At 34.7% G+C, this 72089-nt stretch overlaps 2 protein-coding genes and 1 long non-coding RNA gene across 6 annotated transcripts; all 3 read left to right on the top strand.

Moving 5' to 3' along the window:
• Positions 1-6605: 6605 nt before the first annotated feature.
• Positions 6606-13170, top strand: LOC123661244. 4 transcript variants are annotated; one of them, XM_045596245.1, is made up of 3 exons: positions 6606-7064; positions 7985-8170; positions 12656-13170. In XM_045596245.1, exons 2-3 carry the CDS (start codon positions 8009-8011, stop codon positions 12998-13000), a joined length of 507 nt encoding a protein of 168 aa, XP_045452201.1. In that variant the 5' UTR covers positions 6606-7064; positions 7985-8008; the 3' UTR covers positions 13001-13170. The 4 variants fall into 4 exon arrangements, with proteins under 4 accessions (XP_045452201.1, XP_045452188.1, XP_045452195.1 ...); XM_045596232.1 differs by lacking the exon at positions 6606-7064 and having other exon boundaries at positions 7781-8170; XM_045596239.1 differs by lacking the exon at positions 6606-7064 and having other exon boundaries at positions 7781-8170; positions 12659-13170.
• A 10810-nt stretch (positions 13171-23980) lies between these two features.
• LOC123662488 lies at positions 23981-27791 on the top strand. The gene is made up of 5 exons (XM_045597333.1): positions 23981-24033; positions 24523-24613; positions 25023-25169; positions 26464-26583; positions 27556-27791. The coding sequence occupies exons 1-5, from the start codon at positions 23981-23983 to the stop codon at positions 27784-27786; spliced, it is 642 nt and encodes a 213-aa protein (XP_045453289.1). The 3' UTR covers positions 27787-27791.
• A 2419-nt stretch (positions 27792-30210) lies between these two features.
• LOC123661267 lies at positions 30211-48597 on the top strand. The gene is made up of 3 exons (XR_006744320.1): positions 30211-30387; positions 40014-40018; positions 48586-48597. It is a non-coding gene; the product is annotated as an uncharacterized LOC123661267 (long non-coding RNA).
• Positions 48598-72089: the final 23492 nt, after the last annotated feature.

A 72089-nucleotide genomic window follows, 5' to 3' on the forward strand; every position in this document is an offset into this window, starting at 1 on the left:
TTGAAGCTATAGAAATGACATTTCTACAATTAGCTTAGCGACTAGGTGAATATAAAGGTGGAAACAGACAAGAGAAACGGAGCAAAAGAGAAGCGATTGCAGTAAAAAATACTTTTCAAGATTTTGACTACCGCTACGTCGTGCGAAGATATTGCTGTAGCTTTAGAATCGCTCTCGTTTCGCTTGGTCGCACGAGTAGGTTTCATTCTCTACTGATAATAATGAGAACAATATTTGATGACATATTTATATCCAAACAACATTATCAATTCATTGACTACTCTCGTACAAACTTTAAAATTTCATTAAAAACTTGTATAATGTAAAAAACCTTTGATGGAACTGACCTCCGATTTCTTTTAATTAACTGGTGCATTAACATTTTATTTTATTACAATTTAAGTGGTCAAGGGGCTAAGCTTTTCGCGACTTTTCTTTCTTTTTTTACAACATACACACTTTAGGTTTCTATGTGACACGGGCTTTAAGTGATTTGGCACTATTGAAAGCCATTTTAACCTAAAGAAGAAAAAGAAGACTTTTTTTACCACACACATACTTTGAAATCAAAATATGAATAAATTTATACTAAGTTTTATTACCTATTAATATTATAAAGCTGAAAATTTTCTTTCTTTGTTTAAGTGTGCTAATCTCACAAAACTGGTATTTCGAATTGAAAAATTCTTTTTGGGTTGGATAACTTTAACCGATACATAGCACTAACAGAGAAAAGCTATAGAATTTTTTTACAAAACTATGGAACTGCGGGACACAGCTAGTGGTTAGTAAAGATTAATATTAAATTATAAATTAATACTATTAGACGTATAACTCTTACTCTTAAGGCCAAAGTTATAAATAACAGTATTAAAGTTTATAACTTCTGTCTCACTATTAATAGTAATAAAATAGAATAATAAATGGTCTAGCGAGATTCCAGTAATATTATTTAAACATAAATCTTTGTATATTTTTTAAAGTCAAAAAGTTTTCAATACAAACACAGCGACCCACGTGATTCTATGGGGATGATACCAGGAACCTAGAATCAAATAGGAGTGTCTCGAAAACAAAAACGCGTCTCTAAATAACAAGATACCACAAAAGCTAACACGTGCGCAGTAAACTTGGTACCAGGAAAACAGAATTGTAAAGAAAATTTGTGTGATCGGCTGTCTACAATAACATCCTGTATAATACAGAACCTTCATCATTACAGCCTATACAGTCCACTGCTGGATATAGGCCTCCACAAGTTTACGCCAAAAATAACGTGAACTCATGTGTTTTGCCCATAGTCACCACGCTGGGCAGGCGGGTTGGTGACCGCAGTACTGGCTTTGTCGCACCAAAGACGCTGCTGCCCGTTTTCGGCCTGTGTATTTCAAAGCCAGCAGTTGGATGGTTATCCCGCCACCGGTCGGCTTTTTAAGTTCCAAGGTGGTAGTGAAACTGTGATGTCCCTTAGTCGCCTCTTACGACACCCATGGGAAGAGAGGGGGTGGCTAAATTCTTTAGAACCGTAGCCACACAGTACAATAACGACCTTCATTAGCGATTAATTGAAACTGGTGGTCGCTCAGAGGTCGAAATCGACCATAATTAAAAATTTAAATTAAAGGAAACCAAAAAATTATGAAAATAAAGAACTTTTTTTTTAATTTTCAATTTTGAAATATGTGGTAGTGTGTGTAATGTTTTTTATTTTATTTAATATATTTTTATGCATAATTTTAAAAAAATATTAGTATTCTGTACTCCTCTATATAAACTATAAGTGTGCGAATTTTCATACTTCTCCGTCGCCCCGTAAAGTTTTCGCTTCACGTATATTACGTTGTTTTTACATCCATACATACATATAGATAATCTAGCAAAGTTAACCTATCATGGAAGGTATTAATGATCCTCATATGTAATCTGCAGAATGTGATAAATTCACAAGAAGTGACTTAAATTATTTAAAGTTAGACTCTATCTAATTTATCCTAAAGTTTTCCTTTTTCTTTTTGCTTTAAGTTATCAAAACTTTTTTCAAGTACCTAAGCTTTAAAATCATTCTTGTATCGTCATTATACAAATTAAAATTGTATGTCTTTAAATGAAATAATTATAGTTAAAGTAATTCTAACGCCAAATTCCGCAGAGAAAAATCAGCAAGAAACTCTGCAGTTGCTCTTTTAAAAAACTTTTCAAGTAATTTCTTGAATGCAGTGCCACAAAACCCGCTCATTTTTATCATTAATATGATCTTGAACATATGTATGACATTTATAATCGACATCGTAGCGTAATCTTACTCATTTGACGATGAAATCAAAAGTCATCGAGTAGGATTGCCATCCATCTTAACCGTCCCCGAATTTATCATAGTTGAAAAGTTTCCAAAAATGCTTTTACACTAGAGTTAAATAAATGTGCCAAAAAAAGTGCAAAAAAACGAGTGTGTTTTAAACCACACGACTGAAGTAAAACTTGTTTAGCTCCATCTAACTTATACTCCCTCTCTACTTCCGTTCGCCTCGTCCGATCACACTTTTCGTAACGATTGCAAGCGTGCGTAAAGAAATTTTACTCCGAAAAAATCGATGATTTATAAAATAAAAGATATGTCTTTTATTTCATAACTGTGTTGCTATTAAAATCTAACGAAAACACAAGTCAATCAGTTATTAGTTAGCCAAAAAATTTGCCCATTTTGTGCAAATTGGAAAGTAAACCATCGTATTACTTGACATTATAGTAACTGAACTACATTTAACGTCTCAGAATTTCTTCCAAAACGTATAACTTTTACCACAATCCTGTAATTTACTGCCTAGCAAGATATATTATAAATCTAATCTTATTTTAGTTCTGAAGATCTAGACGATATATGGTCTAGTAGATCTGAACTGTAACTTTTCCATGTGACGAAATGACAAAATAAGGTGTTCTATGATTGAAATGACTCAGGGTGCCATCTTGACTGTCATTGCCGAAACTAAAAATATTGATTGACTTAAAACATCTAAAACTCTAAACCGATAACAAAGAAATTTTTTACAATTGAATTTGCAACTGGCAGCTAAACGAACAAAGTGTTTTTAGTATTTGGCAATCGGACAAGTGTTTCGAATGTATACAAAACAGTATTTTTAATTAGGTTAATGACCTGACGTCTGCTTTACATTACGTATTGCGAAAAAAGTAGTAATAGAACAATAAAACACATATTTGTCGAAAGCAACATTTTTAGCTATGAATGAAATGTCGTTTTTTCATTCAAACATTGTGACATTAGATCAAAACTGTCATAGCAACGAACAGTGAAGAGTCACAAGTTCATTCCGCCTAATGTTAAAAATCTATGAAAGTAAATCTTGTTCTAAATTACTACTATGTTCTGTATTTCTTTTTAATGAAGAAGATTATAACAAAAGAAGAAGAAGAAAGATAAATCAATTTTTTTCATGCTCTGTTATTTTGTAGTAGGATTGACCTTATTTCCATCACTGGGCAGGCAGTGCCTTTGTGCACGCCATAGAGTATAATTGTTATATTGGATTTAGTGAAACTAATCAAAACGCAAAGTACCAAATAATTGCTTATTATTCTTAATATATGTATATAAAAAAAGTGGATCGTTTCTTCGATCGTAGCTTATTTAAAAACTTAAATATAACACGGTCAATATGTGGGACGTCTCGTAACTTGATATGACGAATTATACGCGACCTTCTCATATCTACTTACTGCAAGAAAATATTGGGTATTTTTAAACATAATATGTAACATATATCGTTGATTGATATGCTGAAATCTATTTAAACTGTAATAACATTTTTTTTTGTATCATTCAGATCTTTCAGGACAAGGAAATATTAAGAAATAAGCCTACATAATAGAAGAACTTTAATGAAGAGATTTCTATTGACTGCTACGTGTAAAGATGCCTGATGATGATCCAATAAAGGATCGAAACGTCGCACGCATTTGCAATTAGTGGTTTGATTGGCACCTTATGTCCACTCTCCTGCGAACCGTCAAAGAATATTTTTTTTTAATTTTTGTCTGTCTGTTTGACTGTCCTGACTAATCTCTGAAACGGCTGGATCGATTTTAACAGGACTTTCACTGGCAGATAGCTGATGTAATAAGGAGTAACTTAGTCTACTTTTATTTAAAAAAAATTTACAACAGCGAACTAAACAATAACTACTTATTTTGTTAAATTTCACGCGAAAGACGTCGTGGGCACAGCTATCATTACAGCCTATACAGTCCACTGCTGGACATAGGCCTCCACAAGTTTACGTCAAAAATAACGTGAACTCATGTGTTTTACCCATAGTCACCACGCTGGGCAGGCGGGTTGGTGACCGCAGTACTGGCTTTGTCGCACCAAAGAAGCTGCTGCCCGTCTTCGGCCTGTGTATTTCAAAGCCAGCAGTTGGATGGTTATCCCGCCATCGGTCGGCTTCTTAAGTTCCAAGATGGTTATGGAACCTTGTTATCCCTTAGTCGCCTCTTACGACACCCACGGGAAGAGAGGGGGTGGCTAAATTCTTTAGTGCCGTAGCCACACAGCAGTCTTCTATATAATGTTAAGTCCAAATATCTATGTAGGTATATACAACTGCAGAAACTGCAGAGTATTTATTAAATTTTATTTCAGATGATATGTCGACAAACACTTCTTTTGCTGAATTAAAAAAAAAACGTTTTTGATATTTAATTTATAAAAGCGAACAAAGCACAGAACAAAAATACGTTACACCAGAAAAATCGAACTATACCGGCAACTATGTCTCCAAGCAAATCCGTTGATATGACTCGACAAAAGAAGAAAGAGAAAGAAAATCAGTATTGTCCAAATAAACATCGCGACGTCCAGCTGTCAGTCCACATCGGTACACGACACGCACACACGCACACGGACACACACTAAATATGTCCAATGACATCATTTTACACCACCAACAAAAGCCGACTGACGAACAGATATGAGGACAACTATTGATTGATAATCCCGTCCTAGTAACGTCACGTGAACGTACATTTAATGTCACTCATACATGGTGTATTACATCACTGCTCCTACTAGAAGTATCAATTATACTATTGTAAACTTTTTTTTAAGTACATAAAGACTTGATATAAATTTGTAAAAATGTTTGGTAAGGGTATCAGTATTTTAAAACGATGATGTTAAATTTATTTGCTCATAATATTTGTGAAGACACTATTTATATTTATATTTTTTGGTAATAATCTGGTAAAATGTAGTAAATACAAAGTGATCAATATCGCTGCATGTTTTATCTTAAGTTCTAATTATCATATCTTCGTTAAATTATTGTGTAGACATAAAAAATCTTCATTTCCAAATTTACATTACGACCACGATACCAAGCTATAAAATATTATGTCTGGAAACGAATCGGAAGAGCAGAACCGTCATCATCATTATCATCATCATTCCAGCCTATTGCAGTCCACTGCTGGACATAGACCTCCACAAGTTCGTGCCAAAAATGCGTGAACTCGTGTGTGTTGCTCATAGTCATTACGCTGGGTTGAGGTTGGTGATCGCGGGGCTGGCTTTGTCGCACCGAAGACGCTGCTGCCCGTCTTGGGCCTGTGTGTTTCAAAGCCAGCGGTTAGATGGTTATCCCACCATCGGTCGGCTTCTTAAGTTCCAAGGTGGTAGTAGAACCTTGTTATCCCTTAGTCGCCTCTTACGACACCGACGGGAAGAGAGGGGATGGCTATATTCTTTGGTGCCGTAGCCACACAGCACAACCGTAATTGCAGCAGCAGAACCGTAATTGTAGTTAATCGTTCTAGTACACAAAGCCAGTACTTGAAAGATGGTCTTACGAAAACATCGACGTTAATCGATTAACTAACTGTTACTAAAAAAAAACTATTTGAAAATGTGAAAAATAAAACATTACGTCACACCACTTATAAGGAAAGTTAATTTAGTTAATTTAGCGAAAGTGTAGAAATGAAGTACCAAAATTGTACAGTTATGAAAGATTTTTAGAGTACAGTACTTATAAATACAGTCTGCCCATAAATACAGTTTAATTAAAAATAAACAAAATATTATATTTGAATTTAGAATCTGTCTTAAATATTTTGTGATATTAAAATGGAGTGAGGTGATAAGGAGAAAACCGAATCGCTTTAATTGCATTACACAAAGTAGGTATGGACACAGACTGGTATTAGTCAAATGTTTGTGTACCGGGCTATTGACATGAACAATAAAACCTCCTCTGGTTGTAACAGAAAAAGGTCTGGCCTTCCACGTAGTATTCGTACGAAAAAAGCGATCAAAGCGGTAAAAGAAAGATTTTGTAGAAATCCTGTCCGAAAGCAAAAGATTTTATATAGGGGAGGTAAAGATGAGAGGAGGTAGAACTAGAAGAATTAGATTATAATCTATGGTCAATTTTAGAGAGTAAGGCTTGCTAAATGCTATGATAATTTGGAGTCCCTAAAACAATCCATACGATTGGCAGTGAAGAATTTTCCAATGGAAAGAGTGCGTGTTTTTATTGATAACTGACCTCAACGTTTAAAGGTCTGTATTGCAGCTAAAGGAGACTGTATGAGTACGTGCGCGCCTGATGATCGCGTAGGGCGCGGGCGACGCGAAGGGGCGGGGAGTGCCGGCGACGATGCGAGCGCAGCGCCGACGTATTAAAATTGTCATTCGCGACGCCGAGCCGTCAACATCAATATTTTCTTTATCCGCGACGCCAAGCCGTCCATAGTTTTATATATTTTTATAATTTAAACTACAATATACATCTAGAAAAAATACAGTCCACTTTTATTAACCAGCATCGGGTACCAGTTTTCCCTAACCATTACGGCACAGGGCACTGGCCCCAACATATGGTTCATCGAGCCGCATAAAAGATCGAAACGGCTACGTCAAAGGTCGAGCGAAAGTCACCGCCTTGCATTGTTCCTGTTCAAGTTGTTTCGCCGGAGTGAACATTGCTGCACTCATAGCTGACATTCCCGGACAAGAAGCAATTCATTAGTCAGCAGGAATACATCAGGTCTTGGAAACGACAGAAGCTGCGATCATCATACATCCAGGATACACGTGAGATCGTTCCATATCCTAGTGTCATCCTATCATTCATCAATCATCATTTCATTTTCGATTCATTTCATACCCTTTTTATAATTTTATTCATCTCATTATTTCGTAGTCTTAGATTCGTTAGATCATCATAATCAGTAACTAGATTATTCATCCAATAAAATTCTATAGATTAAATCATAATATTTTACGTAAATATTTTTATATTTTAACTTTTATAAATTTAGCATCTACCTACGCAAATAAATTATTCGCCAGCTTTTTAAAATCATTAGCATTACTATTCATTAAATAATAGCTTATATCATCATTTTCATTAGTTGTAGCTCGCATTAAAATTGATTTTTTAACAAAATTGCTAATTTATAATTTTTATTACAGGTCGGTATTTCAAAAATAAAATTGTACCATTGTAGTTGCAATATTAGGCGCCTAGCTATTTTAAATAGCAATCGCATATACTAGTAGTTGGTTGCTTTACTTTTTCATAAGGATTTTTAACTCAAACAAATTGCTTTTAAAATTTTAATGAATTGAAGTTTAAATTTGTTTCTTACGTACTAAAACCTTGCTTGCCTTTGCTTAAAAAACAATCTTTAAAATAATTATTGCAAATTAATTACTCATTGTTAATAAATTATAACAACTGATAAATAATATTAAATATTTTAATCAAAGTTAATAATGAGTGATAAACAAATAAAACATTTGATTAAGAAGCGAGCCATAATTAAGGGAAAGCTTACTGGCTTTAGTAGTTATTTGAAATCGCTTGCAAATAGCAAACAAACTGATGAATTACAAACACAAATAGAACTTCAATTGCGTTTGGATAGAATTGAGAGCTTATACGATGATTTCGATGCTTTTCAGAGTGAGCTGGATGAGTTGTCGGATATGCCTGAGGACGAGGCAAGAGAGCGTGAGGCCTTCTATTCCCAGTACTACTCTCTCGTGTCTGCCGGTCGTGCCTTGATCCAGAGTCATAGCAAGCTGTCGCCCCCTGCGCAGGACACTGTGTCACCGGTTTGCTCTGAAGTACATTCACACAGACGTAAGGTTGTTGAATTACCTAAGATAGACTTGCCACATTTTAACGGTGAATATCAGTACTGGCTTGGCTTTAGGGACACGTTTAATTCTTTAATTCATTCGGACAATACTCTTGATAATGTGAATAAATTTCATTACCTCCGGGCTTCTTTGAAGGGTAATGCGTCTTTGATTATCTCGGGTTTAGATTTTTGTGCCGATAATTATGAGGTTGCCTGGAAAACTCTATGCGAACGATATGATAACAAACGTCTTCTAGAAAATCACCATTTGAATTCTTTGTTCAAAATAGGATCCATACAAAAGGAATCTAGTGTAGGCTTGCGCAATTTGATCGACACAATAAATAAAAATTTAAGAGCATTATCTAACTTAGGCCAACCAGTCCAATACTGGGATACATTAATCATTTTTATGATGTCTTCTAAATTGGATAATGTCACAAATAGGGAGTGGGAATTCCATAGGAACAACTATAAAAATCCCCCCACATTGGAAAATTTCACTAAATTTCTTTCTGACAAAGCAGATCTTTTAGAAACTTTAGATACAGCAAAGATGGATAGCTATAAATCAGATATCAGTCTTAACAAATCCAAAACTTTTGCGATTTTACCGAGTAAATCATTATCATGTCCCCTCTGTAAAAAAGGTCACGCGCTGTTTCAATGCGAATCATTTAGGATGCTACCGGTTGAGATGAGAATTCAAAGAGCGAGAGCGTTTGGAGTTTGTTTGAATTGTTTACGATTCGGTCATACTGAAACCAAGTGCAAGTCTTCTCATTGTAAATACTGTACCAAAAATCATAATACCTTATTGCATACAGAAGAGTCACCTTCTCAAAGCGTGGCACTGTCGTCTAGTGAAGTTCATTCTAATTCTCATCAAACTTCTACTGTTCTGCTTTCAACAGCTTTAGTTAAGGTCCTTGATATCAATGGAAAGCCGTATGCTGCTAGAATCTTGCTTGATAATGGAAGTACCAACAATTTCATAACACTAAATTTCGCTGGTAAGCTAAGACTTAATACTATTTCCGCTGAAACTAAGGTGTCTGGTATCAATAATCAACTTCACAATAGTTCACGGTCGTGTTCTCTTACATTGGAGTCCTACTTTAGTGACTATAGGGTGAAGATTGATTGCATAATCTTACCTACCATTACAACACTTATTCCTTCTACCTATGTTAATTTAAGTAATATACAAATACCATCGGGTGTTGCATTAGCTGATCCGTCATTTCACATTTCTTCTGTAATAGACATATTGGTAGGTGCAGAAATATTTTGGAATGTGATCGGAACAAATCGCATAAATTTAGGCAAAAATAAGCCCACACTTTTTGAAACTAAACTAGGCTGGCTTGTTTCTGGTTCTATCATAGATAAACATTACGATAACGATCAACAACCTATATGTATGTTAAGCAACAATTTAGAATTTGACCTTACTCGTTTCTGGGAGCTTGATTCTGTTTCTTCTAAGCATATTTTTTCCCCAGAAGAACGCGCATGCGAGGAACATTTTGTAAAGACTACAAAACGCAAGGCAGACGGACGCTTTGTTGTTACGTTGCCTCTAAAGGAATCCCCCACGATCTTAGGGGACTCCTATCATCTGGCTGAGCGTAGATTTTTATCCTTGGAGCGTAGACTGGACCGAGATACTACTATGAAACAGCTTTATATGGAATTTATGAAAGAGTACCTCGCCCTTGGTCACATGACAGAATCCCAAACAAATGGAACTGTTTCTTGCTATTTACCACACCACGGTGTTTTGCGAGAATCGAGTTCTACTACGAAGTTGCGTGTTGTTTTCGATGCTTCGGCGGTAACAACGTCAGGTGTTTCACTGAATGATATTTTAAGAGTAGGGCCAACACTACAAGACGATTTATTATCAATCTTATTAAGGTTTCGACAGCATAAATACGTTGTGACTGCTGACATCGAAAAAATGTACCGACAGACGGAAGTCTGTGAACACCAGCGCGCACTTCAACAAATTCTATGGAGGTTCCATCCCTCTCACCCCATAAAAAGATATCAGCTCAATACTGTCACTTATGGTACATCGTCGGCATCTTTTCTTGCTACCAGATGTTTACATCAGTTGGGTCGGGAGTCTGCAGATCCAGATATAAAACGAGCAATCTGTAAGGATTTCTATGTCGACGATTTCTTGTCGGGTCATAACACTATAACCGAAACGATTTTACTATGTCAGGGGGTAAGTCGTGCTTTAACGTCGGCTCAGTTGAATTTGCGTAAATGGCATTCAAATAACAATAAGGTGTTGCTCGCTATTTCCGGCCAATCTGACGTGTCTGGATCCGTGGACCTTAGCAATGACTATCTGTCTAAAACGTTAGGGTTGTACTGGACGTGCTCGGCGGATACTTTGTCATTTCCAATCTCTATTCAATCGAAGGACGTTGCCAATAAGCGTTTTATTTTATCAACTATTGCTCAGATATTCGATCCTCTTGGCCTTGTTGCGCCTAGTATTGTAGAGGCTAAACTATTGATGCAGCAATTGTGGAAGGAAGGGTGTAGCTGGGATGAGCCTGTTCCGGCTCATATTGGAAGGATTTGGTCTGATTTTGTTACTTCATTGCCAACATTAAAAACCTTAAGTATACCAAGGTGTGTTATTTCTCAAACACCAACTAACATACAACTGCACATATTTACAGATGCTTCTGAGAGGGCGTACGGCGCATGCATATACATTAGATGCTTAGACGTTGATGGCACTGTTAGTATCCGCCTTCTTGCTTCTAAAAGTAAGGTGGCTCCATTGAAAACGGTCAGTATTCCCCGATTAGAACTTTGCAGTGTACTACTGGGAGTGAGACTGGGTATCAAAATCTTGGAATCTTTAACAATTACATTTAATAAATGTATATTGTGGTCAGATTCCACAATCGTGTTGTGTTGGCTCAGATCTTCTCCAGGTCAACTGAAACCATTTGTGCGTCATCGTGTTTCCGAGATACAGGAGGGTTTTTCCAATTACGAATGGCGTTATATTCCTTCAAAGGACAATCCAGCGGATATCGCTTCACGAGGTTTAAGGGCGGACATTCTTAGTAAATCTTCCTTATGGTGGTCGGGGCCTTCTTTTCTTCAATCAGAGCCAAGAGATTGGCCAATCCAACCTAAACAAGAAATACAATTTTCCGACTTACCAGAGACAATTGGATGCTTACATGTTGTTCAGGAGAGTAATATATTTACAGAATTAATTACAAGGTTTTCAGTATTTTCAAAATTACAGCGTGTTGTTTCATTCATATTCAGATTTATCAATAATTGCCGTGGTAAGTCCGAAAAATTAAGTGGTAATATAACAGTTGATGAACTTGGTAATGCCACTAATTTTCTCTTGAGGATTGCTCAGCAGGATTCCTTTCTAGAGGAATATCAGTTACTTATAAATAACCAAAACTTGCCTTATAAAAATAGACTTTTGTCTCTTTCACCATTTATTGACGATAATAAACTTATGAGAGTCGGTGGCAGACTCGCTAACACTAATTACGATTTTAATGTCAAGCATCCTATATTACTTTGTAGTAGGCATCCTTTGTGCAGGTCTCTTTTCGTAATGCTGCATATTAAGTACTTACATTCAGGTCCTCAATTATTACTAGCCACAGTAAGGCATAATTATTGGGTGTTAGGAGGTACTAAGTTAGCAAAGAGCGTCGTCCGTTCATGCGTTAAATGTTGTAGACTTAGGGGAAAAACACTTCAACCGATTATGGGTAATTTGCCTCAACAGCGTGTTACTTTAGAATTTCCTTTTCTTGATACAGGTGTAGATTATGCCGGGCCAGTAATGATAGCAAACCACAAGGGAAAGGGTTGCAGGCATATAAAGTCCTACATTTGTGTGTTTGTATGCTTAGCAACAAAGGCGTTGCACTTAGAACTTGTTTCGGACTTGACGAAGGAAGCTTTCATAGCAGCTTTAAATAGATTTATATCCCGTAGAGGTAAACCGCGAAACATTTATTCAGATAATGGGACTACATTTGTTGGTACATTCCATGAGCTATCTACACTTCTCAAGCGGCTTTCACCGGCAGACACGACTGAGGAAGGTATAAGGTTTACATTTATTCCAGCTTATGCTCCTCATTTCGGCGGTTTGTGGGAATCAGCCGTTAAATCTGTTAAGCATCATTTACGACGTGTTTTGAGTCTGACGTTTCTAGACTACGAGGAAATGAATACCTTATTAATTCAAGTGGAGGCAATATTAAATTCACGTCCCCTTACACCTTTGTCCGACGATCCTTCTGATCTTTGTCCTTTAACACCAGCTCATCTCCTTATTGGACGATCTCTTTTATTCGCACCGCAGTCTGTGATCACTGTCACTAAAATATCATCTCTTGCGAGATTCAACAGAATCCAAGTACTCAAGCAACACTTTTGGAATCGATTTTCTAATGAATATGTCACTTTACTTCAGCAGAAAACAAAGTGGATGCAATCGCAGGAGACGTTGAAGGAGGGTGCCTTGGTTGTGATAAAGGACAAGTCCAGTCAACCAATCATGTGGTTGCTGGGGCGAATTCTTCGAGTGCTTCCGGGTGAAGATGGAGTTGCAAGGGTGGCAGACATTCGCACCAGGAAGGGCGTAATCAGACGGGCCTTCAATATGATTTGTCCCCTGCCGACTGTAAATATTGAAGAAGACTCTTCAACGCGGGGAGTATGTATGAGTACGTGCGCGCCTGATGATCGCGTAGGGCGCGGGCGACGCGAAGGGGCGGGGAGTGCCGGCGACGATGCGAGCGCAGCGCCGACGTATTAAAATTGTCATTCGCGACGCCGAGCCGTCAACATCAATATTTTCTTTATCCGCGACGCCAAGCCGTCCATAGTTTTATATATTTTTATAATTTAAACTACAATATACATCTAGAAAAAATACAGTCCACTTTTATTAACCAGCATCGGGTACCAGTTTTCCCTAACCATTACGGCACAGGGCACTGGCCCCAACAGAGACCACTTCGAACAAACTTTATATATTTTTAATGTTTTTATATTAATGTATTAAACTAACACTCTGTAATAGTAATAAATGTTACGTGCAATAGAAAAAATGTCTTTTTTCTTTGTAAAAATATTTAAGGTAAGACTGTTAAGAGACTATGGATAAGAAGCCATACTGTTGTAATATTTACGCACAGTGCAATTATAGTAAAATAGTTTTTAGATATTTTAATTAATTATTGATACCCAAAAAGGAACTACACTACAATAAACAGAACACACAGAAGTTGGTAACGTATACATCATTTCTCTTTTCTCTCGTTATAAGATGACGTATAAAAGCATTGCTCTACCTCTCCAGAAAAGTACCAAGAGAACGGAATTTATTTAAAGAAGTAGAAAATTAGACACAATATACCTCAATAGGTAATGTATAAATTTGAAACCGTTAGGATCCAGGTTGTTCAGACGATTCAGCATAATCTTTAACAAACATAACAATAGAGAGATACAAATTTTACCCATAAGAGAGTTCAGAAATAAGAAATGAGGTAAATAAGTATTTGATGACTCATATTAAAAGACTAACCTAACATGAAATATTGTAAGTTAAAACGCAACAATGACTAACTTAAGATGTAACGATCAAATATGACACAAACCTAAGAGAGTTCCGTGTGTGGTATTGGCGAAGTACCTCAACCATACAAAAGACCGCAGCCGTATAACACCGCCCTCAAATAGTATTGTCTTCTTGTGATTAGATGTAGCCAGAGCACCTGGGGCTGTCGGGAATGGAGTAGGCAATGCGCTTGCGATGCTTCTGGTGTTGCAGGCGTTTAAAGGCTACGGTATCCGTTTACCATCAGATGGACTTTACGCTCGTTTTCCACCGTTGCAGATTTAAAATATAAGCATCTTATGCTCATTTTTAAATTTTGTTAAAATTGCTTCAATTATTTCATCCAATTGTTTTTTAAACTACAAATCAACTACAAACCATTAAATAAGTATGTCAAAGTCAAACCTAAACTGATATAACGTCAAATAATCTTATAAATATAACATTTATATAACATTAAAAAAAAATATTCTGTTCGTGTTAACGGGTTAATTTCAGGATGTCCGGTATAAAAATACAATTTAGTGCTAGTCATCAAGGTTTTTGAAAGAGGATGTAGATTATGAGTAATAAAAAGAGAATATAGACAGAAATAGAATAAGAACGTAATTAGAAGAAAATTCTTTCACCAGACCAAAAAGAAACTTTGACTGACGATGTTTTACTACAGGTAGGTCTTAAGAATTAGAAACAGACACGCGTAACTCTAGATATGTCTTGTGCGTAGAACATAATTATAGCATTTCAAATAATATTCTCTCGTCAAACTTTTCAATTTCCCAGCAATAAAATACGTCTTCATAAGCTTATCATCCATAAAATATTCTGAGGCGCTCCGTGAAAAATTTACGGTCGTATTTATCTTGTATTCTATTTATTTTTATGATCAAAAGGAAACTCTTGACACTTATGTATTTTTACAACAGTACTGGCAATGTTTACCATCTCTTTACTAAGTACAAGTTTTTTAAATATCTAGTGATGTCTTTTTAGGACATTTCTTAGACTTTTATTATCAGCTAGGATGTCTTGAATAGATGTCTTAGAATCAAACTAATTTTTCAATATTTCATTCGTAAAACACTATATAATTTAATAAGTTTTTAACGAATTATAAGTAGTAGCGAGAAAACCGGTAGCCGTTACTCCTTTCATCCTGCTTTTACTTTCTTACTCTTCTATTTCAATAATCTTTCTATTTATACCAATACTCATCATATAATTTTTTGAAAATAAAGACCAATGATGATAAATGTATCAATTAGTCCACGTAAATAAACTGTGTGATGAAATGAAATGAAAACATTTATTTCGTCATAAGGTGACGTACACACTTCCGAAAGTCAAAATAATGTCATTTTTTCATTCATTACAGCCTATACAGTCCACTGCTAGACATAGGCCTCCACAAGTTTACGTCAAAAATAACGTGAACTCATGTGTTTTGCCCATAGTCACCACGCTGGGCAGGCGGGTTGGTGACCGCAGTACTGGCTTTGTCGCACCAAAGACGCTGCTGCCCGTCTTCGGCCTGTGTATTTTAAAGCCAGCAGTTGGATGGCTATCCCGCCATCGGTCGGCTTCTTAAGTTCCAAGATGGTTGTGGAACCTTGTTATCCCTTAGTCGCCTCTTACGACACCCACGGGAAGAGAGGGGGTGGCTAAATTCTTTAGTGCCGTAGCCACACAGCACAGCAATGTCATTTACAAAAATAATAATACTAATTAATTTAAAAAAAAAATTCGACAGTAATAAATTTAAGGTGGCAAAAAATCGAACAATAAAATAAAAAAATTTGTATCTTAACGTTGGGTACATTAGAAACTTAGATAGTATACACAGTGTTATGTGCAACCTTAACTTAGTCAAAATAATCTAAATATTAAGTTACTTTAAGTTTCTAATATTTCTAATGTCTCGGTAGACGTTACCTTCCTATTATGTCGTCGGCTTTATTAAATATTACAATAAATAGATAAACTAATGTATGTCCCTAGTGTAGGTCGAGAGAAAAAAAAGCCGGAGGAAAAAAACTCTCGGTACTCTTTTAAAAATTTAAAGTCATATATACAAGATAAAAGTAACAGTATGACCATGAAATGATCAGGACAAACACGAGACAGCCAATCGTGTGTGACGAAACCACCACATGTCACCTCCTTACAACATTTTAACTATATCTATTTACAGATTGAGATCAAAGACATAGCCTGGTCAAGCTTTATCAATCCCACGCCTTTTCATCATTAAGATATTCATTGATGTTATAATAGGCTTTACTACGTAAAGTTCGCTTAGTAATTTTTTTAAACTTCAGTAAAGGCAGAGATTGAAGCGCAGCCGGAATCTTATTGTACAATAAGATGTCTATCTTATTGTACAATATAAAATGTATATGTGTAATAATATGTATTCATATAAAGGAACTACTTTTTTTCTGAGCCGGCATTTAGGAAATATTAATTTGTGGTCGTTCCTGAGTGTTATATCATCATGTGAGGCATGTCGATCACTACGACTAACAAATAAATGCCTATTTTTCCGTATGTACATTATATTTTCATAAATATACTGCGATGCAAAGGTCAGGATGTTTATGTCTTTAAATTTCTCTTTCAGAGATTCTTTACATCCCTTTTTATAAATGTAACGGATAGCCTTTTTTGTGCAGAATAAAAATAACATTAACATCAGCCGCATTGCCCCATAGCAAAATGCCATAGCACATTATACTGTGGAAGTAGCTGAAGTAAACTAATCTAGCTGTATCGACATCTGTTAATAATTTTATTCTCAAACTTTTGTACCAATAATTTTAACAGATATACCCCAGAGGTCAGTGGTGTTTTTAATTTCTAAAGTTTTAAATGTCTTAACAATTTCGTTAGCATCTATGGGTTTAAAAATAAAATAAAAATAAAATCGCACATTGGATGTTGACTGTATTTAAAGTTTCATACGAACATACAATCACTCCTTCTTCCCGTAGAGGTAAGCAGAGACCACTTCTTTCCATTTGCTACGATCCTTACATACTTCTTTCGCTTCGTCCACTTTCATTATTCCCTTCATACATGCTCTTCGGTTTAGGGTACTTTTGACCTGGCCTTTTTACAAGACGTCCCTCATTTGGTCTCGGAACATCTAGGTTTACCCCTTCCAACCCTTCCGTTTGCACTCGCCTTATACGCTTTTTTCGTCAATCATTCTTCACTCATTCTCTCGACATGACCATTTCTAATGTTCTCGATAATAAAGCATACCAATTTTATGTTCCGAATAAAAATTGTTTTGATATTGTGGAAGATTTTAAGGATCACTTATTGCTTCACGCTTTGGTAGCTGTCTGTATCTTGTTCTTTCATAAGTCGGACACTCTTATCAGAGTGAACGTGGCCGTAAGCTATTCTAAAGAATGCTTTTTAGCAATGTGCTTCCATTTCAATCGATTAGTAGCGTTAGAGTACACTCAACCATGATAGACACAGTAGTTTTTTTGATTGAGTCTATCCAGCAATTCGGTGGTCATCCATGTGCTCTCTCGCCTTCAACCTGGAATTGAATCATCAGTCATTCTGTCGAGTTCTCATTTCTGGAGACGTGACCTAATAACTTAAATATTCGTAATTGCAAGTTGACTAAAGTCGGTCTTTAATATTAAGTTTTAAGAGGATGGAGTAATTAATGGAGTCTATGGGATTCTTAGAAGACGTCTCCACCAGCACAATTCCAATGCACGGCAATCCTGTTGGTTGTCTCAAAGACCATGTTTCGTTTCCGTAAAGAAAAATTGGAAAGAAAACGCATTCCATCAATCTGACCTTCGTCCTCTTGGTAACTCTTGTCTCTCCAAATCTTTCCCAGCCGTTCTATAGCCGATCTGGTGATAACGCACCGTCGTTTGAACTCGTCGCCACACTCTCCTGTACTAGAGATAGTAGAACCCAGGTAGCTATAGCTCTTCAGCTGTATCACATTAAAACTTATGTTTACTATGCAGAAGATTCAAAGATAAATCTAATAAAGTAGTCGTTAGTAAGTTTCCCCCTTTGATAATCAATTCTTAATTACCATAAATAATAATCAGCCTAACACGGCGTGTCATGATGAATCTTAGTTAACTAGTTCTCACACACGACTACAGGTTACATGTCTCTAAATTGTCTTTAACTCGCTTCCATTGTTAGCCAATTAACGCCTATCTTAAATTTAGTGCATTAGACATGTATACGTCATAAACTCTAATCATAAATGGAATAGATGTCAGTCGATAGAATCCATATATAGGTATTATCCAAAATTTCGCGAATTCTACACGTTTTTAGTCCTTCTATAAAAAAGTATTTGTAGTAACTAATTATATTAGTTATTTATTTGCTAGTAATTTATAATCCCCTTTTAACCGACTTCAAAAAAAGGAGGAGGTTACTCAATTCGACCGTATAGTATATATATATATATATATATATTTTATGTATGTTCGGGGATAATTCCGTCGTTTATGAACCGATTTTGATAATTCTTTTTTTGTTGGAAAGGAAATATCCCTAGTACGGTACCATGATAAGGAAACCAGTATCTATCTATGGGATCCCAGAGAAATCGAGGGAACCTCTCGAAAATCCGCATAACTTTTTACTGGGTGTCCCGATTTTAATGATTTTTAATTTAATCGAAAGCCGATGTTTAATCATGTGGTCACATTTAAATTTCATCGAGATCTGATTACAACTTTTGGAGTAATCTTTGATAATGCGTATTTACTTGACTATTTTTTCATCTACCTACGTTGTATTACTTGTTGATATAATTGAAGTCGGTTTTTCTTTGTTTTCCTGCAAACACAATTATTATTGAAAATAAATTTCTTAAAAAATTGATTGTGTTCCGTTTCCTTCCGTTAAAATATAGCCTATGTATGTATCTCTACGATGACATAGAGTTCTCCTAGTAAAAGAATTTTAAAGTCGGTCCAGCAGTTTTTTAGTTTCCATCACAAACCAACAAATAATCAAATCTTTTATTTTCATAATATTAGTATAGACATAACACAACGTATTTTGTAGAACATTATTTCAGTTCGTTAAATAAAATGTGGAAGAAAGTCATTTGGTCGGAAAACGGGCGGAAATTGAATCGTGGTGGAGATTCGATGATGTGGACGAGTGTCGCGCCGGCGATACCCGCGATGTGTCCGAGATATTATATTTTAGTTTTTAATAAAGAATTCACTTACTCTTTTACTATAATATATTTCCTTAAAATGGAACTTCTAACAACATATTTGTTATAGAAAAATATACAGAAAAAACTAATAACATTAAGTAGGTTAGGTATGTTATTATTATTATATTTAGACCGGCTTATAGGCCATACAGATGTGTTCCGTGGTCTGCGGGTTTGTGCTTGTGTATTGTGTATTTCCAGATTACCGACCCAGGAGAAAATCCTAGTAGGGATCCGTTGAGTGGAAGACGTTTATTTTATTTATATTTAGATTTTTCTGTCTATATTATTGGCTTGAGAGCCTGTTCCTCTAGTTTTGGATTAAGTTTATCCTTCCTGCAAAAAAACTACGAATAGACTTTAATAGCCGAAGGTAAAATAGGGATAGGAATCGTTAGGACCTCGACACCTCAATTCATCATTACAGCCTATACAGTCCACAGCTGGACATAGGCCTCCACAAGTTTACGCCAAAAATAACGTGAACTCATGTGTTTTGCCCATAGTCACCACGCTGGGCAGGCGGGTTGGTGACCGCAGTACTGGCTTTGTCGCACCGAAGACGCTGCTGCCCGTCTTCGGCCTGTGTATTTCAAAGCCAGCAGTTGGATGGTTATCCCGCCATCGGTCGGCTTCTTAAGTTCCAAGGTGGTTGTGGAATTGTTATCCCTTAGTCGCCTCTTACGACACCCACGGGAAGAGAGGGGGTGGCTAAATTCTTTAGTGCCGTAGCCACACAGCACACCAATTAAGAAACTACAATTTTTAGATTTATAATTTCGAATAGAAATATGCCATAATTGTGTTTAACTACTTCCAAATGAACAAAAACCATCTTCAATTACATAGACCAGTAACACAACGTAGGTAGACGAAAAAATAGTCAAGTATTGGAGATAATTCTTTTTTTTTATGACACTAGGTCGGCAAACAAGCTTACGGCTCACCTGATGGTAAGCGATTACCGTAGCTTATAGACACCTGCAACACCAGAAGCATCGCAAGCGCGTTGCCGACCCAATCCCCAATCCCCCCAGGAGCTCTGGTCACCTTACTCACCAACAGGAACACAATACTGCTTGAAAACAGTATTATTTAGCTGTCATCTTCTATAAGGTCGAGGTAGTAGGTAGTAGGTAGTGCCCAGTCGGGCTGCTCCATATTTTGAGCAGGGAATTCCTACTGTGCCCTACCTCAGACTCAAAAAGTAATCATCAGATCTCAATCAAATACAAACAGAACCATGTCATCAACACCAGCTTTTGGTTGAAAAAAGAATGATTGAAGTCGGTTATTTCAGTAAAAAGTTACAAGGTATAGTACAACGTAGATCGACGAAAAAATGGACCACATGACACACACCACCTTTCGATCAAGAAAAATCATAGAAATCGGTCCAACCAAGCAAAAGTTCTCAGGTAACATACAGAAAAAATACAGTCAAATTACCACCTCATTCTTTTTTAATGTCGGTTAAAATATAGTGAAATTCGATGGTAAAGAGGATTTATATATAACAAACTTTTAAGTGTTAGGTACCGTTATTTGTCAAATAGCGTTATCCGCAACCAATGAAACAGGCCCTGAGTCTTGTAACGATTTCCTATAGAAGATAAAATCAGTAATTTTATGTATGCCTAGAATCAAGTTACGAGTAACTACAATATTTTATTAAATTTTGCCTGTATTCTAATATTAAATATATTTGCTACAAGAGAAGGCGAAACTTGTGTAATATTTGTAAAGGAAATATAAACAGTTACAGAAACACAACAGCGTAGTAACGAAACAAAATGGCGACATTAAAACAATCTCATTTTATTACTCGCAGCGTAAACTTGAAATTTCATTTTACGCCGCTTCAATATTGCACTAGTCCTAGGTCGTGGTTTTATTCGAAAAAAAAAAAAACAATTTTAAAATTTTGTTCCTGTATTTTTTTATGATTTTTTCGTTAGATATTACTATATACAATTCGTTTTTAAAATATATAGTATAACCTTTAGATACTTATCTGTAGCAATGCGTAACAGTATTGTTATGTAAATTTGTAGTTCAAGATAAAATATTTTTTGCCGCCCTTATTGACAACAAACAAAAAGAACAGATAAAAGAATTTTATTCAATCTGTATTACAAACAAACCACAGATATTTCATTACAGAAATCCATTAACCGACATTGTCAAAACTCCGTTCAACAAGACAAACAAACGAACGCACCGCTATATACGTAGTTCAACGTCTGCCCAACAGTTTAAAAAACTTTCGAGTGAGCGAAACGTCATAGTTAAAATACATTTTTAAAATATTCCTGGCTCCGTTTGCGGTAAAGGATTCCCTTAACGGAATTTTAAAACAGTCATATTCGTTAAGTATTCACTCTGTGACTAGATCCGTGTTAGTGCGAATGGAATTATTTTTATTATAAGCTGTTAACAACGGTGCGACGTGTTTGAAAATGACTCTTAGAGCCGCCATTTTATGTGTCTTCTTTTGTTATATTCACGCCAATTCGCCAGAGGTAATTTGATGAAATGATATTTGTCTAAACCATTTCTTAAAACTTGTATTTCACAGGTTCTTTCATAATATGAACTTATATAATTATAATAATAAGCGTATCTGGTGTGGTGATTTTTTTTATAATTAGGTCGGCAAATAAGCCTACGACTCACCTGGTGGTATGAGATTACCCTAGCTTATCTCCAATCCCCCTCCCCCAGGAGCTCTGGTTAGCTTACTCACCAACAGGATCACAATACTGCTTGAAGAACAATATTATTTAGCTGTGGTCTTTTGTAAGGTCGTGGTACTACACCAGTCGGGCTGTTCCATATTTTGAGCAAGAAATTTCCTGCTCTGCCCTACCTCAGTTGGGTTAGACATCTCAGTTTATGTGCAGTTGCCTCTCAACACCTTTCTGTCTTGGGTTTGATTCCCGCGCGAGGTGGAAATTCTGAATTCTGTATGGATGTATTTCTTGTGGATCTCTCTATTATGCCTCAAAAATGCGCAAAACTATTTGCCTGGATTGCTATCATAGACAACTAATAACAGTCATTATTCATAATAGGTAATATTTCCGCCGACTCACAGTCGAACAGAGTGCATGATTACGATCAAACACTTTCTCTACATGGAGAAATTTTTACCTCATACCCTACCGCTCTCTAAGAATATTTATATAGAAATTGTACTTACAGATTGATTACTGAAGAATAAAAATAATTTAAAGTGATAATAAAGGCAAACGAATGTTACTTATAATTCACAGCTCGTCCTCTGTGTCAGTAGTGGTACTTTGCCAAATTCTGGCAACGTGACCACTCAGTAGAACAAACTATAAAACGTCACACAATTTTACCCGTTACGTATATTTTCTATTTTCTTTTTATTTACATTGAAAATATTACTAAAGTAACAAAATATACAAAAGGCGTATATTTCCTATATTAGAACAGTATTATTGACTTTTTCTAACTTTACTTTCGCGTTACAACTTATTCTCGCGTCCAAAAAATATAATAATATCTATACGTTAGTTGGTCTTAAATTATTTAAATACCGTCATTTTTCATCCTAAACATTATAAAAAAATTATCGTTTTATGTTTAATTTATTAGCCGAGCTGTACACTGCGCACGTTGCTACGCTTTTTTTTTGGTCATCACAACACTTTGCTAAAGATTGCTTTGCATGATCGAATGTATAGTATACGATTCTATAAAGGACAACATAAAGACAAACATTCATTTTTATATATATAGATAATCAATTCTTACAAAGTTGCGCATTTTCAGTTACCCAGATACCACCCAGATACCCAAAACATTTTGTACTTTTTTTTTCATACCTATAGTATATATAGTTCACAATTGAACGAAAGACTTCAATAATTACAAACAGTAATATTAAAATGTCACATCCGCTTATTGATTTTAGTTTTCCGAGGCCCAAGTGGCTCGTCAGCCTCTCCACTAGACCAACTCCCATTGACACTTCGAGACTCTCCTATTGACATCACTACGCTTTTTATTTATGCGATATTACTATTTATGGATTTTTCATTATCTTTAGTAAAAGTTATGATTTATGAAAAATGGATATTGCTAGCATTAAGCTTTCTTTTTAATATAAAGGAACTGATAACATTATTAAGTTTGGATGTTTGCCTTGAAATTAGATATTTTCATATCATCTTTCATATCATGAATCTTCATAACAAATGGTATGCTACTTTCATTTAACAAAAAATTTGATATGTATAAAAAAATAATAGATACATATCTCAAATATTCTAATGCAAACACAAAAAAAAAACTAAAATAAAATTTTATTGCTATTTTAATTTTATTATTTTAAAAATTTCACAAAACTTCTAAAAAATATAACGTTCCAAAACCAGATAAATTTTAAAGTACTGATTTCATTATATTAACTTTTTTGTATTTTTTTCACGTTATCAAGAAATTATTCAATGAAAATCGTCGTTTAGCGAAAGCGATTGTTGAGGCGTTACAAGACTCCAGTTTCGACCAAGAACTTGTCTTCGACTTGAAGAAGGAGAACCAAGTGTACCTGAACCGTACCATGTCCCTGCTCATTAAGTATATTGTCAAGCGGTAAAAACACACTTAAATTATCTATTATAACAAGTAAAACATATAGAATTTTCTATTACAACTATAATCGATCGTGAAGTGAACCACAACATTCACGTTATGATCTGCTAGCAGTTTAACAATAACTAGATGTGCCCCGAGGTTTAGCACGCATTAATTTGAGGCAAAAAATAGCCTTTATCGGTAAATAGGCTATACGACACAATAAGATTTTTTCTATTCGAAGCAGTTGTTTTTGATAAACAAACTTTCCAGCTTCATAACATGAGTATAGATTGCTGAGTTCATTGACTATATTCCATAGTCATATTTATTTTAAAATCATGTGTGCAAGTGATTTTTGTAATCGCCACGAAGATGATGAAGATGACTACTGGTATACTGGTATCTGATTTCGTTACATTTGTATTAAATATTGAATCAATTATAATCTGAAGACACTCAGTATATTTCCGTATTACGCTTGTATTATCGTTTACGGAGAATCTGATAATTACTGTTAAGATCAATTACTATTTCATTACACCGATTAGTTTCCATTAGTTAACGTTACTCGTGATCTGGTAGCTTGGTGGCTTTTTTAGTACATTTCCCAATAGTTTTTACATTGTTTTTCACAGATTTTTTTTATAAAAACAGCTAAGATCCACCAGAGAGATTTTGTCGCACTTATTAGCGTCACTCGCTATCTGAAAAGTCCCGTAGCATATTTTAGAATTAAACACACTTTCTCATTTATATTGAATTTCATAATCGCCGTTAAGATAAATAAAAAAGAAATCTCTTCTAATGCACTTATTAGCATCATTCACAATCTGAAGAGTCCCTTAGTATTTTCGTATTATGCTAACGTTATCGTCCGCAGGGAAGTTGATAATTACCGCTCGCGGCGCACCGACGCCATCAGCCGACGCGTCTACTCCGCCCTCATCATGAAACTCATTGACATCGCTAAGGTCAGCTATTGTTTTAACGGCTTCGCCACTATTATGTACTGTTTGCCTTTTAATTTCTGCTTTTACGATTTTCATGATACATTTATAGTTAACGTTGGAGTGTGTTTTAGTATTATGTTTAATTATTCAGTTCATATTTTTCTACATTTTAAAATTAAAAAAAGTAATGAATCACACGTTTATTTTATAATATTACGTAATTACATAAACGTTGGTTAAATATTTTGCGTCAATAAAAGACAAAGTAAAAATTATGGTGCTCTTTTTGCCATTTCGTTTATCATTAATAACAAAATATGTTTGTAAATTAATTAATTATCGATGCTTCAGATGTTTCAGATAACCATGTTACAAGATATTATAAAACATAGGAAACATTTTACAATGGACAATTTGTTAATAAACACAGGACCTGCCACGAAACTCAAGCGCAACAAGTCGCATCGACACGGCGCATCGGTACTACATGTCTGTCGAGAGCACCGACATGCACGACCAGATGGCAGACGTGCAGGTCTTCCACGCGTGCGCCAGGCTTTATGATATTATGTACACTGTGAGACATTATTTCAAAATTACCTATACTAAACTTATATAGCTGAAAAGGTTATTTGTTTGTTTGTTAAACGCGCTAATTTCAGGTTCGAAATTAATTTTTTTTTTTTTTTTTTTTTTGTAATGGATAGCCCATTTACCGACAAAGGTTGTAGGCTATTTTATTCCTCAAATTAATGCGTGTAAAACAGCGGGCCACAGCTAGTCATCTCATATATCTGAACAAACTGTATTTACTTACCTAATAACAATTTGATTTATTATTATTCTTAGGATCGCTGATCACAGCTGATTCGTTTTTCTCAGATTATTGCTCAATATTGATTTATTTCTTTAATTATGGACTGGTACTGGACTCATCTCTGCACCGGTACGGTTGTAAATGTTAAACATAAATGGCTAAAAGAACTAGGAACATGACAAAATCATACCAAATTTTCTCCAAAGTAATAAACCGTTTGAACAATGCATTTATAAATGAATGAGCAAACGATGACCCGTTATGAAAAAAAAAAGAAGTAACTCATCATATGGGTTTCGCGCCACTATTATAAAATTATATTTGCTGACAAAACTGGGTCAAACAATCTTAATATGCATTTTAATTTCTAAAAGTTTTAGAAATAAAATATGCGATTTTTTTATTTCACAGAATAGTAATAACATATAAATAATAGATAAGCATGCATATTTATATTTATAACTTAAAAATGTTTTATACAACCATGTGAATGACTGCACTAATCTTTTAAAGATTCACATTTTCATATCTCTTCAAGAAAATTTCTGCGTGTGTCAAAGAAACATTTGCCTATAAAACGAAAATCAATTTAAAAAAATCTTTATAAAGTAAAAAGGCAAAAGCTCATTTGAACTGTCGTTTGGAAGCGTTGCGGGGGGGGGCAAGGGGGCAGCATGCCCCGGGCGCTACTCACAAAGGGGCACTAAATGGTCCGTAAAACAAAAAATTTTTGGATATATGAGTAATTATATTATATATATTTCAAACGGGGGGGGGGGGGCTAAAAGTTATGTGCCCCGGGCACGAGTTAAGCTCGCTAAGTCACTGTTGTCGTTTCACAAAATATATAATATGTCTGTAATTGATTGTTAAAGTCGATATATCTGAATTCAGAACTTTAATTCTGAAACCGATCCAGAATGTAAATACTGCTAAAGATGGGCAAGGAAACTTACAGATGTACATACATACATTCATATTTAATTTCTACACTATAACCTGTCCTTCTACTAGCTTACTAAAATTATAATATATATGAGTGTCATACTTACAGACTCCTAGAATCATGTCCGAGTTGGGAAACATGGACGACTTGACACCTCGCATCTTAGTCAAGAAACTCAAGGACTTGGAAATAAAACCGGTGCATCTCGGAGTCGCACTATTAATTCAAGTATATTTGTTTTACTCTTTTACCTTTCAATTAATTTAAAAAAGTATTTCTGTACTAATACTACTATAGAATTATATAATTGTGTTTGCAAGCAAACGAAGAAAAACCGACTTCAATTATATCGACAAGTAATACAACGTAGGTAGACGAAAAAATAGTCAAGTAAATACCCATTATCAAAGATTACTCCAAAAGTTTTAATCCGATCTCGATGAAATTTAAATGTGACCACATGATAAACATCGGCTTTCGATTAAATTAAAAATCATTAAAATCGGTACACCCAGTAAAAAGTTATGCGGATTTTTTAAATTTTCCCTCGATTTTTCTGAGATCCCATCATCAGATCTTGGTTTTCTTATCATAGTACCAAACTAGGGATATCTTCTTTCAAACAAAAAAAAATTTATCAAAATCGGTTCAGAAACGACGGAATTATCCTCGAACATACATAAAAGACATAAAAATATATATATACGTTCGAATTGGGTAACCCTCTCCTTTTTTGAAGTCGGTTCAACAATGTTTTGCTTTAAGTCCCATAAAATACAAGACTCAATCCATTTAATTTTTATTTGACTAAGAAAAAACAAACTGTAAAACATGATTCTACAACCCATCGTCTGGGTCATCAATAACCTATTAGGCTGTGACATTTTAGATCTAGCAATATTAGTCATCAGCTACTAATCTGACTAAAACTATGAGCCAACAGGCGGAATGCTTGGCATATAAAAGAGATCTGCCCATAATGCACTGGACCAGAAAACAGAGTACAAAGAACAGATTTGATAATACTTATCTAAATTTTTTCAACCAATTAAATTTCCATAAAACAACAAGTTTAGGTGAAGCATATTAATAAGTTAATTTCAACAGGTTAAACTTTTTAAAACACGACGAAGTTTAGGTGAAACATATTAACAAATATTTATTTAACAAATAAAACTTTGTATCTGTTTTATCCGACAGTTTCATCTCCGGAACACAATAAACTTTGCAATTCGTTCTAAAACATTAGAAGTGTTGTCTACGAAGCCTCAGATGGTCGGCCCTCAAGTTATCGACATGCTAAAGTCGCTGGCATCCAGACTTCTGCCTATTGCTGAGCTGTTAGATATCCACCTAGCTCATTCAAGCCCTGCTTTTAAAGACACTTGTCCTTCTACTTGGCTTGGTATTGTCAATAATAAACAACCTTGAACATGTTCAATTAATTTATTTCTATTAAGTACCTTATCTTTTTGGGATTGATGTTTCTATTGTCTTAAGATCTAAAGCATAGTAGCGGAAGCATATAATGGAAAAAAAAAACAAGTGTGCTTTAGACCACACGACTGAAGTAAAACTTCTGCACAATGCCTGGAGTGTGTCTTGGATATACGCAACGTAACTGGTTATGAGAGAAAGTGAGAAAGAAAACGTGTGCTCGCACCTCTCTCTCTTGCTCTATTCGCCTCGCCCGATCACACTTTTCGTAACGCTCTCGTCACGTATGCACCAGCTTACTCCCCAAGTCAAACGTGCGTAAAAAGTTTTATTTAAAAAAATATTCAAAATTTTTGCGTTGCCTATTCTCGCCAGTTTCATGTTGATCGATATTTGTGTTGTGTTGAGATTGATTTATGTTCCTGAGTTACGGGTAATCTCGCTTGTTTTATGCATCTTTTATTCTTGTCCGTTTTGATTGTTTCATCCGTCATGGTCACGAGCTGACGAGTAGTACCGAGGTAGCTCATAGGGTAAAGAAAAATAATATAATAATAATTATAAGACAAATTAAAATATTGTTTCGAAAAAAAAAAAAAAAACCTATTGCATATGTATATTTAAGTAGAACATACTATATGTTTAATAACATTTAATCAGAGTTTTAAGCTTGTATGTTTCTATCAAACGTTACAAACAAAATAATATATATTATGTGTTTGTTTGACAAGAAAATCATTTGTATAATTTCCTGTCTACTGTAACTTATTTAATAACACCGATTCAAGAATATAATTTACACGTTTTTTTTCTAACGCAATTAAATGAAAATAAAACAAAAACAATGACTTTTTATATTATAATTTTATCATTTAAAGCATATAAACATCCCACTGTAAATAAATTCAAAACATTATAAGCAAACAAGACGCGGCGCCCATAAAGCCAGCTAAAATAATTCTTCTTTTCATACTTACTTTAATATTAAACTTCCACATTGTATCCGACATCGCCGCATTAAGAATTTCGGTAGGGTTCTTAATAATTTACTACGGTATAAGCCGAGGTAAATGTAAAATGCAAATTCGATATCCCCATGTTTGGCTAGCGCCCAGACCGGCTCTTCGCAAACTCGAAAATCTTTGAGATCACTTTGTACGCAATTACCATGTTTGGACCTGTCAGCTACGATTCGGGATTAGTAAAAGCTTAAAAAGCTAACCAAAGTATTTTATTTTATATATTTTATTGCCAAGGTAATATTTTTTTATAAGTTATATCATAATAACATTTAAATAAGATAATTTTGAACAATATGAGCTAAGAAAGAAACAATATGTCTTATTCATAATTTTCTTTGTTAGTTTTTGGGCTAACTGTCGCAAGTTGGATCTTCGCTCGTGTCAAATGTTTGTATAAGTATTATAGATATTTCTCGTGGTTTGTGTTATACGTGCTTATAGACCAGAGGACTAAATTGTACTAGAATGTGAGGCACTTTTATTTTAAATTGTTTAAAAGTTAGCTAAAATACGTAACTTTTTAATTATTAAACTGTTAATTAGTATTTTTTTATAAATTACTTTTATTGTCGTAACAACGTTTAATAAATCGATAAACGCGGGCTGCATGCACGAATAAGGATGACTCATTGTTACGCACATCGTAGCGTTACGCTCATTGGCCCATTACGGTCAGTGTACGATTGCGCTGTAGTGTGTAATAATGTAGGGATCCCATGTAGGGATGTGAGTATTAAACATTTATTAACATTCATCAAATTTATATATAGAATGGTACACAAACACACATACATATACGTATTATACACTACAGCGCCGCATCTATGTCCCTTCCACTCGATTGACCTATGCGTCCGAGGAGATGTTTTGTTATGACGTTGTCACGTTAAACTATCGTCCGTAAACCAACTCTACAGACAACCAATTTTTTATTTATTACTATTTGTTTGTTTAAGAAACGACACTCCGCAGCTACAACAGTATGTTTCATCACGTGCGTACACGCATAAGTTTTTATTAGATCGACCAGAGTTATAGGCAATAAAATACAAATTGCTATAATGCTTGAATTTTATATTTATTTGGCCACGCAACAAGCGGACAATGACATTACTATGCTGTTTTTAATTTAATTACAACAAAAATTTATTTTAAAGTTTTATCATCATTACAAATTTACAATAGATTGGATATAAACTTACAAATATACTATATACGTCCATTGTACTAATATAATCTATGTTATATTGGTATATAACATAGATAATATATAAATGTGTTTTAAAATTGTAATATTGTAAAGAATAACCTCTCTGGTGTAGTGGTGCGAGTAATCGCCTAAAATACCGACGGTTTGCGGGCTCGGAATTGATATTTATATTTGTACAACTATTTCTTTCCGGTTCGGATGTCTATCCTTGTGGGTCTCCCCACCGTGCCTCGGAGAGCACGTTAAGCCGTCGGTCTTGGTTGCTATCATAAATACCAGATAGCGATTGTTAGGGGAGAGTGGGGTAATTACGAACACTTAAGGGAAAACTGAAATTGAACAAAACCAGATTAAGTTACGAATGTCATTAATTAATTAACGTTTACTTTAACGAATCGACCTTAAGTTCTAATAAGCAAAATAGATACATTTTAAATAAAAAATAAAATATTAATAAGAAAACATGAGGAACACAAACACAATGGGGTCGGAATTACCCTACAGTACAGGGGGTAATCACGGACATAATCTAATTTATCACATGTAAATCCTTTTGATGTACTTTCACCGACAGACGTGCACACTTTTCATGGGCCCATAAATTACATTTGTAGCATTTCACCTAATCTTCATATGGATGATCTTCATATTTTTCTTCATACTCATCGTAGGGAACATTTCCGCTATCCCACAGTAGAGCAGCGTGGTAGATTAAGCTCCAGTCCTTCTCCTAAATTGAGAAAGAGGCCTGTGCTTACTAATGAGATGTATGAGACTGAATGCATATAATCATATATTGTAAAGAAGTAAAAAAAAAAAACGAAAATAGTGATAAGCGTACATTACGACTTACAGTGTTTTAACTCAAGCTAATTTTCAATGTTAGCGAGAAATTGTCTTCTACGAAATGAAATATTTTATTCCTTATAGTCTTATACGTAACTTCTCCATCACTATCTTTTCTAAACATTTTAGTTAAACACACAAAATACATCAAAACTTCACACTCCGTGCATATTTTTAACTGACTCAACTGACTATTTCCCTATTTCCGGCCTAGTTTTTCTAAATTTTTATATAGTTGTTCTTGAGTTTTTCTCTTAGTAACAATGTGTTTTCTTTGTATAAATTATAATTTGTATTTACATTTCTGAATATTTAAAAAATTAGCATTTAAAAATATCATTAAAAATATCACTGAAACTGTTTACTACTGCGCTGAAGGATGTTTTTAAGACCTTAGATTGGGGGGAACGAAGCATCAACGTCAACGGTGAATTCATCTCTCACCTTCGTTTCGCCGACGATATTGTTATCTTTGCGGAGACGTTGGATAAGTTAGGCCAAATGCTGACCGGCCTGAACGAGTCCTCTCGACGTGTTGGTCTCTGTATGAACTTGGATAAGACGAAAGTAATGTTTAACAACCAAGTCATACCGATACCGGTATCGGTCGATGGTACCCTTCTCGAAGTTGTTCAGGATTATATTTACCTAGGCCATACTATCCAACTAGGCCGCAACAACTTCGAGAGGGAGGCCGATAGGGGGGTTCGGTTGGGCTGGGCGGCGTTTGGCAGACTTCGCCGAGTCTTCACTTCAAAGATTCCGCAATGCTTGAAAACAAAAGTCTTCGAGCAATGCGTCCTGATTGTGTTAACATACGGAGCCGAGACGTGGACACTGACGAAAGGACTAGTCCACAAGCTTAAAGTCGCTCAACGTGCAATGGAACGGGTTATGCTTGAGGTCTCTCTCAAAGGTAGGATTAGAAATGAGACTATCCGCGAGAGAAGGAAAGTAACCGACATAGCCCACAGAATTAGCAAGTCGAAGTGGCAGTGGGCCATCTGTATTGCAGGACCGATGGTCGTTGGAGCAGACGGGTCCTGGAGTGGAAACCGCGTCTTGGCAAACGCAGTGTGGGACTTCCTCCGGCCCATTGGACCGACGATCTACGTAAGATTGCCGGTGTAGGCTGGATGAGGATTGCGGAAAACCGGGATGTTTGGTGCGAACTTGGGGAGGCCTATGTCCAGCAGTGGACTGCAATAGGCTGAGCTGATGCTGATGATATTTAAAATAACAAAATATAGCTGATCACAGCTGAACTGCTGACAGAGGTTCGCTTTCTTGCAAACTATCGAACACGAGAGGTTTACCTACGTAATTGTAAGATGGGATTGAATGTCGTCACTTCAGCCTATCACAGTCCACTGCTGGACATAGGCCTCACCAAGTTAGCCGCCAAAAAAGGCGCAAACTCGTGTGTTTTGCCCATAGTCACCACGCTGGGCATGCGGGTTGGTGACCGCAGGGCTGACTTTGTCGCACCGAAGACGCTGGTGCCCGTCTTCGGCCTGTGTATTTCAAAGCCAGCAGTTGGATGGTTATACAGTAATCGGTCCGCTTTTTAAGTTCCAAGGTGGTAGTGGAACTGTGTTATCCCTTAGTCGCCTCTTACGACACCCACGGGAAGGGAGCGGTTGACTATATTCTTTACTTCCGTGACCACACAGTACAATCAATTCATAAATGTGGAATGATATAAAAATGTAAATGTTTTATTTCGCCATTTTGGTAGCCCGATGCAAACACAATTACAAATGGCAGCGAGCGCGCAATACGCGGTTCACGATTTACGATGAAAAATCCGAGTTATTTTTCTAAATTTATTATTTGTTACTTAAATAAAATAGTCATATTAAATTTATAAGTTTACTTTACAATAAATTACCGTATAATTCTTTAAAATGAAAAATTAAAAGTTATTGATTTTTAACCTCTCTTGTTTAGATACCTATAGGACGTTTACGGAATTTCTTAATTTTACTCAGCATTACAATTTCTCACAGACCAAGGCGAATAAATGTCTTGTTTGTGTAATAGAACTTTATGAATTTATTTATTTATCATTACTACATGATATACATATCGTCACAGAAAGAAACAGTTCTGGTACATGTCATAATAAAAGTCTTACTAAGAAGAACACAACTCTATTTTGCAGCAAAGATCTCAAACGCCAAACAAATGTTCTTAAAAATAATAAATATTTCTATTACCTCCTCTTAACGTTCAAAAGACTTAGAACCACATTGCTGATGAACCAAATTACTTAACACAGTATTTGAGTTTAATAATCTCTTTGATATTTCGTAATCGAGTTATGTAAAAAGTAATTTAAGTAAAGAGGGCAACATTTTCGGCGCACAATCGATTTTCCACTCTCATTACGCCGCGGTTCATTGACTGGGACACTTGACACTTCGCAACACATTTGCGTCGAAAGAAGGCTCTTTAGGATAACCTCATTTTCGCGGTACCTTTGTTGATCGTAATCCTTTTTTCGTTAAAGTTTTTTTAGTAGCAGTAAAAAAGTAGGAAGTGTTGAGATCGCAGCTAAATAATACAGCACTCAAATAGTTTTGATCCTGTTTTTTTTTTGTCTGTTTAGGCTTAGGGTCAGTACTACGTTTGAGGTCCATGTATTATTATTCTTTTACAGGGTCTATGAGCTACGGTAACCGCCCACCATCACCTTGACCGTACGCTTGCTTACCGTCCTAGTCGTATAAAGTAGTAATTTTTTTATATCGTTAAACAATAAGATGGTCTGATGATGAGTCCCTACTAATATTATAAATGTGAATGTAAGTTTGTTTGTTACGTTTTCATGCGAAAACTACTTAACTGATCATCATGAAACTTTGTACGCATATTTTTGGAGGTATTAGAAGTAACATAGCATACTTTTTATTAAAAAAAAATTCAAAGCGTGCGAAACCGCGGGTAAAAGCTAGTATGTTATTTCTTTAACGTGCACATGGTTGACTGTTCCTAAGCGCCTGTACAAATATTGAAATTATGTGTACATATGCGCAACATATAATGTGTATGGAAAAGTATATAATCCGTCATTCTACGTAATTATGTTGACTCGCAAGCGAAAAAAAAATCGGCTTCAATTATATCAACAAGTAATACAACGTAGGTGACGATATAATAGTCAAGTAAATTATGATACTTAAAAACTTCTCATCAGATCTCGATAAAATCTAATATACAAAATTCTCGTGTCGCGGTGTTTGTAGTTAAACTCTTAAAAATTTTGTGTGCATATGGGGTAGGTTTGAGAATTGAACAATATCTATTTTTCATCCCCCTTAATTTTAAAGGTAGTCCACTCCTAATTTTTTTTTTAATTTAAATAAATTATTTATTCCTTATTTTATTATGATTGGGCGTTGAAAAATACATACAATCCTAAATTTTCATTTATTATTTGAGTTTAGCAAGACAACGTTTGCCGAGTCAGTTAGTAATCAAATAAAATCAATAAATGAGACCACATGACAAGCAGCTTTCGATAAAATAGACTTTAATTATGACTAACATACGTCGGTATGTGTACGTTAAACGTGTTCATTTATTTATTATCAGGGCCTGCGAGCGTCGGTTACAGGGTACAAGTAGGGAGTTTTAATCGTTAATGTGCGCAGACTCATTGTTGAGCAAGTACCCTTTAAACACAAAGTATAAACTATAAGCTTCTAAATAAAACCCTTTTATTTATTCAGTTTGTACGAAAAATAGTAGAACAGAAACTGGAGATGTCGTTTGTTTGTTCGAACACAAATTAGAAGAATTATTATTGACTATGACTATGTGCCACACCACAAATTATAAAATTAGAAAATAGTGTACGATTCTTGAGTTAAGGAATACTTTGAACAAATAATTACCAAAATGCATTCATTCATTAATGCCTCCTGACTGCCAAAACGCCTATTATGATTTCGCCAATGTCTAGTAGAACGTAGAAGACAGGAAGGAGATCGGTCGATGTGGTCAAGAATCTTAATAAAATTTCAAAGAGTGATAGGTTAAAATTTTCAACAGTTGTAGTAAATTTTAATAAAGTTAATATAATATAATAATATATACTCTTTATTGTACACCACAAAGAAACATTACAAAAAAAAAGTGATGCATGTTGTAAAAAGTGATACATGTGTATACAAAGTTATTATCACATAAAGTGTTCATTCACGAGTGTCATTTTGAAACTCCCGATCTTTCGGCGACGTTACAGATGTCGTAGTCATCTGTGACAATCGTGGTAAATCCATAGTATAAAAAATTAACCCTTGATCTAGAACAACGCAAATGCCAAAAATAAAATTTGCCTAAAAAAGTGTTGAAATTAAAAGCAGGTGACACTGGGAGGCGCCTAGCTGTTAGCGTTCCGTTATTTAATGACGTGCTTCAAAATCTGAAAAAATGAATCCAGAATAACGTAAGGCCGCTCGTAAATTCAAAGTTCCCGTCCAAATATCTTTATTTAACGTTGCTTTTTATTCAATCTCCGGTCGGCTTTATGAACTGTATCGCGCTCCGTTGAAACGAGTATTCTATGCCTTAAAGGAAAACATGAATTTTATTTAGGGTTTATTTAGAAATCAGATATCTTTTGTAACTTTTAACTATGTTATCGTTCAAGAATCACATATAAGAAATTTAAAATTGTTTGAAGATTTTGGTTTGGGTTGGAGTGGTGTTGGAAACTTCAGTGGTGCTAGTGGTTCACAGCAAATATTTGTATGGACCGTACGAAGTTTCCCGCTCAAATATTATAGGCAACAGTGTAAGACATTTATTATTTAAATAAAAGTATTTATATAAAGTTTTTCTAAATTCATATTTAACGTCTATATTTATTATCATTTATCTATGAAATCTTTTGCAGTAATATATTTATAATTTCAGTCAGAAAATTCATAACTCTTTAAGTTAAGTGTACTTCATGGATGATTATAATTCACATTTAAATTCTGCGGTTTTATATAAAGTTTTTATTCTTAAAATATTTATTGTGGCTTCATCCGAGTGGAATTAACTCTAATCTCTCAATGTGTTCTCTGCATGCTGGTGCATTGCTGTTAAAAATAACAACAAATAAATAGGTTTAATAATAACTTTTAAAATAATAAAATTAACAATAAATAGGTACACATTTAAAATACACATATACACATGTGTTCACACTACTAGAGACCATTGAGTGTGAGATATTAACTTATGTTTAAAAAAAAATCTTCTCTATTTTTATACAGGATTTGACAGTAACAATATTGTCCATAATAGTAGCATTGCTACCAATTCGTCATGTCCAACATCACACCTGTGCCCGTGCCCCTAGCTGGTGCACCTGTTTTGTCATAGCTGCTAATATACTCGTAATACGCTACTGTGAATCATACCCTAATATTATATAGTCTATATTTCTTCGTGATAATGTCGATATGTAACAAAAATATGGTAAATAATATATGAACAGAGTAAAAACCAAATAAAGCAAAAACATTTCTTTCGAAATATTAATACCGACACGACCCTCCGTTATAGTACAGCTCAAAATAAGAGATATTAAAAACGGTTCCCCTCGATTCAGCGCAGGTCGTACCGAAGGAACTCGGTTCATAAATCAGCCCAATGTCGCGATCGATTATATTACTAGTATCTAGGCTAAACTAGTTTCCAGTCGAGAAGCCAACAATGCTACAAAATCGTTAGTGTGATGGACGTCCGCAAAACTATTCAATATTGTTTGAATATGAAATTGTTTGTCTTTCTAAGGTCAGGGTATCTGTTACGGTCTATAGTTCAAAAATTGTTTGACTCTTACACTTAAATATATAATTTTCTAACTATTGATGTAGTTTCATTGGCTGAAACTGTATTTTTTTTAGAATACAAATAGTTTTGTATATTTTAGACTATAATCTATTATTTCAGTAAATTTCACAAAAAAAAAAAACATCAAGGAGTTTTGATACTATTTTGTAATATTTCACGTTCATAGTTTTCGATAGACACACGTAGTCGCGGGATTAGGTACGGGTCAAATCGTAAATGGATTGGCATTCAAATCCGCGTTCCTCTGTGCGTACCTAGCGAAGCGGTAACTTGCTGACAGTTTTATTGGACAGATTGTGAACGTATTTTAATTTTTTTACTACGTTATTGTATTTATTTTCCGTTTATGGTATAGGAAAATTATTTTATAAACAATTCGAATAGGAACTTAACTGTACAACATTCTGTTTGTCACACTAATGGGCAAAGTCCGCAATTAGTTTTTTTTTACGATATCCCGTTATGTAAGACTAGGCAACTTATTGGAAGTCATTTGTGTTTGTTACATTTCCCTTTGGCTTATAATTTTCCTTAATAATAAAGCTGACAAACAAAGTCATCCACTTTGTTACATTAAATATTATTACTCGTATTAATACAGCTGTCCACATACATTCTGTTGATTAGTAACAATGAACTGATTATTTATTTCCTAAATAATAGTAAATAATTATTTGGATTATACTTAATATATATAGCTTATGCTTTATATTATATAGCTTAATACTTAGTAGCGTCTAAAACGTTTCTAAAAACCATAAAAAGAAACATGTAACTTTGAACATCCAGGTGATAACTACGATTAACATTGTCTGAATTTTTTTTATTCACTTCTCTGAGAGTTTCCTAGATGTTATAAAGTATTGGTTTAAAATTATATTCAAACTCAAAATTCTAAAACAATTTATTTCACTATATTTAAAAGAAAAAATGTATAGTATATGAATTTATCGCATTCCTTCAAGCTGGAATAAAGTTACACAGTTATATGTATATTTATATATAACTAGCTAACCCCCCAAACGTTATTTTGCCGTATATGTTATTAACCCCCATAACCTTATAACTTAGGGGCATGAAAAATAGATGTTGACTGATTCTCAGACCTACCCGATATGCTTATGCACACAAAATTTCATAAAAATCGATCCTGCCGTTTCGGAAGAGTATGACAACTAACATTGTGACACGAGAATTTTATATATAAGACATAATTAGATATAGCAAAAGACATACCTGATTTTATTATCACGAACAAACATACATTTATCTTAACATAAAACGCTTACAATACCGGCAATTAACATTAACATAATACTCCCAATAATAAAGAAAATTCGCAAATCTCGCTGCCTGTAAATCTTCTCAGCGAGCTTAACTTGGACCTTACCCTCCATTACTCGACACGGAATTCTCCGCCGCTAACGGGCATTAATTCCCCAATGCATTTATATAAGCCACGAAGTGCGTGAAAAGCGATTTTTACCAATAAATAAGATCCAGAGATTTATACCGCTGAGTACGAAACCGACCATAACACGGACCGAATAAATTCTCGATGTCATTGTTAGCGAACAGTAAGCCTCGTTGATTTATTTACTTTTTGAAATAATACTACATATGTTACTGGACAATGGATATATAACTTGATAATGGAGAGTCTAAGGTAAACAAAATGAATAGGTTCCGTCGAGAATTTTAAATTGTATACGCGTTTTCTTCTTGAGAAGATAAATTATGTTTTATTTTTCTAGAAGGCTTTGCACAGATTCGGGTCATTTAGCGTTATTTATTAGTATTAAAAGTGCAAGATCCGCTTATACATAATACTACGTATTTAAGACCGTGAATGTAATATGCTAATTATTTTAATGGGGGGATTTTTGTAATAAATAAAAACGTTTTCTTGTTATTTTGGTTTACTTTTTTAAATCACAAAGGTGTTATGCGAATTGCGTAATTCTCACCTTTAAAAATTACATAGCTTTGTGAATAGATAAAACAAATGTTATTAAATGTTATTTAAAACCTTCAAAGTAAAAACAACATATTAGAAATTTTGTCTTATGTAATAAGATATAAAGAAAAAGAGATACATTTATGAAATAAGTAAATAATGAAATGTGACCAATAAATGAACTTTGCTAAATAAATCTGTACTATAGTAATATTTATGAGTGATAAACTTTGTCTGTTTTATCGATCAAAACTGAACCAACACAGCCTGACAACGGCACTGCTGCTAAGAGCTCATATAAGAAGTAGAACCAGATACACACACTGCTACACTGCGGATTGGTGCATTACATCCTTACCAAAAGTAACGATCGTTTATTGAGCGCTACACGGTTATAGTTAAGAAATTATTATAATAATTTCACCGTCAAAAGAAAGCCTGAGTATCTAGAAGTTAGACCATAAAATCAGGACATCATTAACCATCATGAAGCACTGAATTATAACATAAACGCAGGTGAACCTGGGAAGGACGCCTAGCTAAAATAAATTAAATCGTAGCATGTTTACACAAATGATCGTCACTATTTCGGCGACATTTACCAGAACGCTGCAACATTGGACGAATATATTTCTCGTTATTTCACTGAAAGCTTATAAAATATAGTCTTTCTAATTTTAATATGTGGGTGACACATTTAGACCTCCATAACTTTTCTTTATTATTGTTCACGGTAATAGTTTAGAAATAAAAAGCAAAAGTAAAATTTATAATACAAAAAATTTAAGGTTATTATTGATAGAATAAATAACAAATTCTAGCAAATGTTACGATTCATTTTATAATATTCGTCTTTTGAAGTGAGTTAAAGAATGATTGAGTGAAAGGGCGAGAGTATACAATAAATTGTAAAGGTGACAAAATTTTTAGAACTTATTTTTATAAACTCGTAATACAAACGCTATAACAATACAACAATGATACGACCGAATGAACATATGAACGAATGTTATAAATCATATTTCTTGAAGCTTGACACTATGTTTGACAGTTAAAAATAAGGTATTTATTTATTTGCTTGCTGTGTGGCTACGGCACTAAAGAATTTAGCCACCCCCTCTCTTCCCGTGGGTGTCGTAAGAGGCGACTAAGGGATAACACAGTTCCACTACCACCTTGGAACTTAAAAAGCCGACCGATTACTGTATATCCAACTGCTGGCTTTGAAATACACAGGCCGAAGACGGGCACCAGCGTCTTCGGTGCGACAAAGTCAGCCCTGCGGTCACCAGCCCGCATGCCCAGCGTGGTGACTATGGGCAAAACACATGAGTTCACGTTATTTTTGACGTAAACTTGTGGAGGCCTATGTCCAGCAGTGGACTGTATAGGCTGTAATGATGATGATTTATTTATTTATTTATTATTGTCTTAATATCACATTGAAACTGAAAATAAAATATTTATTACAGTCCAAATAACAAAGTGACGCAAGATTTATTGAATGAATGTGTGAACGAACGAAATGAACATAATCTCTTTTAGCATTTTCTAATAGAGTTAGAAACAATTTTCGATATAGAGTAACCAACGACACTCTTAGATCCAACATTTATCAATGGAGTTGTTCCATACAAATGCTACCACAATGGCTGCCACAATGAAGTTTTCAGTTCGGTCAACTGTGCTTTGTGATTGAACACAATGTACCACGTAGTTTTAAATGAACGTGTGTTTTAATCAATGGACAAAAGAATGTAGAGATATTTTAGCGTATTCTGTTATCCTAACTTATCAATTTATTAAACAAAAAAAATTTAAGTGATCATTTACGTTACGTTAATTAAACTCACTTTTCTCACATTTTGTACAATTTCATTATAGGTTGTAACTGTCCTTTGACAGTTGGATACAATTTTAATATATAATTCATTAATCACATTTTATAAGTGACTATACATTTTTGACTTTTTTCTATCGTTTCTATAGAAATCAGAGGAAATCTCATATTCTGTGGTAGTAATGGGTCAATCATAGTTCGTTGCGGGTTTTATTTCCACTTGTAGCAATATTTTCATTTGTAAAATTATTTGCTTCTAGTATGCTAGTTTATTCATAAAAAACCAGATAACAATCGTTATTTAATCTGAGGGGGAGAGGGTATTATGCGCATTTATAATACTTTTGCAGAAGTAAAGAATTTAAACGACCTTTCACTTAAATACATTTCAAATACTTAAAACAATGAGGTGAAAATTAATGCATTCATTTCATTAATTGCATCAGAATAACAATCACATGTAAATACTAAGTTCCAAGATATACCAATTTAGAAAATAATGGATATTAAAAACAGTGTATTCTGTTACTAATGTACAAGATTATTTGTAGCGTCCACCTCGCATTTATTTCTACCGCATTGACAGTTTGACGTATTGGGTGCGTTCTGGAATAAGGAAATACAGACATGCTACATAATACATCATGTCACTTGAAAGTGTCCGTGTGTTTGACACTCGTACTGGTTAGTTGGACAAATTAATATTACGTATTATATTTAATATTTCCTGACATAACTTGTTTTACAAAAACAAAAGTCAAAATTTTATTCAAAAAAAAAAAACTTTATTCAAATAGGCTTCAAAAGCACCTTCGAATTGTCATCTTACAAATTAAAATTTTAATTATTTTTATGATAAGTAAGTAATAAGTGAAGCTATCGCCGGATTGCTTAATGTAAATTCTGCAGGGAGGAATTAAGTACAATAAATCTTAGTAAAATCACGAGTTGATTGTGTGAATTTGATGACGATTCTAGAAGATTGCATCTGAGTAAATATTTAACTTAAACATATTGTAACTTGACAATAGATTCGGTTGTCAAAATTACTGGTGTTTACGATGGCGGTTGCTACTTCGATACACGTAGATGGTAAATGTGAATAAGTCACGCAGATGTTCTTCTCGGTCTAAGCGTACTTGTCCATTACTGTGATTCCTGACCACCGATTCTCATTCTATTAATTAATTTCTTTAATATTGCGAATGAACAATATACTTTATTTGTAAAGTAAAAAGTAGAGTGTTATAAAGTAATCGCGAAATGCTCTGTGGTTACGGCATTAAAGAATATAGCCATCCCCTCTCTTCCCGTGGGTGTAGTAAGAGGCGACTAAGGGATAACACAGTTCCACTACCGCCTTGGAATTTAAAAAGCCGACCGATGGCGGGATAACCATCCAACTACTGGCTTTGAAATACACAGGCTGAAGATGGGCAGCAGCGTCTTCAGTGTGACAAAGCCAGCCCTGCGGTCACCCCCAACGTGGTGACTATGGGCAAAACACATGAGTTCATGCCATTTTTGGCTCGAACTTCTAGAGGCCTATGTCCAGTAGTGAACTGCAATGGGCTGATGTGATGAAAGTAATCGCGTATGTTATAAATAAATAAAATTTTAAAAATATATTAAGAAATACGAAAGAAGTTTTAAACTAAGCCCGACCTTAATTGCTATCTTGAATTGTAGAGGCAAAGTTTATTTCTTATCATAAAAGTATACGAGGCAATAAATGAGATATTTAATTACAATCCGCTTCATATAAGCCGAGATCATCTTGATCTCGGACAACTTCAGCGGTTTATTTAAGTATCTCGGAAATTACTTTTGTAATACGTACAGATAAGACTCATTTAAAATGACCTGCATTTTGCCCATTTGCGCACATATTCATAGTAACATTATGAAGACAGATTTTTAGGTGTAATTATTATTTAAGTTAATTTAGTTTTTATAGGTATAAAATTACAGGTATTTAATAAAAGAAATTTATTTCACAAGAAATGATTAATGGATTAATAATCCCTAAATTATCATGACACAATAGTAATCGTAACATAAAATCTTGTCTAACGATTCTTCAGGCCTATTTGTTACTAATAAAGATATGTGACGTCTAACCGTAACCAACAAATCATCCTTTTTTTTCTTTCTTTTTTTATATGACTAGATCGGCAAACAAGCGTACGGCTCACCTGATGGTATGCGATAACCGTAGCTTATATACGTCTGCAACGCAAGCGCGTTGCTGACTCTGTCTTCAATTCCCCCAGGAGCTCTGGTCACCTAACTCATCAACAAGAACACAACACTGCTTAGAAACAGTATTATTTGGCTGTGTAGTATTACTTTCTGTAAGGTCGAGGTACTACCCCAATCGGGCTGCTCCATATTTTGAACAGGAAATTTCGTGCTGTGCCCCTGTGTTGTTTGCGACAGATTTTTCTTTTTTGCTGTCAAAGTCCACTAAATAAATCAGATATTGCTATTCATAAAAATAGCTGTATTTGAACTATATTACATGAAATAACTTGTGTTCCTCCTGTTAACTGGAAAAAAATACATTCTACTCAAACGGGATATCCAGAGGTAAATGTTCGACCCGCAATCCAGCGACCGTCGTCCACAGGGACAGTCGTTGGTAACCTGATGAATCATCTGATTTGCAGCGACTGTATACACATACATAAAATGTATATTTTGGCAAAATAAATTAATAAATCAAGTAGTGAAAATATCAACAAATAGCCCAAGTTTTATAATAATAAATAAATAAAGTAAAAATTAGTTTATTTCGGACACCAAACGGACAACAGAAAATAAAATACATTGTTTTGTAATGTTTAGCGAATTTCACTCATTAAAAAAAAGTTGGCGGAGACTGGATGACAAAGGCGGTAAATCGAAAACAATGGAAACAGTTGGAGGAGGCCTATATCCAAAGATCCCGGGCAGTGGACGGTGGACGCAGTGAAGCCGGTCCTCCGGAAGTGGGTGAGGCGGCGGTTCGGGCCGCTGACCTTCCGTCTGGTGCAGGTGCTTTCCGGACATGGGTGCTTCGGTAAGTACCTGCACCAAATCGCGAGACGGGAGGCGACTCCAGCCTGCCACGAGTGTGGAGCGCCAGAAGATACGGCGCTCCACACGCTGGAGGCGTGCGCCACTTGGGAATCGCAGCGGCGCACGCTTTCAGCGGTTATCGGACGGGATCTCTCGCTGCCGAGTGTCGTAAAGGCCATGCTTGACAGCGAGAGATCGTGGCAGGCGGTGGTCTCCTTCTGCGAAGAGGTAATGACGCAGAAGGAGACCGCGGAGCGGGCCAGAGAGGAAGACGCCTCTGCTGGCCCACTCCGGCGCAGACGTACGGGGGCAAGGAGAAGGCGGTTTGCCCACCTCCTCCCCCCCTCGTAATAGTGGGGTCGGCGGCCGATAGTCGGGGGACTTCGGCCGGCCGGACGACACGACCCCATACGTCTGGGGGTGGCCTTGTTGTGAGCGAGGCCACCCCACCATCATTCCGGGGCCCGGAAGCTTTGTCCGGGCCTACCGCTGAGGCGAGGTGGCGAATGCTAGCGCGACCCCTCTCGCCCCACCCAGGCGGATGACTGCTAACACGTGGTGGTTTTTAGTCAGTAGGAGTCTGACATAACCCTCTGGCGCCCCCGCGCTGGAGGGTATCCATGATGGATTTTCCCCACGTAAAAAAAAAAAAAAAAAAAAAAAAAGGCCTATATCCAAAGATAAGCCATGCCCTAAACACACCTTTTTGTCTTTTTTGTTATTTTACTTGAATACAATGTAATGTGCATGGAAATAAAAGTCTTCATTATTATCATTATACTGGATGTCACTACACCCGCTTAACGTATAATAGATACATATAATATAATAAATACTTATATAAAAAATATATTAAATTTACATATACTAACATATATAAATATAAGCGGGTGGAGGATTACGTGGCACCGCGATAAAATCCGAAAAAGTTGTTTCATTATAAAGAAGATATAATTAAAAACTTATATTTATGATAACGGGTTAAAAAATATTGTCACTGAATAATACATATGACTTTTTATATACGGGAATAAAGTTAATTTCATGAAAAAAAACTATTACCACGCGCCGTCTATAGCATGCAAATCTTTTATAAACATACTTGGCAAAATCTAAAATTGAAAAAAGTGATGATTCTGAAAGCAAAATTTAGGGTAATAATCCAGTTTTAATCTTAACTCAACATTTTATTATCAAGTTTTATAATTAAGAGTATTATCTATACTAATATTATAAAGTTGAAGAGTTTGTTTGTTTGTTTGTTTACTTGAACGCGCTAATCTCAGCAACTACTTGTCCGATTTAAAAAATACTTTCAGTATTAGATGGCTCATTTACCGACGAAGGCTATAGGCTATGTATCATCACGCGGAGCGGAACACCAATGAAGAATGTTTCAAAATCGGGTTATTTTTTTTCTTTTGAGAGCTTCCGCTGCGTGCCCTGCGTAAACAGTAAAAATTTTGCATAAATCATGTATAACAGAATTGTTCCTGTTCCACGCGGACGAAGTCTCAGGCAGAAGCTAGTTCTCTATATTAAGTTCAATGCTGATAGTTCAAAAATAATGTAAAATACGAGTATTTTGTTTGAAAATGTAGACTTATTTACAGATGTTTATTACTAAATAGAAGAAAATGTATGGATTACTCTGACTACTGACTCATTGATGATTAAGATACTGCCCGCAACTACGCTTGAAGAAGCAGATCATATTATGTACATCCCTAACACCTAATAATAATAAAAATGTAAATGTAAGTTTGTTTATTACGCTTTCACGCGAAAACTACTTAACCGATCATCATGAAACTTTGTACACATATTCTTCGAGGTATTAGAAGTAACATAGGATACTTTTTATTAAAAACTAGCTGACCCGGCGAACTTCGTATCGCCTAACACAAACTTTATCGTATGGTATTAAAGTTCAAATTGACTTTTAAGTATTATCACAAATCTTTTGTATGGGAGTATAGAAAAGTGTTGTTTTTAGACTTTTTCAGGAAATTTAAATATTTTTTTTTAGAATTTTTCTCTCCGTAAGAACCATCCTCCTACTTCAAGGAATATTTTAAAAAAAGAATTAGCGAAATCGGTCCAACCATTCTCGAGTTTTGCGCTTAGCAACACATTCAGCGACTCATTTTTATATTATAGATTATCAATGCGAGCGTAGCCGCGGATCAAAGCTGGTATTAAATAAAATCGATCAAAAAAATATTTGTAACAGAACGTTTTTACTTTTCCAGGGATCTGTTAGTGAAGCAGTAAAGACATGTTATTTTATAAGCACGTAAATACCTCATGACATAGAGTCGTGTCTCTACATAATCAGCTGTGACGTTCACGCCTCTGCATGCCTTAGCTTGAAGTAACTTAGCGGTGAATTTGTTGGGAGTTTTAATGTGCTTTATAAATTATGACAAAGTGACGGAAGTGACACAGCCGTGGGAACTAGGTTGTAACCTAGTACGTAGCGATACTGTTCTAATGGGTCTCCCCACCGTGTCTAGGAGATCACGTTAAGCTGTCGGTTCCGGTCGTTATCATATACACTTGATCATTACTTGTACTAAGGAATATATCAACAAATCCGCAGTTGAGCAGCGTTGTGGATTAAGCTCTGATGCTTCTTCTACGTGAATAAGAGGCCTATGCCCAGCAGTAGGATGTTACAGCTGAATCGTCGAAAGTGTAACAGTTTACACTGAAGCATAACAAGCACTAACAATTTAGCAATTCTCTCTCATTCACTCTTACCTCGGTGGCGTCCTGAAATAAAAAAAAAAATATTTTTATTCTTTTATATTTTTTAAGTATACTTTTCTTATATTACATATTTTCAAACGACTGAATTCTTTTAAAATTTTATCAATTGTAAAATTATCAGCCACAAGTCAGGAGCATACATTCGTAATTAAGAAGTGCTCCGATCTGCCTTTCTAGAAATAAACTGAATTTCAAAACTATAGCCTCTTCACTTTTCTTCGCAACTACGCAAACACGTTAAACTTATTTTTAGGTACTTAATTTTTCGATATTATAGAAGGGACAGTGGAGACTCTTTATCTCATAAACATATTAAAAAATACAAATTTCTTTTTAGAAATCATATGATTATTTGCAAAAAATAAGCTACTATACATACAGAATACGAACTTTAAATATTTCATTTAATAAATAATTTTAATTGTTTATAATGTGTCGTAAGTAGCACAGTAAATATTAGGAGCATGCATTGGTAAGACATAATATTGTACTTCTAACAATATTTTCACCATTAAGTAACCAACCTGTCACTTTACTACCTTTTTACAACCTTATAAAATTAGGAAATGTTTTTACATATACACACAATGATTGCTTTCTAAGACAGTTCTATGACTGTGTTTTAGGTAACAACCGAGAGATGGTGTAGCCCAGACCCACAGCAAAAATCGAACCCGTAGGGCTCAATAGCAGGGTTATACATAGTCAGGACATCTGTTCCTGCACAAAATTTGTAGCAGCCCGACTGGAGTACTTCGACAGTACAGAAGATTACAGTTAAATAATGCTGATTTCAAACAGTGAGTGACCTGTGGTGAGTGAGGTGTCTAGAGCTCTTGTGCGGGGTTAGGGGTAGGGTCAGCAACGTAGTTACGATGCAACCGGTGTTGCATCATGGTTAGCAGTTGCTGCGTCTATAGGGTAATCGCTTACCATTAGGCGAGCCGTAGCCGTGAGCCTTGTTTGCCATCCTATTTGTAAAAAAACTTTGCCAAAACACTATTTAAAATTATGATTAGTTTTCATTTAGTATTGTTAACATTCCTTCCCGAAGTTTTTTCTCTTAAGTAGTATCTTCACACATTCATTAATACGGGTGTATCTTTTAATCACAACAATAATTTTAAACATTCCGTGAACATATTCATTATTACTTTAATATTCAGAAAATGTATTATGAATTTAAAATTTCTAATCTATTTTCTTCTATCTAATTTCTCTTCTTTCTCTTTCGTTTACAAATGAACATTAACAAATATAACGACCGACTCATAACTCAAACGACACGTTTCGGCGTGAGGCGTGCTAGCTACGATTTATGATGATAGCGGCCTATTATTTAAAATTTTCACAATTTTCTTATTTTTTTACCAACTTCAAAAAGGAAGAGGGTTACTCAATTCGACCGTATACGTATATATATATATTTTATGAGTGTTCCGGGATAACTTCGACTTTTCTCTAAGTGTGGTACCATGATAAGGAAACCAGGATCTCATGATGGAATCCCAGGGAAATCGAGGGAAACCCTCGAAAATCGTAGTGACAACCAATGCGTTTGTTAATTTTTTTCGTCTACATACGTTGTATTACTTGTCGATGTAATTGAAGTCAGTTTTTTTTCGTTTGTCGTTGGTTTGCCAGCAAACACAATTATTGACGCTAGGCTGGCAAAAGAAGTACGGTCCTTACCTTATGGTAAGCGATTACCGTAGCTTATGGATGCCTGTAACACCGGAAGCATTGCAAGCACGTTGCTGACACTAGGAGCTCTAGCCACCGTACTCACCACAGGAACACACAACTGCTAGAGAACAATATTATTTGGCTGTGTTCTTGTTGTAAGTTAAGATACTTCTTCGGTAGTACTGATCCAGATTAGGAGCAAGATAATTTCTGCTGCCCCAATAAAAATGTTCAGCTGTATTTGTTTATTGCAAACAAAAAAAGAAAGTGTTATTATAACAGTGATTTATGTAATAAAATAAGTTACAAATGGTTTGCAGTTCCAAAATGTACGAATACGTCGATAAATACTCCATAAAAACTATTCGTAAGTGTTCCAAAGAATGTCAAAGTGCGCCGAAAGTGGTTGCAACTTTCTCAAAGGTACAGTAAAGATGAGTGAACAAGCTGCATTGGTATATTCTAAATATATCCAGTGACTCTGTATCACCAAGTATGATCCTGCAAAGTTGCAACACCTTACTTCCATACTACACGACTTTTATAGCCAATGTTCATAGGTTTTTGTTTTATTCATTCTGCTTGTAACATCCCACTGCTGGATATAGGCCTCTTTCTTTGGATATATTAGGAGTAACGATCGCTATCAGGTATCTGGGATAACCACCCCGAACGACAGCTTAATTGCTCTCCGAGACACGGAAGCGAGACCCACAAAAACAGATACCCAAACTGGACAGAAACACTTGTATAAATTTAAACAATCCCCTCCGCGCATGAATCAACCTGATGTACAGTGTGTTAATTAAAAATTAATTATGATAAATGAAAATTATCTTTAAAGAAGTGTCAATGAACCAATAATTAATAAAATGTTATTATATAATGACATAACTACACCCAATCTTGATAATGAAACGCTTAGTAAATCTTTTATGAAGTTAATAACCTAGTAGTAGTAGTAGAATCATTACTCAGGATATTTTTAACTGAAATCTTGAATCAGCTAAAGACGACGTTTATAGCTCTCCGCGTGTTATCAGCAAAGAGAGATATTTTCGGTCCACTGAAAATCCGTCTTATTGCATTCCGAAATAATTTCTAATTTATTACCGATAACGAGTTGAAGGTTTTTGAAAATTTAACGGTAGTTAAAAAACGTGGTAACGAATACAATATTTAGTACTTTTGATGAATATTTTATACGATTAATGTAATGTATGTGTGTATAATGATTTTGTTCTAATGAATACTATCCCCAACACGATTAATATAGGTATACCGAGAAGCTTGTTGGGCTGTGTGATTACGGCAGTCAAGAATATAGCAACCCCCTCTCTTCCCGTGGGTGTCGTAAGAGTCAACTAAGGGATAACACAGTTCCACCTTGGAACTTAAGAAGCCGACCGATGGCGGGATAACCATCTTACCGCTGGCTTTGAAACACACAGGCCGCAGACGGGCAGCAGCGTCTTCGGTGCGACAAAGCCAGCCCCGCGGTCACCAACCCGCCTGCCCAGCGTGGTGACTATGGGCAAAACACATGAGTTCACGTTACTTATGGCGCGTTTTTTTGGAGGCCTATGTCCAGCAGTGAACTGCGACAGGCTGTTGTGTGTGTGTGTGTGTATGTGAAAATATTCTTAATAAAAAAGTTAAATGCTTCTATAGTATATATATATTTAAAAAGTTAATAATGGTTTTTGCTAGCAAACGAATAAAGCCACCTTCAATTACATCGACAAGTAATACAAAGTAAATAGGTGAAAGAAATTAATAAACGCACTAGTCGTCTAGATTTTCGAAGATTCCCTTCAATTTCTCTAGAATGCCATCATCAGATCCTGGTTTCCTTATCATGGTACCACTCTTGGGACATTTCCTTTCTAAAAAAAAAGAACCAGCAAAATCGGTTCATAAAGGACGAAGTTATCCGCGAACACACATAAAAAAGTTACATATACGGTCGATTTGAGAAACCTCCTTTTTTGAAGTCGGTTAATAGAAACCGGCTGTACATTTTTTAGTATAGATATGTATGAGAGAAAACTTATCCCTTACAGATTTACAGAAAATCGAGCGGTTAATCTTCCATGCACTTACATAATATATAATAATGGGGATATGACAGTTTGTAACACCGGCCTTATCTATACGAGCGTTACCGCGCTGACGATAATGGCGGTATAAGGGACCCTGATGAACTTAATTAGGTGTTCGGAAGAATCTAATATTGAACGCAAATTTTGCTTCGATAACATTTTTATATTTTGTTGTCCTTTCTAAATTGGTTTGGTACGGTTTAATGTTCGAGTTGTAACGAGGCATTATCATCTGCTTAGTATATTAAAACGTGAACAACTGTTGAATAATTTAAAAAAAAATTATTTCAATAGAAAAAAAAAACAATTTTACACTTATAAAAAAACTGTAAATGGTCCAAATCTATACATTCAATATATTTTGAAGCCTTTTGGACGTTTTATAATTTGATACTGAAGATACAAAATCAATTAAATAATGTTTTTCATTTATGTCTCTTTAGCGTCTCTGGTACGACAAAGTCAGCACTCCTGCCCAGCGTGGTGACTATAGGCAACACACTTGAGTTCGTGCCATTTTTGGCTCGAACTTGTGGAGGCCTATGTCCAGCAGTGGACTGCGATAGGCTGTAGTGATGTGATGATGTCTCTTGATACGATTAGAATTCAGTCCTTTGCTGGGCTTAGGCCTCCGTGTCGAAGAAGGATCGAAGCTTAATCCACCACATTACTACAGAGCCGGTTGGAGGATATAATGATGATCCGGATGATGTGGAAGGTGGGTTTTTATAAATAGTCATAAATGAAAAGAAAATTAGCCATTAAAGTTAATGTGAGTAAGGTGTATTAGATATAAAGGTAGTAGCCTAAAATGTAAAACACTATATTTAAATACAAGACAAAACTTTACAATCACAATATAACTAAATTGGAGACAAACATCAGTTAAAAACATTCATCAAATTTCATAAAAACAAATTGAATTATTCGACCACACATAAGGAAAAACGAACTGGAAATCAACATAACACAAACAAGCCCCCAAACGACACGTCAGGGAGTCGCATCGTTAATCCTGGACGACGTCTATATAAAACCTTCATACCTACATGCATATATACACACATATATAATCTTCACGTCAAAACCTTCATATACACATACAAATGAACACCTAAATACAATACATAGTTAATATGGCAATGTAACTAGACTTTCAACCTTATGGTAAAGGTTGTATAGTTAAAGTTTTGTACATACAAATTTTTCAATAATACGTATAATAAAATTGTAGATATCTGTATGAGAGATGGTAAAGGAAAAGCTATTAAAAATAGTTTCGTTTAAATAAGTTACAACAATAACAGAGTATCCACCGACCCACAGTAAAACAACGCGGTGCAACAAAGTCCAATACTTATACATGAAAAGAAACTTCAGTAAAGGGACATCTATCTATTTCTATAATATATATAAACGCGAAAGGTCATTCATCACGAAATCTCCAAAACTATAACACCTACAAACTTGAAATTTGGCAGGTAGGCTCCTTATAAGACGTAGGCATCCGCTAAGAACGGATTTTACGAAACTCGACCCCTAAGGGGGTGAAATGGGGGTTGCAAGTTTGTATGAACGTCCTATGATTTTGAAGTAAGAGACTTGAAATTTAAAATGTATGCTCTATAGATGATGAGAAGGTGTTCAAATAATATATCTTTAGAAATCAACTCCCTTTTGGGGTTGAATCGGGGGATGGTAGGTTGACTCACTCATCACGAAATCTCCGAACTATAAACACCTACAAACTTGAAATTTGGCAGGAAGGCTCCTTATAGAGTGTAAACATCCGCTAAGAACGGATTTTACGAAATTCAACCCCTAAGGGGATAAAACGGGGGTTGGAAGTTTGTATGAAAGTCCCATGATTTTGAAGTAAGAGACTTGAAATTTAAAATGTATGCCTTATAGATAATGAGAAGGTGTCCAAATAATCTATCTTTAGAAATCAACTCCCTTTTGGGGTTAAAACGGGGGATGGTAGGTTTACTCACTCACCACGAAATCTCCGAAACTATAACACCTAAAAACTTGAAATTTGGCAGATAGGCTCCTTATAGGGCGTAAACATTCGCTAAGAACGGGTTTTACGAAATTCGACCCCTAGAGGGGTAAAACGGGGGTTGGAAGTTTGTATGAAAGTCCTATGTTTTTGAAGTAAACGACTTGAAATTTAAAATGTATGCTCCATAGATGGTGAGGAGGTCTCTAAACAATGTATCTTTAGAAATCAACTCCCTTTCGGGGTTAAAACGGGGGATGGTACATTGACTCATTCATCACGAAATCTCTGAAACTATAACAGCTACAAATTTGACGTTTGATAGGTAGATTCCTTATAGAGCATAAACATCCGCTAAGAACAAATTTTATGAAACTCGACCCCTAAGGGGATAAAACGGGGGTTGGAAGTTTGTACGAAAGTCCTATGTTTTTGAAGTAAGAGACTTGAAATTTAAAGTGTATGCTCTATAGATGGTGAGGAGGTGTCCAAATAATTTATATTTAGAAATCAACTCCTTTTTGGGGTTAAAACGGGGGTTCGTAGGTTGACTCACTGATTACGAAATCTCCAAAACTATAACACTTACAAACTTGAAATTTAGCAGATAGGCTTCTTATAGATCGTAGACATCCGCTAAGAACGAATTTTACGAAACTCGACCCCTAAGGGAGTAAAACGGGGGTTGGAAGTTTGTATGAAAGTCCTATGTTTTTGAAGTAAGCTACTTGAAATTTAAAATGTATACTCTATAGATGGTGAAGAGGTATCCAAATAATGTATCTTTAGAAATAAATTCTCTTTTGGGGTTAAAACAGGGGATGGTAGATTGACTCATTCATCACGAAATCTCCGAAACTATAAGAGCAAATTTGATATTTGACAAGTAGGTTCCTTATAAGGCGTAGACACCTACTAAGAACTGATTTTACGAAACTCGACCCTTAAAGGGGTAAAACGGGGGTTGGAAGTTTGTATGAAAGTCCTATGTTTTTGGAGTAAGAGACTTGAAATTTAAAATGTATGCTCTATAGATGATGAGAAAGTGTACAAATAATTTATCTTTAAAAATAACCTCCCTTTTGGGGTTGAAACGGGGGGTGGTAGATTGACTCACTCATCACGAAATCTCCGAAACTATAACAGCTACAAATTTGATATTTGGCAGGTTGGTTTCTTATAGGGCGTAGACACCCGCTAAGAACGGATTTTACGAAACTCGACCCCTAAGGGGAAAAAAACGGGGGTTGGAATTTTGTATGAAAGTCCTATGTTTTTGAAGTAAACGACTTGAAGTTTAAAATGTATGCTCTATAGATGGTGAGGAGGTGTCCAAATAATACATCGTAATCTATATATATAAAAGAGAAAGGTCACTGACTCACTCACCACGAGAACCCAAAAACAGCTGGAAGGTCCATCCATCTAGGATGGATAAAGATGAAATTTGGCAGGGAGGTAGATTATAGTTAGTAGATAATAGTAGTAGAGTAGAGAGATTTAGCGATATTCCACCACTAAGGGGGTTTAATTGGAGTTGATAGTTTGTATGAAACATATACAGCAGTTATATAAATTCGTCGATAGGTTATTTATACTGCAGCCTGAAAATAAAACTAAATATGTGGTGTATAGGGAGGTTTTATAAAAACAAGTATTACATTATACTAAATTGTACCTTTTAAAAAGTTACTCAGTGTGATAAGCATTTCAAGTGACTGAAATAAAAAGAAATGCGTTAAACATCTTAATAGTAATACATATCTTCATAACCACGCGGATGTAGTCGCGGGCAACAGTTAGTGTATTATAAAACAAAGTCCCCAAAAGTGTATGTGATCGATTTCCTCAAAATCTACTGAACGGATTTTCATGCGGTTCAAGAGGAAGGTTTACGGAACGGCTAAGCCGATTATAATGAGAGTTTAACTGGAAGTGTGCCGGGAAAACTTTGTGACACACTGATTTCAACGCGGGCGAAGCCGCGGGCACAGCTAGTTTATGTATATTTAAGTATTATAACAATTAAACCAAATTAAAACAAAATTTTCTTGTTTCAAGTAGGGTCAGAAGTACTTTTGAATTGTCATTGTACAACGTATGTAATGTTCTTTAATTAACTATAATGAATGTGAAGCTACAACTGATTCGAAATGTGGATTCTGCTGAAAAGAATCGGTAAGTAACTCACAAATTACTCTTACAAGAATCTGCTTCATCATTATAGCCTATATAGTCCACTGCTGGACATTGGCCTCCACAAGTTTACGCCAAAAATAACGTGAACTCATGTTTTTTGCCCATAGTCACCACGTTGGGCAGGCAGAATGTGCTTACCAGTAATTAAGTGTAGTTTTCTATTTAATTCTAAAAAGTCATGTAATTGTAATAATTTTGAATTCCTATGAATTTTTATTTTCCCCAAATAGTAATGACCGTTTTTAAAAACAATTTAGTAGGTTAGCATTATTAAGTGCTAAAAAACTGTCGAGACAATATCCACGATATAACCATAGTGCATAAAATTTCCCGATTATACTGACAATTTTCATAAGGGCCTTTGACCAGTTGTAGGAAATTTATAGTGTGAAAGAATAAATTCAGAACTTAAAAGGCTCTCCATATTAAAATGTGTCTGTGACCTGAACAGAAGAACGTTCATAAATTATTGCTATAAGCCACTACATTCATGTCAATTTTTCAAGAAGCCGCTTATGCCACAGGCGCGTATAGGTACATTAAACTTAGAAAAACCTTTTGGGTTGGGAATTAATTGGTAAATTAGATTTAAAAGAATATGTATATTTGGCTGGTCTAATAGCACATTTGACATTACCCGGCTTTCCACTTCAGGATCATAAATGACAGTGTTCGATTGCCATCTGAAGTGTCTACGCATAATTAAAATTATATAAATATCAAATACAAATCATATATCATTCAGCTGTTACCCAAAACACAGGTACTAAGTTGCCTTAGGACCAGACAAACACGTGTTTGAATTTTAAAAAAATGTCAATGCGATTCAAAATATAAGCGACAATTTCAGTTCTAATTAGCCTTTCCCTTACAATGAGCGTCACTCGTTCTGTAAAGTTTTCCGCTTCCAACACAGCGATGAGTTAACATTTATTGAATTACACCGCTTTTAGATATTGCCAAGGTTGCAGGAGACATGTCTAGAATAGATTAGTTGGAAAATTCTTAGCTAACAAATCGATAGAGGTTTAACACAACTGTGCAATATATAGTCATACTACTGTTATATTTTAAAGTATTTGATATTTATTATGTAATATTCAATTAATTTTAATTTCATTCACTATTTTTCATATTTTAATTAAAATCTTTTATTTATTAATTCTAGGTGTAGATAAACTGCATGTTACGTTTATAAATAGATATATATGCTTTATATTATATATGTACGTCAAAGGAACCACGGTAAGATTTATAGGTAAGATAAGAATATATTAAGGTAGGCCATATAACGTTATTATATGAATACCAAAATCGGAAGATATCAAAATATGAAACTAGCTTAGCTAGCTTGTGCTTGTGTGGTCCTATAAGTCTATCTATAATATTTTTTAACTGAAACCACTAAATCGATGTTAATGATATATAGTTGCAGAGAAATTACTTTTTAAAACTACAAAGTAACAAAAATATTTTTTAAGATAAATAAACAGTTATCAAGTAATTAAAATTATATGTAAAAACACGTGAAGTCTCGTGCAAACTAACTCAACATGCATATGCAATGAAAATAATATACATATGCATATATGCATACGCAAGTTACTATTAATGTATGCAGTGTTTTAAGTGCTTCCACGTCATCGTAGGAGTACCACTTTTGATAGATGCATTACATTTTCGTATTAAAAATCTAAATAAATTGAATTATGATGTTGAATAATATTGTTTACTCTGTTGTAATCACAATTTTATGATTCCGTTAGAATTTTATGTTGTTATTAAAATAAATAATGCAAAATTTTAAATGCCTTTAAATTAATGAGTTTTTATACATTCTAATACGAATACTTACCAAATTTTTAGTCTTAAAACGAATACACTCATTCACTAGCCTTTGCGACATTTTTTTTTAAAACGTTGTCCCATTTTGTTTCCATTTTCACAACATATTTAAAGAAGTCCTTTAATTCGAATTAAAAAAAAAATCAAAAACAACTATCCTTCAGCACCAAGACCTCATAACAAACAGCCACAAATATGAAAGGCACAATTGTCATAACTCTAAAAGTATGTTAAAATCAGATGACATCGCGAATGCACATATACACTTAAGCCAACGCAAACCACGTGTGAACGCTGCACTTAACCAATCATAACTAACGCAAAAGTTCAACATTTAAAAAAATAAAGTCCCATTTTCGCGCCAAAAGTACAATCCTGTATTATATCGAGAATAACAAGAAGGATGGAGCCCGCGGAGCTCTAGCGCTTTGATCTTTTACGTTAAACTCTTTAGTTCAAACTGCTAATCAAAGATCTGGGTCATAGTTTATTTTGTGTTGACACAATTCTGTGCAACTATAAGTACCTATCAACTTTTTATTTAAATAAAATTTATAATGAATGCCTAACAATGATTTGAGATCGATTGTGATATGAGAAACAGATTACATACAATCATCAATCACAGGACTATATCTATGTTACTTGAACGCACCTGAAAAGAAAGCGCGCGAAGCTCATCTGTCAAATTCGATGACGCCCAACTTTGCCGCCAAAACGCTCCATTCAATAGAAACCATTCACACGATAGCATTGTTCTAAGCACAAATCACTAAAGTACGACCATAGAGCGAGGATTTTTTATTTGGTTGATTAGGACAATTCTGTAGGTTTTTTTTAAATTGTTAATAAAAGGTTTTTTATCGTGTCACGTTCCGACTGCGCGTAGTCGACTAGCGCGCGAAATGTTGTAGGGTGAACTGGCCGTTTGTCGCCGCGAATTCTTGTGTTCAGTTTTTCTTGAATCGAATCATATCAGTGGACAGTGGACAGTAGGTCGCGCTATATATAAACGATCGTATCGGCCTTTTTTACATTTTCACGTTTTATTGTTTTGTAACGTTCGTTTTATTTTTATTTTACGGTTTTTATGTTTCATAAATTGACTATTAAATGGCGCTTATTTAGCTGAAGAGATACGTAATGATGATAAGCAGAATGATCTTCTGATTTTATTGAAAATTTAACGTGCCAATTTATTTCCGATATATAGACGAGAGTACATTTGTTAAAATTAATTTATTTTTGTGGGGTAAAGATAACCAAGTTGGAATTTATAAAATTAACTGAATTAAGGCATAAAATCGATAAAATTTATTTAATTCATTTACAATAAGGTGACATATAAAAATATTTATCAATTTAGTGCATGTTTCTAAACACATAAATAAATAAATAGCTGAAATATTTTTTTATTGACGACCCGTTGGCGCAACGGTTGACGCACTGGCTGTTGCGCCAGCGGTCGCGGGTTCGATTCCCGCTCACGACGGACATTTATATCGACCATATAGATGTTAGTCGTGGTCTGGGCGTTGTGTTTGTGTATTGCATGTGTTTCCGGACCCCCAGTACAGGAGAAAATCCTACTGGAGGATCCGTTGAGTGTGTAGCGTTTATTATTTTTTTTTTAAATATGTTTTTATTGTATTAATGCAAAAATATATTTACCCTAAAGATAAAGATTCAAAATTAGAACCTGAAAAATAGTACGACAGTTGAACTTTTTTTTTCGCCCAGGACAACGTCTCGTGTAGTGCTAGTAGATTATAAAAATAAACATAATAACTCAACGCAATCAAACACGTGTAACGGATACATTAAAAACTATAATCAAATAAATCATAATGAGCTATGAACGTTATTTATTTTATTATTACTATATTTTAATATCAATATCAAGAGTTATTGATCGCCCTATAATGTCTAAAAAGTATTTAGTAGAATTTGTTTATTTATCAAGCGATATAATGATATGAAGTAAAAAATAACTGTCTATCTATATGTCTGTTTAAATTTCTTGATTATTCCCAATTGTAGTTCTTACTAATACTGTAAATGGGTAAATTTGGATTTATATTTGTTACTCTTTAACGCAATAATTTACCGATTGTAATTAAACTTGGTACATAGATACGTGGCTAGCCTAATAAGAAATAGCTTATTTTTAACCCGATGTATCTATCTAAAGTATCCCAACTCGGATAAAACCGCAAGATGTAACTAGTGTCATATCGAAAAAAAGAAAACAAAAGAGGGTCCGTAAGGTGAAATTTCTTTGGAAGGGAATCTCCATAGCGTACCTTTGTGGCAGGAAAAAGATATGTGTGAAAACCTGCATAACTTAGAATAAATTCCGAGATACGTTCATTCGGCAATATTTTCTCATATATAACTGGATAAAGGACATTCAACTAGTATAGAAACAAGTAGTAGCAGAGTAATTTAACCAAAGTAACACAACTGTTTAGTCTAAAATTTGGGGGCAGACTTTATTTAGGTACAGACCCTACAGCTATACAGAGAGGAGTTCTCATCCTAGCTGTGAAAAGTTTACTGACCTGAATTTTTTTTATAATATTTTTTTATACATATTGTTATACAGGTTGCTTATAGACGCTAATATACATACATTCATATGAAATTTGCGTAGGATACAAAAACTAAAATTATCTAAAGAATTACTTTTTCTAGCTATCGAAGTCTATAGCCTAGCTACCTAGAACCCTATATTTTCACTTGATAAAATGTAGCCTAGTACTATTTGTGTCAACGCCGTTAGAACCGTTAAGTAGTTTTAACATTAAGTTACAAAAATTCTAACTTTCATTATAAAATGTCAGTGTATTTTATTAGTTGTAAAGTCGGGTGAATATTCAATATCTGCGGTATTTACATGAAGCACGTATGTCTATCGTTTTACGACGGTAATATACTTGTACATAATAATACATACGTGAAGCCCTCGCAGGTGCACAGGTACAAGAGAAGTTTACATTATTGGTTTTTCCTTTTTTTCGCATTTTTATTTTGTTTCTTTCCATGTCGTTTGCTGTTTAACGATAAGAATGCAAATTGTAAATTAAAAAAATAATAATAATAATAATATCACAGGAGCTCTGGTCACTAATAAGTATATCATCATCATCATCATCATCATTACAGCCTATACAGTCCACTGCTGGACATAGGCCTCCACAAGTTTACGCCAAAAATAACGTGAACTCATGTGTTTTGCCCATAGTCACCACGCTGAGCAGGCGGGTTGGTGACCGCAGTACTGGCTTTGTCGCACCGAAGACGCTGCTGCCCGTCTTCGGCCTGTGTATTTCAAAGCCAGCAGTTGGATGGTTACCCCGCCATCGGTCGGCTTCTTAAGTTCCAAGGTGGTTGTGGAACCTTGTTATCCCTTAGTCGCCTCTTACGACACCCACGGAAAGAGAGGGGGTGGCTAAATTCTTTAGTGCCGTAGCCACACAGCACGTATATACAGGAATCGAATACACAAGCCCCGGAACGGAAAGCAGGTTTACTAAAATTTTACTGATGTAGGACTCAGTAGGAAATATCCTACTCAAAATCTGGAGCAGCCCGACTGGGGAAGTATCTCGAAGTTACAGAAGATCACAGCCAAATAATTCTGTTTTCAAGCAGTGTTGTGTTCCTGTGATGAGTAAGGTTACCAGAGCTCCTAGGGGGATGTGAGTCGACAACACGCTTGAGATATTTTTATTGTTGCAGATGTCTATAAGCTACGGTAATCGCTTACCATCAGGTGAGCCATACGCTTGTCTGTTTAAAAAAAACTTTGCCGGAACTGTAAAACAATATGACAAGATGCCAGGTGAGAAACCAGATTATATATTATAAAATACACCGTATGCATGTATGCATTTGTATACATACATATGCATAAAGATTTATATTGCTTTTGTAATAATTATAATAAATTTGAATTATTCTAAGATCTTTTAACTATTTTAAATATAATTATGCTCTGTTTCCAATCTTGCACATGCAAACGTCCACTTTTATACGTTCTATTGTTTTTCTTTAACCTTGTATTATTCCATACTACTACTAACAGTATTGAACATGCCTGTAGTACAATTTAATAATATACTATGTAATAGTGCATTAATAAATAAAAAGCATATTTACCATATAAAATAAATTCTTTTTCAGCCTATTTAATGACCAGATTTAAATCACCTCAAGACAAAAGATGTATAAAGCAGGCTTTCTTGAGCCTACACAATGAAGACAATAGATACAGTGGGAGAACTACGAGCTTTTTGGAACAGTTTAGTAATACTGTGACGAATGTATTAAAATCCTGGAATATTAAATACGGTACAATCCTTCTTCCGAAAATAGTATAATTTATCTTCCAAAAAAATTGTTTTATTTTGGACGTTTTCAGAAGAAATCAAGTAATTTTTGTGATGGTGATACGAGTTCGTTCGTTCGAGAGTTCGTATGTATTGCGGCCAGAAATTTTCACAGAATCGTGAAAAGTGACGCATCTTGAGGTGGTGCGCGCATACTTAATAGATAAATGTGTATTAAATAGCATTCTCGGGCTTAAAAAAGCTGGGAAAGATCCTCATATTATGTGTGTTTTCAAGCAGTATTCCCTTTTTTATCCCATACTTGATCTAAATCCAACCCAAGCAAGATATTCTTAAGGTATTGGTCGAAATTTTTCGATAATTAGCCATAGATAAGGTCCAAATAGTAACTTACGTAGAACTCTAATCTCAAAAATATTTACTTGGCATGGTGTCATCATGACTGCACAAAATTTGTCTGTGGGAAAACTATTTTCAAAAAATTGATCTGGATTATTGGTACGTATAGTACGTACGTATCAAAGAGCAAGTTGTGGGTCGATAATCCTGACCACTTGTCTTTGCATAAACTCACCATTAATATGACAAATATAATCTGACGCATCATATTTAATGGATTTAGCAGGATATTAAAAATAAGTTTGAGATAATTTTATCGAAAGTTCCGTCTTTTTTCATGACGTTTCCCGTAATTCTTCATTTCATAACTTAATCCATAAGTATATTGATAAAACCTTTGAGCTCCCAAAAAAGCTTACCTTTTCGTAACTATGATATAGAGCTTAACAAATCCTTATCAGGGACTATTAAAATTTTATAAAACCGACCTTGTCTCTCTACATTTGCATATGATTGTATGTTCAATGGAATATATTCTATGGATAACACACATGACTTAACGCCATTTTTGGCGCGAACTTGTGGAGGCCTATGCCCAACAGTGGACTGCGATAGGCTGAAATGATGATGATGATATGTTCAACTGCTCATTATTATACGGTATAATAACGGTAGTCTCCTTTGTATTTAGCACTATAAATATATATATAATACTATTAAAAGATATTGTATTTTATAATTAGGGTATTGATATAATTAGGACCGTTCATTATGCTTTTGAAAGTACCGATAATGTTTCCATAATGTCGAACAATGTTCTTATATCGACAAATTTTACTCGTCATGTCGAATTCATTTTGTTACAAAAACTTTTTATTTTCTTTTCTTTACTGATGTGAAGAATTTTATATACTCTATATTAAATGCTGTTACCATTGATAAAAATCATTTACCGATTATATAACTAATAGACATTCTAAAAAGCTGGTTGCCTTAAATTAATGATGTCTAGCGATAAGGCCGCCTGTTTTAATTTTTTTTTTAACAGGCTTCAAAAAAGGAAGAGGTTTTTGAATATCATATCAAAAATTGACCGCTCCAGCGGGGTTCGAACCCGCGTCTCCGACGTACCGTGTTGGCGCTCTAGCCAATTAAGCTATGGAACGATACACCCGCTCGAGCGAAATTTTCGATATGATAATTTTAAATTACGGTTTAAGCGAACCGTGGCGCCGTCTATAGTGAGCTCTTTACAGAAACCCGTAACTATTCAAAGTTTCATATTACAATGAAAATCTTTGACAGGAGACGACACCGTGCTATTTTTAATATCTAAGATTTTATTTTTGTGTTACCCACATTAGGAATTCTAAACATTTTCAAAACTTTGAATAGTTACGGGTTTCTGTAAAGAGCTCACTATAGACGGCGCCACGGTTCGCTTAAACCGTAATTTAAAATTATCATATCGAAAATTTCGCTCGAACGGGTGTATCGTTCCATAGCTTAATTGGCTAGAGCGCCGACACGGTACGTCGGAGACGCGGGTTCGAACCCCGCTGGAGCGGTCAATTTTTGATATGATATTCAAAAATGTTTAGAATTCCTAATGTGGGTAACACAAAAATAAAATCTTAGATATTAAAAATAGCACGGTGTCGTCTCCTGTCAAAGATTTTCATTGTAATATGAAACTTTGAATAGTTACGGGTTTCTGTAAAGAGCTCACTATAGACGGCGCCACGGTTCGCTTAAACCGTAATTTAAAATTATCATATCGAAAATTTCGCTCGAGCGGGTGTATCGTTCCATAGCTTAATTGGCTAGAGCGCCGACACGGTACGTCGGAGACGCGGGTTCGAACCCCGCTGGAGCGGTCAATTTTTGATATGATATTCAAAAATGTTTAGAATTCCTAATGTGGGTAACACAAAAATAAAATCTTAGATATTAAAAATAGCACGGTGTCGTCTCCTGTCAAAGATTTTCATTGTAATATGAAACTTTGAATAGTTACGGGTTTCTGTAAAGAGCTCACTATAGACGGCGCCACGGTTCGCTTAAACCGTAATTTAAAATTATCATATCGAAAATTGCGCTCGAGCGGGTGTATCGTTCCATAGCTTAATTGGCTAGAGCGCCGACACGGTACGTCGGAGACGCGGGTTTGAACCCCGCTGGAGCGGTCAATTTTTGATATGATATTCAAAAATGTTTAGAATTCCTAATGTGGGTAACACAAAAATAAAATCTTAGATAAGGAAGAGGTTACTAAAATCGACCGTATATATATTTTTTTGATGTATATTCGGGGATAACTTCGTCGTTTATGAACCGATTTTGATAATACTTTTATGTTGGAAAGGAGATATCCTAAGTGTGGTACCATGATAAGGAAACCAGGATCTGATGATGGGATCTCAGAGAAATCGAAGGAAACCCACGAAAATCCGCATAACTTTTTTCTGGGTACCGATTTTGATGATTTTTAATTTAATCGAAAGCCGATGTTTATCATGCAGTCACATTTAAATTTCATCGAGATCTGATTACAACTTTTGGAATAATCTTTAATAATGCGTATTTACTTGACTATTTTTTCATCTACCGCCGTTGTATTATTTGTCGATGAAATTGAAGTCGGTTTTTTTTCGTTTGCTAGCAAACACAATTATTCATTGTATTCTTTTTATTTGCACAAAAAAGAGTACATCATTAATGTAACTAATAAAAATATGACCCAGATAAACTACACATTATTTCCCACTACCCCCTGCGCCTGTGTAGTTATTTTAGTCTCGCTATCACTGTGTATAAATCTATTACAGCAGCGCCACACAGCGAGCCTGCGCCACGCATTCGAATAAAAACTTACTGTCTTGGCGTACTCGAGAAAAAATAGGTTTGGAATATTAAATGTAGACTTTTAGATTCAGAAACTCAATTTTTTTTATCAGCAATAAATATAGAAACTTTATTTACCAGTGTGACATTTGCTATCAGAGTTATAACAATAACCTAAAACTAAAAACCTTAAATAACCTTATTTAAAAGGAGTCTCTTTAGGCAAGGTTCCGAAGATACTGGCAGCGTTCCCCCTTAAAAACTAAAATGTTAAAAAACTAACTAACTACTTTAAACTTAAATTTTTGTTCAGCTAAAAATTCTTGGCTAAGTTGCCTCAGCTAATTCAATCTTCACACTGCAACAGCCTGAATCTTCATACAAAGAGTAGCAATCGGTACTTTTTTTCTCTCTATTTGAGTTCACCAACGGCATTAAAGTCAGTATAACATACTCTCCTCTTACCACGATATTGATCCAGCATGTAACATTCCACTGCTAGAGGTCTATCTTCATCTATGAGAAGGTACTGAGTTTTATCCACGACGCTGATCCACTGTAGCTGTAACTATATTTTCTACAACGAGTAGTGATGAGTATCAGCTTAAACTCCGAGCCACGATGGCGAACCCACAAGGACAAATATCCAGACAGGATAAAAATGGTTTTTATTCATCCCGAGCGGGAATTGAACCCATTTGCCGATGTTTTTTGCGCCACGCAGTACACACAACATTACAACAGAGCGGCGTCGCCTTTTGAATGACATTTTTTTATAAAGAAAAAGAGTTACAGTAGAATTGAGAACCCTCCTTTCTCCGAAGTTGATTAAAAATGTAATTAAAGTTATGTAATTTAAATAAAGCCAGTATTGATGTAAATATTATTTTTTTTATAATACTCTACGCTGTTTTAATATGTATGGGTAAGTAGATTATCCGACGAAGAGTAACAATATCCGTCCCGTTTGACCGCATTTTGACCTGTCCCTAGGCACGGTAGGTAAACTGACATGGACAAACATCCAAAAAGAAATTTTAATACAGACACATATATCCGCTCTGCTCGGAATAGAAGTTAGAACACACATATTAAAGAATTTATAACTTTAATAGGTAAAACATATCATACATTGAAACAATAACATATTACTATATGGAAACTTTGTTTTTATTTATTTTCTTTTTAATACTGAATTGCACAATACATTATTATCTATACTAATATTATAAGGAAGAAAGATTTTATTTGCTTTGAATAGGCTCCGAAACTAGTGAATCGATTTGAAAAATTCTTTCACTGTTGGGAAGCTACACTATTCACGGGTGACATGGGATATAGGTGTTATATTTTAGAAAAAAATTACGGGAAACAAATATTTTGAAATGTTTGTTAAATACGCGTGTGAAGCTGGGCGGGTTGCTAGTGTTGTATAAAAGTTTATATTAAAAGAATATTCTAGAAGCTAACCTTAATATGTACAAGAAAAATTAATAATTTGTAAACAAAAATATCAAACATTATATAGCATAAAAATCAATATAAGTTTGAAGAAATATCTTGAAAAAGTAACAAGTGACATTGCCACAGAGCTAGTGTGAATGATCGGGCAATCGGAACGAAAGCGCAAGAATAAAAAGCGCAGCGCATAGCTTACTCGGAGACAAAGGTTTGAGATGCTCTGCTGACGTAGCTACGATTGTAAAGAGTCAAGGAGACAAGGCTAACTATCCAGTGTATGCAAAGCCAAAGGCAGCTTAAACTAATAATATTTCTATTTTTAATTAATGTAATCAATTTAAAAAAAAAGTTAATGTTACAAACAACGGGATCGTGAAAACTTATTTTTAATGAGCCTTTTTCGAAGAAATTTCTTTTGTCAACTTATAGTTATTAAGTTAATATCAACGACACCTATAATAATACTTGGAATATGTTTGCATTGTATTTCGTGGGTTTTGTGTGTTGAAATAATTTAGATCGAATTCATAGACTTTATTTGAATAAATATCTTGAACAAGCACACAGTCAAGATCACCTATTCCTAAGGCAGACAACTTAATACCTGTGATATAGGTGACAGCCAGATGATAAAAATAGCTTTTGTACATATAATTAAATTTACATATTAAACTCAGGCTCGGGACAGGTATCAATACACGGAGCTAAAAACAGGTTCACTGTAAACTGTGTCAACGGACTAGTCTAACTACTAATGTTCCTAAACTTACGCATTATTCTACAATTAATTTAAACGTAATAATACTATAAGATAATAACATTCATGTAACATAAGTCCATTTTGATATTTGTTATAGAGTGAAAGAAATATTACTAATTATTATAAATCCGAAACTGTAAGGGGATGGTTGTATTGTATGTTTGTTACTCTTTCACACGAACTACTGGACGTATTTTAATGAAACTTAACGTACGTAGATATCTGGAGATAATGGCACATAGGCTACTTTCTATCCCAGAATTCCCACAGGGTTAGAAAATAACAATAAAAATATTATAATAAAACGAGCGTTTAGGCCTACAATTATGCGTTTCGATTCTATTAGATAGTAGCGAGTATTGTTAACACAGATATACCAAAAATTAGCTTTATAATGCTTAGCACTACGCTACCAGTGGACAAAGATCATAATTATAAGACGCCACGCCGGTTTAATTCCAACACTTAGAAATGAACATATATAATTAATGTGTACATATTTATAGAATAAGTATTAATCGTTTTTTATTTATTTTTTTAGACAAATAATTGTTACAGTTTTATAAAGAATAGTGGTCGCCCAATGGTCGAAATTCGACCATAATTAATTTAAATTATATATTTGAACATTATGAAGGTTCTGTTGTCAAAAGCATAATATACATATATTTGTGTACTTACTGTACTTGCGTGTGTGTACTTTTGTAACAATAAACAAAAGAGTATATTTGCGTGTATGTGTCAAATACATAGTAGTGTTTGTATTTTTTTAATTTATTGATTAGTATTTTTTATTCATGCCTAATTTAAAGAAAAATTAGTATTTTGCATTTCTTCTCTATATAAACTATAAGTGTGCGAAATTTCATACTCCTCCGTCCGCGCCATTTTCGTAAAAAGGGGTACAAAGTTTTTGCTTCACGTTTCTTCTATACAAATAAATAAAATTTGAGTATCTGTTTGTAATATTAAAATAACCGCTTTTAACTAAATGCATATGAATGTATACACGGTACATATACCAAAATAACATTTTTTACAATGTTGTCTGTCTGTCTGTCTGTTTGTTCCGGCTAAACACTGAAACGGCTGGACCGATTTTGACGGAACTTTCACTGGCAGATAGCTGGTATAATAAGGAGTAACTTAGGCTACTTTTATTTTAGAAATTTATTTATTTTATTACTCTGCGAAATGAACAATAACGTTATTGTTGATTTACACGCGGACAAAATCGCGGGCACAGCTAGTTAATATATAGAAGAAGAAGATACTAGGACCCGGTAAACTTCGTATCACCTACATATGTATATATACACATACTTGCTTAAAATATGGTCCTAAATTATTAATAACAATATTTTTTCTGCATTAAATGCAAGACAGACAATTTTTTATTTAAAAAAAACACTCTCTGAACGTACTTATAAATATTTGACTATCAAGGGACAATTTTTTATTTCTAAAAACATAAAATACATCAAATTTTCCCCACAGTTAGGAACATTATTCATTGCAACATCAAAATGTAATTTTTAGTATTTCCCGTTACTTATTATTTATGTTTCTCACCATTTAAACCTTCCCTGAACTACCACTAATATTTCAAGATCAAAATTAGCGAAATCGATCCAGCCATTCCCGTTCTTATCGAGACAAACAACTGCAATTAATTTTTATTTATATAGATATACACCCATGTATAAGCTAGATTTTTTTATAATTTTTTATTTATGTTTTCGGGAACAAACTACTTCACTGGCTTGTAATACATACAACACTATTTTTTGATATCACTACACTAACATGTTTCAAAAAACCTTTAAAGTATTCTGATCTAGAATTTAATATTTGTCGCAAAATTCAAAACAAAAACTAAACTCACCGAGTCTCTCCGATAACTTTATATATTAGTTCACAAAATCCGTCACATGGCATAGTCCATTCAATTTTTTTGTTAATTTCACAAAGCGGCCAAACGACCAACTATTTGTCCTTATCGCTTGCACTCACCAACTATCCAATAAATTCTTATAGCTTGTTCTTACGTATTCTTGTATTGCAAAAATAGTCGTAGTTAAACGGAATGGTGTTATTATGGTGAAATACATACCCCATTAAGTATTTGAAGGCATTGTCTCTTGGCAGAGAGTCACGCCAGGATTGCCGACGGCCTCCTCGAATGGCCGGAACCACTGCTATGCCAGTTTTTTATTGCCTGTCTTATAATTTTCTTACGAGTCGAAGATTTTTGTTTTACTTCCAACGTTAATTTTAATGTGTATGTGTTGTTTCGATTGTTTAATTGGTGTGTTTATTAATTGAATCTACGTATATGTACAATTGTTACAAATTATTAATAGATATTATATATACTTAAAATTTATTATAAGTAATTAGCAGAATTAAGTTATTTTATATATTAAAAACAATTTAAATAAGTGTAAACATACATGTATTACAGAAACTTAAATAATAAACGTTAAACAATTTAAGTTTAATCAAAAGTTTTTATACTTTTTCTTTGACGAACAATAAATAGCGAAGGCGAAGAAAAAAGCTTTACAATTAGGTATATAAAATTCAGTCAAAATGTGGTAAAAATATCATATAAATTAATGAAACAAACAAAAGAAGATAGAAATGATTCCGTGACGTAACGGATAAGGGTGACGTCACGTGTTAAAGGGCATTTCCTACCAGGATAACAGAACTCACGAAGAGTTAACCGAAATATGTCTTCACGAATAATTATCAACCTAATATACATGACTTAGGCTCGAAAATGGCATGCGTTACATTCTGATAGACACTGCATCGATCACATAACAAACAAAATGCAGCTTTAAAGCCTAAATATTACAATACGTTTTTGTCTGTTCGTGAGATATCCATTTTAAACCCGATTTCGGCAATGTTCTCCTCCAACCCCTACGGAATAATTCGTGCAACCTTAAGTAATACAACATAAAGAGTGATTTTCACTGTCAATATTCATCGGTACTTAAGACGTTTTATAATAGTCCTTTTTATTGCATTCCCGGTTATAAACCTGTACTGAAAGGGACAAAAAATGTGCATACAGATATGTATGAGGGAGATGGGAAACCCACCGTCTTCCTTTCGATTTATAGCCACCACCAGACTGAAAATAGCGTTAAGTATTTTTGAGGTCAGTAATTCTTTTTTATTTTTATAGTTTTGTACTTGGCAGGGATCTCTACCTAATTTTTTTAATTATTATTTTAGTTGTCAAATTATATTTCAATATTTTTATAGAGATTTGTTTTTACATTACATACTTTCTTTTCTTTTGAAATAATTCTTTTACTACTTAATAATTAAGATTTATTTAATAACAGTTTTTATAATTCCTTAATTAATATAATTGAAATCAAATTTAAAATTTATGTTTTGGCGTTTATTACTATTTTCAAATAAATATAGTTCATATATTCATATGGTACATTTTTTTTATGTCACTAGGTCGGCAAGCAAGCGTACGGCTCACCTGATGATAAGAGATTACCGTAGCTTATAGACGCCTGCAACACCAGAAGCATCGCAAGCGCGTTGCCGACCCAATCCCAAATCCCACTCCCCCCCGGAGCTCTAGTCACCTTACTCACCAACAGAAACACAATAAAACTGCTTGAAAACAGTATTATTTAGTTGTGATCTTCTGTAAGGTCGAGGTACTACCCTAGTCGGGCTGCTCCATATTTTGACCAGGAAGTTCCTGCTGTGCCCTACCTCAGTTAAAATTAATTACATACACCTTTTTTAAAAGAATTCGGATGAAAATTTCAAGAATTTTTAATGAAATTATTATATTTAAAAACACTCAATATTTTAACGTCTTAAGTTACAAAACATTTTTTAATTTACGTTTTTCATATTCATCAGGCGGCCGAATCGTTACAAATTGCTGTAAACTTAATAGTTAAGTTACTTTCTCAAATTGGTCTTGACACATCTGTATCGAAAAGTAAAATATGTTTGTTTAGAATAGGATTTAATAAAAATAGTGTTGATATAAAAATTAATAATCAGAAGTTACAAGTTGTAGATAGTTTTAAGTATTTAGGCGTTTGGATGGATCACTCACTACGTTGGGCTAAACATATAAACGAATTGGAACGTAATTGTGTAAGATTAATTAATGTATTTAAAATTTTAGCGGGACCAGGTTGGGGGGTACACCCAAAATATTTGAGGCGTCTATATATTTCTATAATAAGAAGTAGAATAGACTATGGAAATTTTCTTTATGACAATAGTGCTCAGGTACATCTTAACAAATTAGATAGAATTCAAAACCAATGTATGAGAGTAATTGGTGGGTTTTTAAGAACTACTGCTATTCATGTGATGGAATGTGAGGTTAACTTACAGCCTTTACGCGTACGGAGATATTTTTTGGCGGGAAATTTTTTGTTAAAATTAAAGTCTTTTGATAGCTACGGATTAATTCAAATCATATCATCATTAAATGATCATTGTCAGAGTCCTTATTGGTTACATAAGAAAAAACCGTTACTAGTTTCAGTTTATCAAACATTGCTTGAGTTACCAATTCAAAATAGTACAGTCCTGGGTATGTTCTCGTTGGATACATGGATAGGCAGTATGGATTTATCTCCTGTGATTAGAACTACCGTTAATAATTTAAAACACGCGAAGAAATGTTATAGTTTAAATTCGATAAAATGTATAAGTGAACAGTATATATCTTCTATGTACTCTGGCTTCTATCAAATATATACCGATGGCTCTAAGGAAAACGATTACATAGGAGCAGCTTTTTATGATCCACAATTAGACTCTTTCGCTAAATTTAAGATTAATTGTATAACTTCGGTAATGTACGCTGAATTATTTGCTATTTTGGAAGCTTTGTCTTATATTGAATCATTATATGAGAAAACTTTTGTAATCTTTAGTGACTCAAAAAGTGCTCTTCAACATTTAATTAGTTGTACGTATGGAGGGCGTGGCATTCCATTGGCTTATACTATTTTAAATTTACTATGTAAAATGAATAGCGAAAGGATAAAAGTTATTATACAATGGATACCTGCTCATGTTGGTATAGAATACAATGAAGTGGTGGATGTACTGGCGAAGGAAGCTTGTTCTGAGGGTATTGTTTGTGATTGTTTACCACTATACTCTGACATGTTACATGTTATTAAGAAGAGATGTCATTACATTTGGAAGGAGTATTTTGATGAACGTTCACGGACAAAAGGAGTATGGTATAAGACTATCCAACCTAGTATATTTACTCGCCCATGGTTTGATGATGCAAAGATGAGCAGGTCTGATCTTGTTATTGCCTTCAGACTTCGATCGGGACACATTCCCCTTAATGCATTTGCTTTTCTTATGGGAAAGATAACTTCACCAAATTGCACGGAGTGCGAAAGAACAGAAGATGTCCATCACATTTTGACTGAATGTGTCCGGATTGAAGCCGAGAGAGAGGTTTTTCATACAAAATACAATGTAATACGTAGTAACATAGGGGTTTATAATACTATCCTAGCTTTTCCTCTTAGCGAAGAAGCAAAAAAAATATATAAAATTGTACAGCTATATCTTAAGCGTCGTGTGTAAGATTTAGTGTGTAAAAATGAGGGTGGCATGTTCAACCTGTGAACAAACCCTCTATAAAAAAGAAAGATTAAAAAAAAAAAAAAAAATTACGTTTCCTAGGAAGAAATAACCCCTCTGGTGTAACGGGCGTCGTGTAGGGCAGCTAGACACTGGCTGTTTGTGAGTTCTATCCCACTCGGGATGAATATTTATATTTTTCATTCAATATTTATTTCCAGTTTGCAACCAAGGACCGACGTCCTTGTAGATTTCCCCACCGTGCCTCGGAGAGCACGTTAAACTAATGGGCCCGGTTGTTATCATATAATATACACCTGATAGCAATCGTTACTCACTGTAGGAAATATACCAATCCTTCTTCTATTTAAAGAAAGAGGCCTAGTAGCCAGTAGATATATATTACAGGCTGAATCGTAATTGTATTTTAGGAAGAAACATTTGTTTTTCTCGCTAACAACAAAGTAAAATTAAAGAAAATCAGTGCCTGTAGGACACGTGCTACATTATCCCATGTATCAGGAGAGCAGA

The sequence above is a fragment of the Melitaea cinxia genome, chromosome 2 (genome assembly GCF_905220565.1).
Source record: "Melitaea cinxia chromosome 2, ilMelCinx1.1, whole genome shotgun sequence".
NCBI lineage: Eukaryota > Metazoa > Arthropoda > Insecta > Lepidoptera > Nymphalidae > Melitaea > Melitaea cinxia.

Bases quoted from the DNA above. Each gene is read 5' to 3' on its own strand.
- LOC123661244 (XM_045596232.1), top strand. From the start codon at position 7,796: ATGAGTGATAAACAAATAAAACATTTGATTAAGAAGCGAGCCATAATT. The intron at 8,171-12,655 runs GTTGTTGAATTA...ACTTTACTTCAG, and splicing joins TACATTCACACAGACGTAAG to CAGAAAACAAAGTGGATGCA.
- LOC123662488 (XM_045597333.1), top strand. From the start codon at position 23,981: ATGTGTGCAAGTGATTTTTGTAATCGCCACGAAGATGATGAAGATGAC. The intron at 25,170-26,463 runs GTGAGACATTAT...TCATACTTACAG, and splicing joins TTTATGATATTATGTACACT to ACTCCTAGAATCATGTCCGA. The intron at 26,584-27,555 runs GTATATTTGTTT...TTTATCCGACAG, and splicing joins GAGTCGCACTATTAATTCAA to TTTCATCTCCGGAACACAAT.